General features: G+C 36.9%; 4 protein-coding genes and 1 pseudogene across 8 annotated transcripts; 1 reads left to right on the forward strand and 4 right to left on the reverse strand.

Moving 5' to 3' along the window:
- Window positions 1-20,256: 20,256 nt before the first annotated feature.
- LOC107765361 (cyclin-B2-4-like) lies at window positions 20,257-20,817 on the reverse strand. Its single transcript, XM_075245678.1, has 3 exons — window positions 20,735-20,817; window positions 20,600-20,648; window positions 20,257-20,531 (listed from the first exon to the last, which is right to left on the reverse strand). The coding sequence occupies exons 1-3, from the start codon at window positions 20,815-20,817 to the stop codon at window positions 20,319-20,321; spliced, it is 345 nt and encodes a 114-aa protein (XP_075101779.1). The 3' UTR covers window positions 20,257-20,318.
- Window positions 20,818-22,038: 1,221 nt separating this feature from the next.
- On the forward strand, window positions 22,039-30,837 carry LOC107765356 (uncharacterized). 2 transcript variants are annotated; one of them, XM_016583995.2, is made up of 5 exons: window positions 22,039-22,536; window positions 26,252-26,382; window positions 27,581-27,703; window positions 28,382-28,509; window positions 29,348-30,837. In XM_016583995.2, exons 1-5 carry the CDS (start codon window positions 22,323-22,325, stop codon window positions 29,397-29,399), a joined length of 648 nt encoding a protein of 215 aa, XP_016439481.2. In that variant the 5' UTR covers window positions 22,039-22,322; the 3' UTR covers window positions 29,400-30,837. The 2 variants fall into 2 exon arrangements, with proteins under 2 accessions (XP_016439481.2, XP_016439480.2); XM_016583994.2 differs by having other exon boundaries at window positions 30,326-30,837.
- Window positions 30,838-31,774: 937 nt separating this feature from the next.
- LOC107765357 (protein CYCLOPS-like) lies at window positions 31,775-38,490 on the reverse strand. Of its 3 annotated transcripts, none has more exons than XM_016583996.2 (11): window positions 37,898-38,488; window positions 36,974-37,029; window positions 36,450-36,587; window positions 36,108-36,156; window positions 35,984-36,036; window positions 34,890-35,578; window positions 34,597-34,640; window positions 34,437-34,491; window positions 33,490-33,538; window positions 32,969-33,097; window positions 31,775-32,214 (listed from the first exon to the last, which is right to left on the reverse strand). In XM_016583996.2, the coding sequence occupies exons 1-11, from the start codon at window positions 38,090-38,092 to the stop codon at window positions 32,058-32,060; spliced, it is 1,614 nt and encodes a 537-aa protein (XP_016439482.1). In that variant the 5' UTR covers window positions 38,093-38,488; the 3' UTR covers window positions 31,775-32,057. The 3 variants fall into 3 exon arrangements, 2 of the variants coding, with proteins under 2 accessions (XP_016439482.1, XP_016439483.1); XM_016583997.2 differs by having other exon boundaries at window positions 31,775-32,230; window positions 37,898-38,485; XR_001643417.2 differs by lacking the exon at window positions 31,775-32,214 and adding an exon at window positions 34,065-34,142 and having other exon boundaries at window positions 33,014-33,097; window positions 37,898-38,490.
- Window positions 38,491-45,972: 7,482 nt separating this feature from the next.
- LOC142177716 (U6 spliceosomal RNA) lies at window positions 45,973-46,081 on the reverse strand (annotated as a pseudogene).
- Window positions 46,082-49,795: 3,714 nt separating this feature from the next.
- LOC107765360 (ATP-dependent Clp protease proteolytic subunit 4, chloroplastic) lies at window positions 49,796-57,402 on the reverse strand. Of its 2 annotated transcripts, XR_012705806.1 has the most exons (4): window positions 56,821-57,402; window positions 52,811-53,306; window positions 50,924-51,005; window positions 49,796-50,142 (listed from the first exon to the last, which is right to left on the reverse strand). XR_012705806.1 is itself a non-coding variant. In XM_016583999.2 (3 exons), exons 1-2 carry the CDS (start codon window positions 57,279-57,281, stop codon window positions 52,823-52,825), a joined length of 945 nt encoding a protein of 314 aa, XP_016439485.1. In that variant the 5' UTR covers window positions 57,282-57,401; the 3' UTR covers window positions 49,796-50,142; window positions 52,811-52,822. The 2 variants fall into 2 exon arrangements, 1 of the variants encoding a protein (XP_016439485.1); XM_016583999.2 differs by lacking the exon at window positions 50,924-51,005 and having other exon boundaries at window positions 56,821-57,401.
- Window positions 57,403-72,089: the final 14,687 nt, after the last annotated feature.

A 72,089-nucleotide genomic window follows, 5' to 3' on the forward strand; every position in this document is an offset into this window, starting at 1 on the left:
CAATGCTTACTTTTATTTGAGGGGTGGGGGATTTGATTTGATTGGATAAATTTGATGGTATTGGGATGTAATAATTGGATGATTCATTTTGTTAATTTTTAGTAGTTTGATACATTTCGTAGTAATCTATAGTTTTATTTTGGTAGTGTAAATAATATTCTTTTATTTCTTGTTATTGATAATAATCCTTTGACTTTCTTAATGCCACGGTTCTATCCAAAGGTGGTCTCTTGTGTGAGCCGGGTGATTTTTCCCGAGAATGGACAATGTGACAACTTTCTTAAGGGAATTAGTCTGTTGCATGTATAAAAACATGTTATTTATGCATCATGTGATACCAACATACTTAACTACATGTTTATGATTTGAGACAAAGTTGTTGTGAATCATCTTTGAGAAAGTAACTCTAGTAAAGTGACTTTGAGGCTCTTCAGTTGTCTTTGATAATCATTAGGTGATTGAGTAGACAATAGAGATATTTGACTCAGTTATGGATATAATGAGTTTTAGGCTCTATCTTCTTTTACGGTTTATTAGCATGAAAGGTGAGGTGAAATTTTGTTGATAGTCCAAGTACTTGAGTGAATAGTCTAGAACTTGCCTTGAATGTGCTTCAAGGCAAAATTTTGAGTTTGCTTGGTTTGAATGATAATTGTAGGATTTTCTTGGACCGTTTGAGCTTTCAATTTCAACCTATGATCATTATCCGTAGTCAACTCCCTTCAATCATTTAGCCTTTCTCTTTTGGTAACCTTGTTTCAAGCCTTTTACCTGTTGAACATGATCTCCTCTTGGCACCCGAACCCTCCTAAGCACTCATATGCAGTTCGTGGCTTAAAGCCTAAGTTTGGGGGGAGAGTTGAGAAATTTAAAATAGGTACCAAGGAATTAAAAAGAGAGAGAGAAAATGATCTCCATAAAAGAGAAAGAAAGAAAAGAAAGTAGTGTGAACAAAAAGGAGCTCAAAAAGGGGCAAAAAGGGAGATTAATGAAATAGAGTGAGTCAAGTATCTATAGCATAAACATCAAGGAAGAAAAAGAATGGAATTGACAACAAAGAGTGATGGTAAGTCTCTCTAGACTCCAAGAAGAAGGAATACCTCCAAGGATTCTAGATGTTCTATGACAAATGTGAACCAAGAAATGACAAGTGAAGTGCTTAAGGAAGGGTGTAACCACTTGTATCACACATACTATCCTACCCCAAACCAAAAGCCTTCATTACAACCCGAAAGTAGTCCTCTTTGATTTCGAATGAGTATGCTTACATTAGTGGAGATGTACATGAGAGGCAAGCCTATGGTACTTGAAGCTTAACTTGTGACCATTCTTTGTGAGAGAGGAGTGAAATCTTTTATGCATTAGAAATTGAGTGTTGAAGTGAGCAATGCAAATGGAAGGTAGAAGAAGAAGAGTTTGGAGTCCATCATGATTAGCATGAAGGAACAAGAATCCTTGATGAATGAAGCTAACTCTCGAGGCTCAAATGTCATACTAGAAGTACATGAGATGAGCAAGTGCACCTTTTTAAAAAAATTGAAACCTTGTTTAGAATGCATGAGCATTGTGGGTAATTGTTGGTCCTAACTGAGTATAAATGACTTGTGGGTAACTCCTTGAAATGACCATATAATGTGGGAATGAGGGTGCTAATCTAGTTACTTAAGGACAAGCAAAGACTTAAGTTTGAGAGAGTTGATAAGTTTGAATTTTAACCACTTATTAGTGCCTTCTTGGTAGAGTTTTTAGTCCGAAAGTATTGTTTTTTGTCTCCTAATATAATGAAAATGATTGAATAACAGATGTGCTAGAAAATGTAAGTTCAATAAAGAAAAATGACTCAAAAAGGAGATGTTCTAGCCAAGTTCAGCAAAGAGAGAAGTGCTGAGAAAAGTGCGGTCCGCAGAATCACACCTACGACCGCAAAAGCAAGTACGGTCCGCAAAAGAATGAATACGACTGCAAAAGAAGAACTGAAACTTCAGGAACTTTTGGCAGAAGTGTTGTCCGCAAACTAAAATGTGCGGTCAAACTTGGTCCGCAAAACATATTCGCATTGACAAGCTTGAAAGATCAGAGAATGAGTAGTTGAAAAAGCCTGAAGCCTTCTCAAATATAGTCCGCAAAAATTACAAGTGTGGCCGCAAAAGTTGATGTGTAGCCGCAAAAACTGAAGGGCGGCCGCAGAACTCCTCCTACTAAAAGCACAGGCAATATCAATCCAGCAAAGTGCAGAACGCAAAAGCTGTTGTGCGACCGCAGAACCCTCAGAAGGGCATTTGTGTCAGAGATTTTAGGAGCCCTATAAATAGGACTTTATGACTTTTTTAGGGCATATTTTCATTGTAGCAACTAGGAGTTCGATATTTTTAGCTATTTGGAGCAAGTTTGAGCTACAATTAGAGAGGATCATCTACTATTTCATTTAATGTTAGTTTTATGTCTTTAATTTATTCTTATCTTTATATTTTTATGACTCTTAACATGAGTAGATAGATTTTTATCTAGGGTTGTGATCCAATCCTAGTGTGTAAATCTTATGGATCATTGATATTGTGCTTGCTATTGATGGGTTAGTGCAATTTATTTTTGTTTATGCTTTAAAGTTAGAATTGATGGTTGCAAACACTAATTCATGCCTTATTGACCTTGTTCTTACTTGAGAAAGAGGAACTTAGTTTAGGAAAACTTGACAAATAGGAAATTAAACTAGTTGAGTTATTGATCACCTTAATTAACGAATTTTAACTAGATATAGGGATAATCTAACTTGGATTCATATTTAATTGCCCTTATAATTGCCCATTTTGAAGCTAAATTGGGCATAATCACTCCTTAACCGAGAGGTATTAAGTGAGTATTTGAGTATTGTGAGTCATAACAACCCTCATTTATCAAACAAGCATAAATTGATTTTACCCATTAGATTTTTACCTAGGTTAAGATTACAACCCTAGGCTTTTCTCTATTTGATAAAACTTCAAAAATATTTTGATTATTACTTGTTTGCTAGCTTAATCACAAATCTTAGTAATTTAATTAGTGAAATTGATACCCGCCTTTGTTTGATATTTAAATTTAGTTATATCAAGTTGCTCACTTAAGTGTTTACCATAACACCCAATACAAACTCCTTGAGGTTCGACCCTGACTCACGTTAGGTTATTGTTATTGTAATGACCATTTCATATTCCCTTATTTGGGGAGTGAATTGGACGTGATCAATCGCGGAAGAGGAAATTTTGGGGGGCAGTAATGAAGCCTTGCGTTTGTGTTTGGTCGGTCCCATTCGCAGAGGGTCTAGTCTGGTAAGCCTTCGAGGTCGTGATGGGGAAACTTTGGGCATAAGAATGTTTATGCTTCGCGATCGCGATGCTTTGATCCGCGATCATGAAAGGTAATACCTAGGCATAATGTAAGTTTTAATACGGGACTTAGGCCCATTTCACCCAATTTTTTCTAGGCTTTGGCGATTTGGGAGCTTTTTGAAAAGACATTTTCATCAAGTATCATAAGGAAAGAGATTTTAACATATTGTGAGTTAAATACATTGATTAGGTGTAGATTTTAACATGAAAAATAGAAGAATTTTGGGATTTTGTTGAAAAAAATTAGAATTTGGTAAAAATATGATTTGACCACGAAATAGGTAATGGAATTGGGTTTAAATTATATATTTGAGTTCGTGATGCCATGGATAATAGTTATCTTCAAATATTTCGAGAATCCGGGCGCATGGTCCCGAGGTTGACTTTTGTTGACTTTCCGAGTGGGAGTTGGGAATTGACTCTAATAGTTGAATTATGAGTTTTTGAACATATATTGATTGTTTTGTATGTCACTAGTTTCGAGTTTCTCGGCGTCAATTTGAGGTGATTAGTCAGGTATGGGAGTCGAGTAGATTTGGAAGCAAGGTAAGTGTCTTGCCTAATCTTGTAAGAGAAAATTTTCCCCCTATGTATTTTATTTGTTATGTGCTACGTACATACGAGGTGACGAGTGTCCGTGCGTAAGCTAGATTTATGTTTATGTTCGGGTAGACTTAGACCTATATCATGCCTTGACTGTACTACTTGAATTAAACTTTCTTGTTGATTACTTGAAATTTAACTAAGATTTAGACTAGAATTTACGTATTGACCGAGCCTCTTTACCTTGAGTTTTGGCGGGATATTTGATTGTCGGTAACAATTATATTTTCTCTTGCATTCCTATCATCGTGTTGTATTTATGTGACCGATAGTTCCATCTCTTCTTGACCCACAAGCATCTTCACTGATGAGAAAGTTTCTCTATTCCTATGGGATCAGGCCGTACACCTCAGTAGTGATATGAAATAGCATTATGGATCGGGTCGTACGACCTCAGCAGTATTAGGAGATGCATCTATGGATCGGGTCGTACGACCTCGGTAGTGTACACTATTATTATGGATTGGGTCATACGACCTTGATAGTGTACTATATTATTATAGATCGGGTCATACGGTCTCGACAGTATTATGAGATGCATCTATGGATCGGGTCATACCACCTCGGTAGTTTACGTTATTATTATGGATCACACCGCACGACCTCGGCATAATTCGTGCATAATATTCGATAGGGTGTCAGAGTACACATGAGCTTTTCCTGACTTGAAATTTGATATTGTCTTAGTTATCCTTGTTTCGTTCGAGGCAGCATATGGTATCTGATGATTTCATAACTATTTTTATGTTGAAAATAAAGTTATTTACATTTATCTGTTTCGTTGCTAATTGTTATATTTCATACTTGTCTACTTTTATGTACTTTGCTACTGGACCACTAGTAAGTGTAGTTGTCGACCCCTCGTCACTACTTCTTTGATGTTAGACTAGATACTTACTGGATACGCGTTGATTTACGTACTCATACTACTCTTCTATACTAATTGTGCAGGTACTGAGACAGGTACATTAAGTGGTCACTCGGTCGCGTAATCGCATATGCGGGAGACTTAATGGTGAGCTGCTTTCCATGTCTCTACCCAAAGCACCCAGAGTCTCATTCCCCCTATGTTTATTTTGTTCTATCTATTCTCATTCGAGACAGTAGTTATAATAGTTTTGTATATTCTACTAGATGCTTATGCACTTGTGACACCGGGTTTCGAAGATTTTAATAGATGTTCATGATTGTACCTAATATTTATAGGAAAAAGGTCTAAAATTGCCCCTCTACTATACTATATTTTTACTTCTGCCTCTACCGTTAATGAGCTTAAAATATTTGTCCCTATCCTTAATGGATCTACACCGTGGCAGCTGGCCCACTCCATTTTTTTCATGTCAGTTGCCAAGTCACACGACCAAACAATCTCAAATTAGATTGTTTCTGCCACCTCACCATCCTCTTCCCCTACCATTTCTTCTTCCACCCCTACTCAAATCCACCAGCACCTCCAAGACTCCAACCACCATTACAATCAAACAATCCCAAATCGGATTCAAGTGACTTCATATTTCCCAATGCTAAACCCACTTAAATCTAGCCACCAACATAAATTTATTTTTCTCCATTAATATACCACCATTGCTTAAACACTAAGGTTCATCAAAAGAATCATAATTCATGGTCTTCATTATGTCAACAATGACGTTCTTCAAATTTAACCACCAACTCTCCAAAAAGCAATAGCTATTTTTCTGTTTAAGCTCAATAAGTGATTCTTACTCAGCTTTAAACATCAAAACACCACAAATTCCCAAATTGCAGAGTTCAATTTTCATAACAAACTTCAGGAAACCTACTATTTCTGGCGCGTCATTCAATGGCGGTAAAAATTTCGAAACCTACTGCGATGTGTTCTTTGGGTGGCGAAAAATTGAAGTTGACAGTTGGATTTGTTAATTATATATGGAGAAAATCGGTTGTGTGTTGTCGCTTTTAGCTTAAAATCGTGAATCAAACACTGATTTCGTGGATTTGAGTGAAGAACAAACTTGTACTCTATTTTTTGGGTCGTCAAAATTTGAAGCTAGAAAAAGACCCAATAATCGGAAATATCTTGATTGTTTCCTACTGAAATCGAGTGAAAAATAAAATATTGGAGCTTAAAACAGTGAGAATAATATTGATATTTATTGATTTGAAAAATAATAAGAAATCATCATTGAAGGGTTGTAAGAAAGCTTGAGAATACAAAATGGGTATTCTAATTTGCTGAAATTTGAGCAGAGCTTGGGTTTGTTGGGAATATTCATTTTTACAATTTGAGGTTACGATTTGATCCAGTTTGGTGAAAAGCATAGTTCGAATCGAAAATTTTGAACTAAAACAAGAAGGCATCATTTTTTTTTTGTGTGTGTGTGTGTGTGTGTTGGGGAGAGGAGAAAATATCTTTTTTTAGTTTCTGATTTAGTAAATAATTGAATAAACAAAATATTATTAAAAAAAAAGTGACATTGACACTTATATGGCAGTTTAATCTGATGCCCATATGGACACACGTTAGGGATAAGGGAAAGATTGTTTACTTTTCTAACCGTATGAATAAATTTGAATGTAAAGTATACCAGAGGATAAATGTAAACTATTTAACATAGTACAACGATAATTTTGGCTCTTTTACCAATATTTATAGCATTGCACTTTATGTTTGGTTCATACTTCGTGACTTAGAAAGAATGGATGTATTTTACTATGGTTTCTAAACTTAATTCCGCTTTATTAATAAAAATCTTGATTTTAAAAGTGTTATGAATGGATGATTGTGTTGGTGGTTTATCGTTGACTTGCCTGGGCGCCATCAAGGCCCATGGTAAGAAGTGGATCGTGACACACAATGATCAAAATAAACATTTTAATGATTTTTTTAACTATTTGAAAGTAGAATGTTTATTAAATATAGTTATAATTATAGTTAATATTAAAAAATTAGGATGAGCTAATATTAATAATTTAAATTAACAAAAAACTAAGTGATTTTCTTTAATGTTGAGAACAAAAAATTAAGTCATTGAATTAAGTAATTAGCAAAAAAAATCAATTCAATTATTTTTCAAATTCATCATATAAATAAATTTATTTATCAAGTTGACAAAACTCTTAAGGTAAATAAATTAATTTTCGTGAATAGCATTAATGGTGAATGAAATTAAAAAAATGTTGTTATAATATAAAATTAAGAGTCAAATTGATAACAATATGAATTTGAAGCAATACGAATAATTGGACAAAATATATAATAAATGAGTTATTATGTTTTCTTTCTTGTATTCAGTCCAACAAGCGTCAATGTCTCGCTATATTCTTTTTTTATATTAAATTATTTATTGTAAAATATTATTCAACATTAGTTATTCTTTAAACTTTACATTGTCACTATAAGTTTTAGGAGGTATAGTGCCAAGTTTTAAATCCTAAATTTCTGGAAGACCAAAAGATTCAATTTTTAAATTCTGATATAAGTCTTTTTTAAATCACAAATAAGGTATTTGAAAACTTTTGTAATATATGATATCTTTATTTATGGGAATAATATTTATCATGTTCAAGTTCTTTTAATTTTTATTTTATAATTTCATATAACTCAAATGAATTATCTAATAATATTTATGTAATGTTTTAAAAAATTATGTATTCATTGATACTGGTACATGCGTAAAGCGCATAACTTAAAGACTAGTATAGTATAAATAATATAAATAGATATAGACTAGGTGATGATACTCTCATTTAATTACATATCCTATACATAATTACCAATTGTATATATAGGCTCCAATTTTTTCCATTATAAGCTTCAACCTTAGCTAGTTTTATCACTATCTTTAAGACCCACAAGGCACAATCACACTAAATTTCACAATTACTAGTGGGTATACCAAATACCGTACCAAAGTATTTCGGTACGGTTCGATATTTCTTATTTTGGTTCAGTACGGTTTCGATTTAATACATATTCATGTATCACACTGCTAAGTGCTAAGAGCCTAAGCATTAAGCAAGCAGAAACAACCACTAACGAGTAAACAATTTGTCATTCTGCCTAACAATCTGTCATTCTGCCTAACAAAGCAATAAATAGATAATCTGTCATTCTGCCAAACAAAAGGCGTGTAAGAAACATTTGATGCTCTGGATTATCGGACTAGCTACATTCTATACTGAAATTAAATGCCTAGATTTTGTGAATAACATGGCAAGCTATTAAGCTTAATGATCATAAAGGTGGATCAGCCGAGAACTAGTACCACTCTTTCACACAATGAGACCATATCCATAAGAATTAAATAAACAGTTGAAAAATATGAGAATTCTACAAATACTACAGGCCATATCCTATTCTATACACATAATAGAAGGGAGAGTGGAGTAACATTTCTACCTCAGTCTTCTTGTAGTAAGCATAGATGTCGTCGAAGTACTCCACAACTGCAAGCATGTTCTTTTTATCATCGTTGTCTATATCCACAATTGGCCAGTCTTCTACATCTTCCATCTCTATCTCCTCATCTTGAATCATATATATGTATACGGTCGAAACGGATTTCAGCCTTGACATGTCCGGTATGGTTCGAAGGGTGGTGTATCGAAGTAAGATCCCGAAGGGAGGAACGAACTAACCTAGAGCCCGGAGAGGCCGGTCCGTGTTGAGATCGATATTATAATCAAACTCGAACAAGAGTCGAACCATGGCGCGGGTAGATCTATCGTGCTGATAATCCAAAAACCAACCTACATCGACCTGGAATCCATCCGAGGGCTCGAACCAGGATCGGGCTCGAGCCAAGATCACGAGTTCGAGCCGCAATCAAGCTCGAACCAAAATCAAGGATTCTAAGCAAGATCGAGCTCGCAGACAAAAGCCGTTGTAATCCCACTAGAGAGAATCTTGGCAGAAATTATGGAAAAACTAATTTATCATGGGTCTCCCACTGAATGTTTATCTTATTATACTTGGAGCCAAACTCTTTTCACTATAAAAGGGCTTGTTTTATCATTCTTGAGAGGCATCTTTTTGGAGACGGAGACTATCAAAAACTGTATTATTTTCCTCTATAAGGAAGACTGATCTTTCTAGTTTCTTAGATTGATTCTATTTTGTTAAATCCTAAATTCACTGTTCATAATTGATTCGCATGGATTACGTTTTCTCTAACCTATATTCATCCTTTTAGCATTTTGTATTAAGTTGTACCACATATCTTCGGAACTGCGTATAAATTCAACTATATCCATTTTTCCGGTAAACAGTTTGACGCCCACCGTGGGGCCGAGGATAATAGTGGTCACTTATTTCCGAGAACACCTTCAATTCAGGTTCGGCTACGAATAGCCACCGACCGGATGGCTTCACCGAACGATTACGAAGCTGGCCTTCAAGATGAAACCAACAACTTGGCGCTACCCGAGATTCAAGGCGAAATACCACTAGATGTCAATTCAAAAATTGCTTTGGAAGCAAACCAGCATTCCGAACCGGAAAGAAGCATTCAGGGCGGTGCTCGATCCGTAGCCCAAGACACCCAAAACCCAGAGGAGATCGGGGACAGCTTACGCATGATCTTCGAGATGTTGCAAGCCCAGCAATTAGCGATAGCTCGTCTACAGAGCCAAACTCAAGCACAAAGCAGGCCGGTTTCCAATCCACTTCGAGAGGTCCGGCAGGGGTTACTTTGAGAGGTCACCCCCAGAACAGAGTCTGCCATAGTAAAATCTAACGAGCAGGAATCGGGGACTACTCCCGGAATTACTAAATTGCTCGAGGAACTCACAAAACGAGTCGAAGCCAACGACAAGAGGGTGGAAACGTATAATGCCAGGGTCGATCAAATCCCGGGGGCTCCACCAATGGTAAAATGGCTCGATTCAAAAAAATTCATACAAAAGCCTTTTCCATCGAGTGTGGCACCAAAGCCAATCCCCAAAAAGTTCTGTATGCCAGAAATTCCCAAATATAATGGTACGACCGATCCTAACGAACATGTCACCTCTTACACGTGTGCCATAAAAGGCAACGATTTGGAAGATAATGAGATCGAATCCGTGCTATTGAAAAAGTTCGAGGAGACCCTCTCGAAATGGGCTATGATTTGGTACCACAATTTAGCACCAAATTCCATCGATTCTTTTGCCATGTTAGAAGATTCGTTCGTAAAAGCGCATGCTGGAGCCATAAAGGTTGCAACGAGAAAATCAGACCTCTTCAAAGTGAAGCAAAGGCAGGGAGAGATGCTGAGGGAATTCGTATCCCGATTTCAAATGGAACGCATGGAATTACCCCCGGTCACCGACGACTGGGCCGTACAAGCTTTCACCCAAGGGTTGAACGAGCTAAGTTCGACAACATCACATCGGCTGAAGCAAAATTTGATCGAGTATTCAGCGGTAACTTGGGCAGATGTGCACAACCGATATCAATCAAAAATTAGGGTCGAGGATGATCAGTTGGGGACCCCGTACGGACCTGTTCATCAGAACAAGACAGTTATTAATTAAAAGCAGATCGACAGAGAGCAAAGGTCAAATAGATACCGATATCGACCGTACGTCACCGATCGAGTAAACAATGGTTCAACATGCAGCGCAGCTCGGAACAGTCAAAGAATTGATCGGGGACAAAATTCTTGGGGGCTTATGAGTAAGAACGGCTTCGACAAATATGCTGAGCCTATAGAAGCACCTCGATTATCAGAATATAACTTCAGCGTTGGCGCATCCACTCTCGTGTCGGCCATCGAACGCATCGAAGACACTAAATGGCCTCGACCAATGCAAACCAATCGTGCCCATAGAAATCCCAATCAAACGTGCGAATATCATGGTACCCATGGCCATAGAACGGAAGATTGCAAGCAACTAAGAGAGGAAATAACTCGTTTATTTAACAAAGGGCATCTTCGGGAGTTTCTGAGTGATAGGGCAAAGAGCCATTTTAGAAGTAGGGATTTCAGCAAGCAGAACGAGCAAGAAGAACCACAACACGTTATACACATGATCATCGGCGGCACCGATACCCCTCGGGGACCGATGCTTAAGCGCACTAAAACATTGATGGTGAGGGAAAAGCGATCTCGGACTCAAGACTACGCACCCATAGGGACTTTGTCTTTCGGTGATGAAGATGCAGAGGGGGTCGTCCAACCTCACAACGACGCACTGGTAATATACGTACTCGTAAATAAAACTAAAATTAAGCGTGTGTCGATCGATCCAGATAGCTCGGCCAATATCATCTGATTAAAGGCAGTAGAGCAGCTCGGCCTGCGGGATAGGATCGTACCTGCAACTCTGGTCCTAAATGGGTTCAATATGGTATGCAAAACCACCAAAGGGAAGATAACCTTACCAATAAACGTGGCCGAAACTGTCCAGGAAACAAAGTTTCATGTGATCGAAGGCGATATGAGGTATAACGCCCTTTTCGGAAGACCATGGATCCACAACACGAGAGTTGTGCCTTCGACTCTACACCAGGTCCTAAAATTTCCAACGTCGGGATATGTCAAAATGGTATACGGAGAGCAACCAGCCGCAAAAGAAATGTTCGCCATCGACGAAGCCAAACCAATGTCCTCACTTTCGCCGGTAAAAGGTTCGGGCCCGAAAGGAGAACGGGACACCAAATAGCAATCACAGACAGCGGCTTCAACCCAGCCAGCCAACCGGAAAGTCGAAAAAGATGGGGATCGAAGGGTCCCTCGATCTTTCATAATTCCCGATGACTCCGATGCCACAAAATTGACGATCGAGGAGCTAGAGCAAGTCATATTAATCGAGCGCCGGCCCGAGCATAAGGTATACTTGGGAACGGGGTTGAGCCCCGAACTCAAGAAGAAACTCGTTCAATTTCTTATCAATAACATCGATTGTTTCGCCTGGTCCCATTTAGATATAACAGGGATCCCGCCGGACATAACGACGTATCAACTAAGTTTGGACCATAGGTTCAGACCGGTGAAGCAAAAAAGAAGACCCCGGTCCGATAGAAATAACGCCTTCATAAAGGACGAGGTAACCAAACTTCTCAAAATAGGGTCCATTCGGGAGGTAAAATATCCCGAATAGTTAGCCAACGTAGTTGTAGTCTCTGAAAAGGGGACAAACTTAGAATGTGCGTGGACTATAAGGATTTGAACAAAGCATGCCCCAAAGATTCTTTTCCGTTGCCCAACATCGATCGCATGATCGATGCCACGGCCGGCCACGAGATCCTCACTTTTATCGATGCCTACTCTGGGTATAATAAAATACAGATGAACCCGGAGGACCAGGAAAAAACCTCATTTGTCACCAAATATGGAACGTATTGTTATAATGTGATGCCCTTCGGGCTAAAAAATGCAGGGGCTACTTACCAATGCCTAGTGAATAAAATGTTCGAAGAACAAATAGGAAAATCAATGGAGGTTTATATTGATGACATGTTAGTCAAATCCCTGCGCGCAGAGGACCATTTAATTCATTTGCAGGAAGCGTTCGAGATTCTGAGGAAATACAAAATGAAGCTCAACCCCGAAAAATGTGGTTTCGTGATCGGTTCAGGCAAGTTCCTCGGCTTCATAGTATCACATTGGGGAATAGAGATTAACCCCGATAAAATCAAGGCCCTCGAAGACATCACCGTCGTAGACAGCGTGAAGGCCGTGCAAAGACTAACGGGTCGGATCGCTGCCCTAAGCCGATTCATATCGAGATTGTCCGATCGAAGTCATAATTTTTTTTCTCTACTAAAAAAGAAGAACGATTTTTCCTGGACCCCGGAGTGCCAACAAGCATTAGAAGAACTAAAACGATATCTATCAAGCGCACCACTGCTTCACACTCCAAAAACCGATGAGAAACTTTGTTTGTACTTGGCAGTATCGGAAGTCGCCGTAAGCGATGTCCTGGTTCGAGAAGAGCAAGGTACGCAATTCCTAGTTTATTATACAAGTCGAACCTTAGGAGAGGAAGAAACTAGATATCCGCTCCTAGAAAGGTTGGCGCTTGCACTGATAAGCGCCTCAAGGAAGTTAAGGCCATACTTCCAATGTCACCCCATATGCGTATTATCTACTTACACGCTGCGTAATATTTTGTACAAACCCGAGTTATCAGGCCGACTGGCCAAATATGTCGTTGAACTCAGTGGGTACGATATAGAATATCGACCCCGCACGACCATCAAGTCGCAAGTCCTAGCAGACTTCGTGGTCGATTTCACACCAGCCCTCGTACCCGAAGCCGAAAAAGAACTGTTGAAATCAGGTACATCATCGGGGATATGAATCCTTTTTACGGATGGGGCTTCAAACATAAAGGGGTCCGGGCTGGGCATAGTTTTGAAACCACCCACGGGTGGCATTATTAGACAATCTATTAAAACTATCAGGTTGACTAACAACGAGGCCGAGTACGAAGCCATGATTGCAGGTCTCGAGCTAGCTAAAAATTTGGGAGCAGAAATCATTGAAGCCAACTGCGACTTTTTGCTGGCGATAAGTCTAGTAAACAAAACTTTCGAAGTTCGAGAAGGTAGAATGTAGGGGTATTTAGATAAACTGCTTATCACTTTGCGCCATTTCAAACAATGGACTTTATGGCATGTGCCACGGGAACAGAATAATGAGGCCGACGCACTGGCGAATTTGGGGTCATCGGTCGAGGTAGATGATACGGCCTCGGGGAATGTAGTTCAACTTTCGAGATCGGTAATCGAAGAAGGACACGCCGAAATAAATTCTACAAGCTTAACCTGGGATTGGAGAAACAAGTATATCGAATATTTGAAAAACGGAAAACTCCCATTGGACCCTAAAGATTCCAGAACCCTACGGACCAAGGCTGCTCGATTCACTCTGGCTTCAGATGGAACACTGTACCGAAGAACGTTCGACGGACCATTGGCGGTATGCTTGGGTCCGGGGGATGTCGATTATGTCCTACGGGAAGTGCATGAGGGTACTTGCGGGAATCACTCTGGAGCTGACACATTAGCCCAAAAAATAATCAGAGCAGGGTATTATTGGATCGATATGGGTAAAGATACGAAGGAATTCGTTCGTAAATGTGATAAATGTCAAAGGATCGCACCAATGATCCACCAGCCCGGAGAACAACTCCACTCGGTCCTATCCCCGTGGCCTTTCATGAAATGGGGAATGGATATCGTCGGCCCTCTGCCATCGACCCCAGGTAAGGCAAAATTCATTTTTTTATAACTGACTATTTTTCTAAATGGGTTGAAGCACAGGCATTCGAGAAAATAAGAGAGAAAGATGTTATAGACTTTATTTGGGACCATATCATATGCCGGTTTGGGATACCCGCTGAAATAGTATGTGACAATGGAAGGCAATTCGTTGGCGGCAAAGTAACAAGATTCCTCGAAGACCACAAGATAAGAAGGATACTGTCGACGCCGTACCACCCCAGTGGGAACGGGCAGGCTGAATCAACGAATAAAACCGTCATTCAAAACTTAAAGAAGAGATTGAACGATGCCAAAGGGAGATGGAGAGAAATCCTACCCGAAGTTCTCTGGGCATATCGGACAACATCAAAATCCAGTACGGGGGCGACCCCGTTCTCCTTAGTATATGGATCTGAAGCATTGATACCAGTCGAGGTTGGTGAACCCAGTGCCAGGTTTCAATTCTCGACGGAAGAATCAAATAACGAGGCTATGAACACAAGCCTCGAACTATCGGACGAAAGGCGAGAAACTGCCCTCGTCCGAATGGCCACCCAAAAGCAGCGAACCGAAAGGTATTATAATCGAAGAACCAAGCTCCGCCATTTCAAGCCTGGGGAGTTAGTGTTGAGAAACATTACCATCAATACCCGGAATCCGAATGAAGGGAAATTAGGACCGAATTGGGAAGGACCATATCAGGTACTCGAGGACATCGGAAAGGGGTCGTACAGGATCGACGTTATAAATGGAAAATAGTTATCTAGCAACTGGAATGTATCACATCTAAAACGGTACTACTGTTAACGTACAACCTTTCCATATTCGTTTATATCTCAAAACTGAACCCCGTAGAAGTCCGAACAAGGGACGGATCCCTCATCAGAAAGCACGCGTTGCACTCTTTTTTCCTTATACCGGTTTTATCCCAAAGGGATTTTTCGACAAGGTTTTTAATGAGGCAACCACTGGTCGTGCAGCATTTATAATTATATTCGAGACCCCGTAAGAGAGTTACTTCGCAGCAACAGGGTCCCGATAGGAAAACTATAAAGAGCCAAATGGTCGAAGCAAGCCATGCTCGTATAAATTGGCCCGAACTTGGGCGTGTAATAACATGCGAAGAATTAAGATATAATGCGACCATTAAGCCTACAGGCTATTTTTTCATTTCGAGTTCGAGCAAACACTCACTCGACCAAATTGCGTACGGGCTGCATCAATTCGAGTTCGAATCATTCACTCGACCAGGCTTACGGGCTATTTTTTATTTCGAGTTGGAGCAAACACTCACTCGACCAAATAGCCTACGGGCTGCATCAATTCGAGTTCGAAAAATTCACTCGACCAGGCCTACGGGCTATTTTTCATTTTTAGTTCGAGCAAACACTCACTCGACCAAATAGCCTACGGACTGCATCAATTCGAGTTCAAATCATTCACTCGACCAGGCCTACGGGCTATTTTTTATTTCGAGTTCGAGCTAACACTCACTCGACCAAATAGCCTACGGGCTGCATCAATTCGAATTCGAATCATTCACTTGACCAGGCCTACGGGCTATTTTTCATTTCAAGTTCGAGCAAACACTCACTCGACCAAATAGACTACGGGTTGCATCAATTCGAGTTCGAATCATTCACTCGACCAGGCCTACGGGCTATTTTTCATTTCGAGTTCGAACAAACACTCACTCGACCAAATAGCCTACGGGCTGCATCAAATCGAGTTCGAATCATTCACTCGACTAGGCCTACGGGCTATTTTTCATTTCGAGTTTGAGCAAACACTCACTCGACCAAATAGCCTACGGGCTGCATCAATTCGAGTTCGAATCATTCACTCGATCAGGCCTACAGGCTATTTTTTCATTTCGAGTTCGAGCAAACACTCACTCGACCAAATAGCCTACGAGCTGCATCAATTCGAGTTCGAATCATTCACTCGATCAGGCCTACGAGCTATTTTTTCATTTCGAGTTCGAGCAAACACTCACTCGACCAAATAGCCTACGGGCTGCATTAATTCGAGTTCGAATCATTCACTCGATCAGACCTATGGGCTATTTTTTCATTTCGAGTTCGAGCAAACACTCACTCGATCAAATAGCCTACGGGCTGCATCAATTCGAGTTTGAACCATTCACTCGATCGAGCCCACGGGCTATTTTTTATTTCGAGTTCGAGCAAACACTCACTCGACCAAATAGCCTACGAGCTGCATTAATTCAAGTTCGAATCATTCACTCGATCAAGCCTACGGTCTATTTTTTATTTCTAGTTCGAGCAAACACTCATTCGACCAAATAGCCTACGGGCTATATCAATTCGAGCACAAGCAACACTCACTCGACCGTCGAAAGCCTAAAGGGCTACATTGCCCCAAGTTTGAATAAACGCTCGCTCGGTTGCAGAGACCGCGAAGTTCAAGTTTGATTAAGTGGTTTAATATATAGAGATATGCCTATGCACAAAATGTATCTACATGGGTGGCTACAGCAAAAAAAAATATTTTAAACGGGAGCGGTCTCTTCTTTATCAGGTGCCCCCCCGATTCTCGGATCCACTTTTGCTCCCATCGTCATCGTCATCATCATCGGAAACCAGAGCTTCAGCATCAGCATCAGCTTCGAGTTCTTTTGCCCTTTTTATCTCTTCTGTGAGATCGAAGCCGCGAGCATGAATCTCCTCGAGAGTTTCTCTCCTGGATCGGTACTTAGCAAGTTCGGTGACCCAATGCGCCCGACCATTGGCGGATTCGACTGCCTTTCTTGCCTGAACTTGGGCAGCTTCAGCATCAACCCGATAGACGGCCACGAGCGCATCCGCATAAGTCTTTGCCGATTCAGCATCGGATTCGGCCTTGGCGAGTACTGAGGCCAACCGAGCCTCAAGCTCCTTAATTTTTCTTGCTTGAACCAGGCCTTTTCCCTCCATTTTTTGAATTTGGGTTTTAGACGATGATAACTGGGTTCGAGCAGTCTCTTTTTCTGCAGCAAAGCAGTCCATACCTTCCTTCCACCGCAAGGATTCCATCCTTATCACATCGACCTCCTCACGCAGCTTCCCTATCATCTCGATTTTTTGCTGCAGCTGTGAGATCGAAATGTTAGCTACCGTTCTGGTATCAAACCCATAGGCTTTCAAAAGCATCATTAACTGCTCAGACAAATCATTCTGGTCTCGATAAGCCTTGGCCAGCTCGGCTCGGAGATCTTTTATTTCCTCCTTTCTCTGCCCTAAGGAAAGTTTGAGAGAGTTCCTCTCATCGGTAGCACGTTTTAGGTCGGCCGTGTATCGATGCAGCTCATTCTAGGAATGAGAACATTGTTCTCGATGGACCGTCGCAACCTACGAAGGAACAAGAAGCGAAGTTAACGAAAGACGAACATAAAGGCAATACCAACAAAAAAAAAATTAAAACGGATCCTCTTCATCGTGATTTTTGACTCACCTGGTTCAAAGCCTGCCGCAAACCGTGAAAAAGATCTGATTCATCACCGGCACCGGCAACATCCTCGATACCAGTAAACAGGTCATGAAACGGATCCTCTTCATCATGAGGCCTACCTAGATCGAGGGCCCCCAGAGCTTGAGCTTCCCGAATCACCCCTGCGGAAAAAGCGGGAAAGGTAGGCGAGTCCTCGATCGCTGCTGCCCCAAGTGACTCGCTCGGAACATTCCCCTTGGCTTAGAGGGGTTCGAAGCGCTCCTCGATTGTGACCCCTGCCGGTTGATTCCGATGAGAGGCGTCTTCGACATCCGATAGTTCGGGGACTCCACCAAAACCTCTCTCCGGTATATTTTCAGTTCGAGATGGAGCCCCATAGGGCATCATCGATCCAGCCGGTGTTGAGGCATCGGTGGCTCTCTTCGTCTGGACCGCCAGCGTGGATTCATTATCCTCTTCCTCTTCTTCCTCACCCCTTAGGCATAAAACGGATTCTACGGTCAAAGGAATAACATTCTTGTTCGGCTTACGAGCCGTCCTCTTCTTCGGTTTTGGATATTCGGGCAACGAAGCTCTCTTCCTTTTATTTTCCTTCACCGGCTTTGGAACAAAGGTCGAGACATCCTCCTCATTAGATAGAGGTCTCAAGACCGCGTCCTTACCCAAACCTGCATATGGGAAACCTTATAAAAAATATCGAGAAATGCATCGTCAGAGTCCAAGAAATGAGCTTACCGTGATATTTGGCCTCCTACCGACCCGTAGACAAATCACGCCATGAGCGTTCGGCGTATGTGGAAGTCGAAACAAGATCCTGTACCCAATTCTTGAGGTCGGGAACCGCTCCGGGCATCTAGGGAACTGCTACATCACGAAAAGAGGAGTATCGATAAGAGAACAAATGAAAGAACAAAATAGAAGCAATAGCAAAATCACACTTACGTTTCAAATTTCACTCCTCGGGAAAGGGCATCTTTTCAGTCGGGATCAGGTCCGAAGTCCTTACTCGAACGAACCTGCTCATCCAACCCCGGTCCCTGTCCTCGTCAATACTCGAGAACAAAGACTTGGTAGCCCGACGCTGGAGTTTTATTAACCCTCCCCGAAAAAGTCGGGGACAATACAACCGGATAAGATGATCGAGGGTAAACGACATCCCCTCGATTTTGCTCACGAAATATCGGATCAGAATAACGATCCGCCACAAAGAAGGATGGACCTGGCCTAAGGTTACCTGATACTGTCGACAAAAGTCGATAACGACGGAATCGAGGGGACCCAAAGTGAAAGGGTAAGTATATACGTTCAAAAGCCCTTTCACGTGAGAAGTGATGTCTTCGTCAGGGGTAGGTATTATCACTTCTTTTTCCCCCCAATTGCAGTCCTTCTTTAACAGATCGAGGTGCTTCTCAGTAATCGAACACATGTACCTCGATACCGGCTCACACCGGCCAGGGACCGATGAATCTTTATCAACTTTAAAATCTGAAGTAAGGACGCAGGCCTCGGGGACACACTCCTCTGGCCATGGCTCCGTCGGTGTCTCATCGGCGGCACAATGTGAAGATGAAGTTTTCTCTTTCTGAGGAACGGTTTGCGATGTTTTCGCCATTTTTTGAATTCAAAAATAAGGAGTAGAAGAAAATGATAGAGATTTGGTAGAATTGGGGGGTCTTTTCGGAAAGAAATCACAGCTTTCTTGGTAGGCTGGAGAGTATAAAGAAGAAATTGAGAAATTTTAGAAGATCCTAAAATGGTAAAAGATAAAGGTGAGAATTATTTATAGGTTCAAAGCAACGGTGGTTCGTTATCAGCAGTGGCCGACCGCCGCCTGACATGCATTAAATGCCTTGAAAGACTAAACTGACACGACAGCTATCATGTGTCATGGTCGAACTTGATGGAATCGACAAGATATAATCCGATCGAGCCGTTGAAAATCATATCGTTTCTCGCCATATTTCTTTCTGAGAAACGAGGGGACTATCTGTATACGGTCGAAACGAATTTCAGCCTTGGCATGTCCGGTACGGTTCGAAGGGTGGGGTATCGAAGTAAGATCCCGAAGGGGGGAACGAACTAACCTAGAGCCCGGAGAGGCCGGTCCGTGCTGAGATCGATATCATAATCAAACTCAAACAAGAGTCGAACCATGGCACGGGTAGATCTATCGTGCTGATAATCCAAAAACCAACCTACATCGACCTGGAATCCATCAGAGGGCTCGAACCAGGATCGGGCTCGAGCCAAGATCACGAGTTCGAGCCGCAGTCAAGCTCGAACCAAAATTGAGGATTCTAAGCAAGATCGAGCTCGCAGACAAAAGCCGTTATAATCCCACTAGAGGGAATCTTAGCAGAAATTATGGAAAAACTGATTTATCATGGGTCTCCCACTGAATGTTTATCTTATTATACTTGGAGCCAAACCCTTTTCACTATAAAAGGGCTTGTTTTATCATTCTTGAGAGGCATCTTTTTGGAGACGGAGACTATCAAAAACTGTATTATTTTCCTCTATAAGGAAGAGTGATCTTTCTAGTTTCTTAGATTGATTCTATTTTGTTAAATCCTAAATTCAATGTTCATAATTGATTCGCCTGGATTACGTTTTCTCTAACCTATATTCATCCTTTTAGCATTCTGTATTAAGTTGTACCACATATCTTCGCAACTGCGTATAAATTCAACTATATCCGTTTTTCCGGTAAACAATATAATACAACATCAATGGTTGTCCACAAAAACAATCAGAAGCAAAGATATACAAATCATGTCAGAATTTACCATCCTATCAATTTCCTCCATCATTGCTTCACTATGTTGCACAAACATTGGCACGGAAGAATAGCCAGCGGCCTTGTATTCTTCAGCATCGATTATAATGCAGTCTTCTGATCCATTTCTATTTGGTGCCACTAGGACTGGTGGCTTTGTTACCTAAGGAAATACAACAATATTAACAGCAGCTCAGTCATAAAATAGACCAAGATCGCATAAAAATGTACCTCGACTGCAGGTTGCTGCTGTTTGCTTGCGATTTGTGCAGCTAACTTCCTGAAATGTCAAGGACTCCACATTCACTTAAAGGGAATTTGAGATCAGGCGTAAACAAATGTTTTGGACACGAAATAGAGTCAAACCTTGTGATTGGACGATGAATCGGAACAGGAGGGAATTTGTTAGCAGCATTAGACTCAAGTAGAGCGACATAAAAAGGCCACATCAACTTTAAAAGTTAATAATTCTGGGCCTACAAATTATTATAGCTCAAAAATGTAATTATAGCTCGCATGAATGAAGATCAACAATGAAGAATGGAGAAGTTATGAACCTGAATGAAGGTCAACAATGAGCAAACAAGCAATCGCCGAGGAGAGAAATCGTCGTCGCCGAGGTTGTAGTCGTGAGTCGTAACTCGTGAATCCGACCGCCGCAGCAACCAAGCAAAGTCGTAAGGGTTTTTTGAAATTCTTGTCTGCCTCTAAGCGACTAAGCCTAAGGGTATGGGTTTAGGGAATTAGGGGTTTTGAACTTTTGGGGTGTGGGCTTAAGGTTACTGAGCTAAAAAATAAAAATAAAGTTGGGCTTGGACTAAACTATTTCGGTAATATCAAAAACCTAATACCGTATACCGTACCGAACTACTGAAATACCGTAATTTCTGTACCGAAATAAACTAAAATACTGAAAAAACCGAAACCGAAATACCAAATTAATTCGGTTCGATTCGAAATTCGATTTTTCGGATTTTATGCCCACCCCTAATTACTGCTCCTTCGCCTTATTAATCAATTCAATAGGAAAAGAGGAACTAACATTGAATGGCATGAAGGAGGCGAGCAATTTAGGCTTTTATACAATCGATTCGAGGAACTTGATTAAAGTTGATTACTTGCTTCTATGATCCAATCTTGTACTTTAGATTAAAACCACTCTAGATTTTATAATAAACATAAAATTTACTATAAAATTCCTGATAACTGTTAAAAAATTTTGAAGTTTTGAATTTAAAAATTGAGTTTTGCAAAATTAGTTTTTATTTAGATTGAGTGTTGCAAACGATTGGAGAAATCCTAGAGTTTATATATTAATTTTTGAGTAATTTGCTAAAAATTCGAGCTGATTTTGGTTGAAATTTAAGATTCAAACTAGAAAAGGAAGATATAATAAATTATATAAGTATGTATTTTTTATGCTTGAGTGTACAAATAATATACTATAAAATATATACAACTAATATAATTGTATGTAAGTTATATATGTTTGATGGAATTTTGTATAACAAAAAATATATAAAGATCATATATAAGTTGTATATTTTGGCAAATTCTGTATAAAAAAAAGTTATACTATATTATAAATTATATATTTTGATTGAATTTGTATTTAATTTATAAAACAGCTTTAGCTACTTTTTGAAAACTCAAAAACCTAGCTAAGGTGGGTAACTGTGTCTCGACCAGAAAAAATCCAAAAAGTGAATTTTAAAGCCTCAGCCCTCACGTTGAAAATGTCCACGAGAGTCCGCCAGCGCTGACTACTGAACCTGAAATGGCAGAAGTCTTGAAAAATATCTTCTTCCCAAACACCATTTTCAACCTAAACCCAACACCTATATAATATTCCGATCACCGGAGGACATCTCCGGCTGCCGGAACCCTACTCAATTTCCCAATCTTCACACAGTAATTCCCAAAACTGCCCGTCTGCGCAACTTTTCATTTTCCCATGGATTTGGCAGAGAATCAGGAGGAGATAGAAGGGAAGAGAAAGGAGGAGATTCGTGAGCCCACACGGTTGCGCAGATTATTGGGGATTCTTTTCTTTTTCTTTGCCTTCTTTTCACTCTCATTTTCGCTGCTTTATTTAGCTGTTTTTCTAGGGAACCTATCCATTTCCAGTCCAATTTCTCTTCCCTCTCAATGCAAGATTGTCTCTAGCAGTAAGTTGAATTACCTTTATTGCTGAATTTTGTTGGTATGCTTTTCTTTTAGAGTGTCAATTCCTTTTTTCTTGCAGAATTTTGTTTGTGGGTTTTTCTTTTGGAGGCTCGTTGGTTCTAAGAAATTGTGGTTATCTGAAAAGAAAGTTAAAAGTTTTTAGCATCATAGGGATAAAAATTTCCCTTTTGAGCTTGATTTGAGGGGTTTGTTTTTTGAGTATGTGTGCTTACTTACAAACTGTGGATCCCTGAAAGACTTAACAAATATTGGAGCTCAAATGGTTGAGTAGTCCTTGTTGCTGTGTTAGCTTCCTGTGGCTTGGATTTCCCCCTTTTTTTTTCTTTCTTTCCTCTCTGTGTGTGTGTATGTTTTACTGTTTTTGGTTGCTAAGAAACTTTTGTTGAGAAGATTGATGGAAATTTATAGAGATAGGAGGAAATGTTTCTACATAATATTCATTGATGTGGAGAAAGCTTATCATTGAGTGTCACTTAGTGGGTGCTAGAGAAGAAAAAAATTTGTATCCAATGTAAAAATGCCATAAAGGATATGTAAAGGAGTAGTCATAAGTGTGAAAGCAGTGGAAGGAAATATAGAAGAACTTTTCATAACTGTGGTTTACACCTAAGTTTTGCCTAAAAATGCCTTAGTTATGGATGAGCTAATCAATAATATACAAGATGGATTCCATGGTGCATGATGGTTTTTGCAGATGATTTCGTCTTAATTGATGAAATTGGCAACATAATAAACTAGAATCTCGAATTATAAAGAAGCATTTTTGAGAGCAAGGGTTGTAAGATAAGTAGAAGTAGTCCCATAAAGAATGAAATTAAATTGAGATAGATAAGATTGAAGTGTTTATATGCAGGCAATTCAGATATCTTGGTTCAATCTTTTAGGAGATTGGCATGATAGATGGAGATGCAACACATAAATTTAAGTTATGATGGTCGAAATGGAGGATGTCACAAGAGTTCAATGCATTAAAAAGATACTACCAAAGTGAAAGGCTCCCTATGGAATGTTTTTGAGACTAGCAAAGTTATATGGAAGTGAATGTCAGACCTTTAAGACCCAAAATATCCTCAAGACTAGCATTGTGAAAGTATGGATATTAACATGGATGAATACAAGAGTAAACAAGATTAGAAATTATTACTCTAGCAGATGGTACAAGTTGCACATACAAAGTATAGAATGAGATAAGGTCCCTGACATAGTTTTTTCATGTCTTATGTAAAATCTACTAATGCTTGGGCATAGGTGCAACACTATGAAGATTGAATGTGTTAAAAATAGATGGGATACATTGATATCCGAATGAAGGAAAGTTGTTTCAAAATAGATACAATTTTTTAAACTTATGTGGATTTAGCAATTAGCAGAGCACAATGAAAAAGGATCCATATAAATGACACCGACGATTCGAGATTACACTGGTAAGGTTTTTTGTTGTTGATAGACGTTCATTAGGTTGATGTTTGCTAGTGTTTGCCATTTTTTTTTTGTCTGGTTAGAATTTAGAAATCTTTATAAGTGTAGGAATATGTGAGATTCAAGAATCCATAGTTTTAAAGAACCCCTAGTCAGTCAGTCTAAAAGACGAATTATTGAGTATTCGAATGAATGGTGTCCAAATAGAATGTAATGGATAAAGAGGACTCGAATAGCTGACCTTAACTTCTAAATGCGGCATACACTTGTGTTGTTGTTTGATTGCTAGGAAATTGTGGGTATCTAAAAACTTTGTCGAAAATATGGTTTAAATAGTTTGCTGACTCTTAAAGATGACGACAACTTGGAGAGAAAGGAAAATATGAGTTTTTGAAGGAAAACAAGCAGTACACTGAAGATAAGATCTGACAGCATATTTTGAATTTTTTTTTGGTGTAAACTAGAATTTGTATATGAAGAGGAGTCCTAATATTCTTATTTTCCTTGGATAAGTGAAGAGGAGTCCCTATTACAGTTCATAGAATCACTAGATAGATAGTCGGGGTTTCTCTTTTTTCGTTTTGGGAAGTAATCTGGATGCACAATCTTTGTGTGACGCTACACTTCTATAATACAATTACCATTTAAAAAAAGACGACGACAACTTTGGTGTAACACTACTAATACTTTGATTTAATGTTTTGTTCGGGTCAACCTTGCTGTGGTTAGCATCATATGGCTCAAAAACTTTCCTGGAACCAAACGAGTCAAATTATTAACTTGAGTTTGTATGTTCTTGATTCTGAGTAAAATTAGTTATTGGGAAATGCTAAAGGAAATTGGAAGTTATACTAGTACCATTTACTTGCGAAAAGGAAAGGTAGTAGTACCATTCCTTATGTATTTTTTGATTAATGTCTTTTAGGCCATTCTAAGAGTAGCATATTCTTTCAAAGTGATATGGTTGAGACTTTAGAGCAAAGTTTGTAGGAAAATTTATCCAGAGTCTTCTCTATCTTCTGCTGCTATGACAAGTTTCTGTCTCCCATTGCTAGTAATGTACATTGCTTTTTTTTCTTTTTCTTATGGGTTCTGAATATGTACAAAGTTTGATTTCATGTTTGTGTATTAATCATGGGTTCAAGAGGGAAAAGCATTTGGATACAAGGTACTTCGAGTATCTTAGTTCAACAATTGGCTGACACTTAATGGTTGGACTGGTGATTTCTAGCCTTCTAACTGGTGGAGGTTATGCAATATGTATGATGTGGTGTCATGAGACTGTGAAGTGGCTACCATGGTTTCTGTTGCATATGGCATTCGGACTGTTTCTTCTCAGGGAAAGAACACACGCCATTTATTAAAACTATAAGGAAGTATGATACGGGTCAGCATGTCTTTATTGGTCATTAGCTTTAACTTTAGTTATAATGGAGGAGTTTAACTTTGGTGCACTGACGGTGTAAACATTATTTGCAATCTTATAAGGTAATAGTAAATCTCTACAATAAACATTAATTAGTAGCCTGATAAAATTGTAACTAACCTGCTAAGCTACAGATGGTAAAAAAAAAAAAAAAAATTTACACTGTTAGTGCATATAACTTAAATCCAGAAAAGAATTAAATGAAACCTGCTTCAAATATGAGCATCTCATTATACAAGTTCCTTATAGAGGCTAGCACTTTTGTGACACCTCTCTCTCTCCATATAGAATTAACATACAGATAGATAGACTATACGAGTCCCATGGATGGCTAGCAATCCCATCCATAATCACCTCTAAGTAGGGATTATATCCTTCTTATTTTGACCAACATACCAAATGACCCCTATTGCATGTTGCAGCCGCAGCCTGGAAGCTTTTCCATAGGGTTTCCATGTAAGAGATGAATTTCCTCCTATTCTAACAACTTACTTCGACAAAACTAAAGGATTAATTTTCTCCATTGATGCCTAATTTGATTAAAGCATATTTAGCAGTAAATACACTAATGCATTCTTTTCTTGACGAAATACCCAAATGCATTAATTTTTATACTTCTTGCAACTATTTCTGTTAAATTGCTACAACTTTGTTACAAGGAAGAATGACAAAATGCCATATCCTTGTTGGCCAAAGGACAATGGTTTAAATCTCGGTTCTTTATCACCAATCAAAAAAATCTCAGTTCCTTATTGGGTACTGATTAACTGTCTTTCACCAAATTTTGATGTGATTCAGGTAATTCTCAGTTTAAGTTTCAATCGAAAGCAATTATTTTTTGTTCTTTGCAGGTGTGGATCTTAGGTCATCTAAAGTCTGTGAACTGGGTTTATTGAATTATAAAGCAAAGCATGTTCTTTACCCTTCTGAAAGAAAGAAGTTTCGATGTCGTTATGATTACTATTGGGCTTCTGTATTTAAGGTAACTACCACTATTTGTTGTTCCTTGAGATATTATTTTCCAGTTATAGTTCTTTTGGTGTACATGTTGATAAATTCTTAGTATCTGATTATCCATTAATGCGGTTAAATTTCTTGAAATGGAACATTGTATACTTGTTGAATGAGTTGCATCTCCATGATAATTTTGTAATAAAATTCTGCTTTGACAAAAAAAGAGAAACTTCGTGTACGATTAACATGATATTATATATCTATTTCTTTTGGAAGGCTAATAATAAGTGGCTCTGTAACTTTTAGCTTTTAATAGAATTGGATTGTGTTTTTGTTACATGTAAGATTCTAATTTCACCCAATGTACCCCAACTTTCACTTTCTTTATATAAGTGGTGATGTTATTAGATTTCTTGACAATTATAATTTTCTTCCTTTTTCTGGATAAGTATTTATCCATTTCTTCCCTTCTCTGTGCCGTTCTCTCTCTTTTATTGGCATTCCATTAGTCAGCAGGACTTGATGCATTTGAAGCTAAAATTACCTGACAAAAATGAGTTGGAAAATTTTCAGCTGGGAGCTATCCATGAATCTCTTGGTTCTGACCTTTGTATGATTCCTTGCCATGAGATGAAGGCATTTGTTACAAAGCCTTTCTAATTCATTCTTACATGTTAATTTTGGAGAATGAACCAAATATGGATTACTTGTCGAAGTTGCTGCATCTTGTTATTTATTTATTTCACTTTTGTGGACCGTTTTGTTTTGTTCTAATTTTGGTATTCTTCTTCTTTTCTCCCCCCCCCCCCCCCCCCCCCCTGGCAAGGAGCGATAGATACTTCCCTAGATATTGACTGTCCAGAATTGCTTGCTTATGCATTTCTGAAGAACAAAATACATTTTTACATGTTTATCCTGGAGAATGACTTATACAACAACAATAACAACTATGCCTCAATCGCAAACAAGTTGGGTCGGCTATATGAATCCGCTCATGTTAATTTCATGCCAATGGAGAATGACTTATCAAAAAAAAAAAGTTTATACTGAACCGAATATGGACTACTTTTGAAAGTTGCTGCATCTTGTCATTTTTATTCACTTTTCTTGAATATTTCGTTTGTTTTAGTTTTGGGTTTCTTTGGTGTGTTTGTTGTGGGGGGGGGGGGTCAAATTGATTGTGCAGAAACGGCTCAATTGCTTGCTTATGCATTTCTGAATAACAGGTTGAATACATGGATCATTCAGGTCAGGCACGACTTGCATTAGCAGAGGCACCTAATGAGGCCCTTCCATCTGATTGTAGACCAAACTTCTCTGCTGCATGGTTGACAAAGGATAAATTCAAGGTAGATACTGGACATAGATGCTCACTATTTGAGTAATAAGAGAAACAGACTTCTTAACATGAAATTTATCCCACTTAACCGTGATAACTTTTTTCTTATGCCTATTTACTCTGGGAGTGGTGGTCCTTACTCCTAAAGTTGATGACATGATTCCTTTCTCTATTAAATTTATATCTGGGGTGTTCCCTTCTGCAAGTGTATTCAACTCTGGCGGAATGATAACCTTAATTTTCACTTGTTACCTTTTAAATGAATTAAGTGTTGCATCCATGCATGCCCCCTATTTTCAGTTCTGAATATAGACCTGTCAAACAACTGGTTTTATAATATGTAAAGCAATGAATTCTAAAATTAGTGGCAGGAACTAGGAATTTTGAGCAGGGGTATTTATTTGAAAAGGAAAGCCATTAGTCAGCATGAACAATTTTTGTCTTTATTTCGATTTATATGTTTGTGCCAATTATTACATCAAAGAGTTTCTACTCAGTGATCTTAGATTGTTAGGAGGTTTTGTGTTCAGTTTGTTTATATATGCTTTCTTCTCACTGGGTAGATATCCGATGCATTATGTGAAGCATACAGTCCAATTAATGATCATTAGAAGAAGAATCACTTTGCTCCCGCTCGTTTTCCTTCAAAGCTTAGTATCTTCATGCTGTCATGCACTTCTTTTTTCAGGTAAACAAGACTTATGAGTGTTGGTACACATTGGGAATATCTAAAGTGCACATATATGAAGATGGCTTTTTTGATTGCCAAGCAAAAGATCCATCAACTATTGAGATGTTTATTCGCTATTTAATCTTGTGAGTATTATTACTTGAGCAAAATGTTCTTGTTCCTTCTTCTTTAATGTGTTCATGACGTGATTAAAATATTCACCCAAATGCTAATATAATCAAGTAATAGTTCTCAAAATTTCTGGAGTTTTGTCTGTTGCCTCCTGGATCTTCTTTCTTGATGTGGAATCTTCTTATTGTTATAATATAACTTGACATCGTTTGCTAATCTGCTTTTACGTTGTTCGCGCCACCCATACTGCTCCTTTTGAGGATCAAAACCTAATAATATCAAGCTAATTGGTTGAGTCTCTCCGATCTGCCCATCTTTCTAATGTAAATTGTGAGGTTTCCCGCTTGGTCTGCTAATAAGTGGTAAATATAATGCATATCCTGCTTCCCAGATATGATGTTATCTTCATAATTGCTTTCTGTCATTACTTATGCTGCATCGTTAGGTACTGGATACTCCCTCCTACTGCGCTCTAGTCTCTCCGGTCAGTAAAAGAAGTTTGGAAAATGTCAGCATGTGCCATTTCCTGAATCTTAGTCATGCTTCCTAACATTGTATACCTTTGTGTTTATTATACACAGTTCTTTTGGTATATAGGACTGGACATGATAGGATTTCCAATGTTAATGCCATTCAATCCTGTTCAATGTTTGTGTGTAACGTCTTCAAGATTTTTTAATATGGTCGGCTTATTGAACTATTTTCAATGCAAAAATTAGGAAAAAATAGTTTCAATCATTGAACTTATCAAGCAAAGTCATACGAACATTCAACATTCATCAAATTTGCCTAATTTGAAATTATACTGCGGTAACAAGATTAAAAAAGGAACTGGAATATGAACTTTAACAGGGGAAAAAAGGAAGGGAATGAGCAGAGGGACAAGGAGAGATCTGGATTGTAGATCAACAGAAAGGGAAATGGTCAACGAACCAATTGAACCATAAGTAGGTGGTGATCACGTGGTTTTGCAGCTCAATTGGAGGTGGAGAAAGGGAAAAAGATGAAATTGTAGCGCAACAAGAAGGAAAAGGGAACAGTGGGATCACAGTGAGAAGGGCATCGGGTTTGTCTGAGAAAAATGGACTTTGATCCGTCTACCAAACGGCCCTTTACGGAATCTCATCCATCATCAAGCACCTCCCCAAGCACCAAGTTATAAAATAGTCTTGCTTGCTACTTCAATTCTGTTGCCTTATTATTTATGCACTGTTCTTTTATTATCCGTTGTTTCAGCTTTGAAACTTGGGGATAATGGGCCCGTCCTTCTAACTTCTCTACTTAGATACTGAACTTGCTGCAATAGCTCGGTGTCGAACTCTTTGCATTTCCTGGATGAAATGGTTTCCTCGAACTCCTTTTTGAGATTAAACTTACCTTAGTTTGGGATTGAGGCACGGAACTGGTTTAGAGGTGACATTCTCTACACTGGTAATTTGAACTGAACATGAATAAGCTCAAAGTATGGAGTTAGCTTAGAAACAGTAACTCTGCATCTGACTTACCTGAAACTGGAATTTGATATATTAGCTTAGAAATTGGTCTCTGTTAGCTTGCTAAAGCTAACTATGCATCTGACATTACTTTAAATTGGTCAGGACTGAAATATTAGCTTATATATTCTAGTAGCCAGCCAAGAATAAATACGATTCCTTGAGTCCTGGTTGTCAGTTTGCTAGGAGTTACGGTTTCCATGTTTCTTTCTACACCCTATAGGTTTGTGAAAAATTAAGATCAAACAGTATGAAGGTCATACTCACTAGCATTAATAGTTTTGATTTTCTATTGCTAGCCTTATTCATTTGTCTTAATTGGATATTATTGTGGCAGGTTCATGAGGATATTAAAGTCTTGGTATGTTAGCGGGACTTCAGCCTGGCACTGGAGATGGGAAGCTGTAGCTGGAGTTATTGCTGGTTTCTGTACTTCCATGATATCAATAGTTTTTTTCACACTCTTACAAAGGTTGATTTCTCGCATCTATCAACTTTCTGTGACAAGAAGGCTTACTCTGTCTCTCAATAAAGTCCGGTTAAAGAGAGTTTGTTTCCTGCTAGCTTATGTGTCATTTACTAGTTGGTTGGCCGTTCAATATTTCAGAAGGATCGGCCTCCCTGAAATTGCAGTTCACTATATGTAGCACTCATTTTTGTAGAAGTGCAGGAGCAGGTCGATCGGCAGTTCAAAATGTAATATCCTTGTACCAGTAGACACAATTTTCACATAGTGTTCCTATCATATTGTTGTATTGTAATTCCTTGTGTACAGAACAAACTGCAGGAATAAATACTTGTAAAAAGTTATCCCCGAGCAATATATAGTGCACGCTTGAATGAAGCCAATACTGTAGTTCTCAGGTGACCCTATTCATCCTTGCCATTCGAGATTTTGCTCTTCAGAACCGATAAAACCTGAATCTGGTTGGTTACGGTGGGATCAGGTTAACTAGGAAGCTTGTAGCTTAGCTACCCACCTTGATGCCTTTTACTAGGAAGTATCAGCATATTCTTTTTTTTAATGACCGAGAAATCCATGCAGACCAATTGATTTATGGTTCGGAACTAGGTGGATAATGGGCCCGGTTCTCTACTCAAACACTAAGCTTTTGTTTGTGGGTTTGTGGCAGGATGACACGCGTCTTAACTCACATCACGTGTTGGGCTCTTACTAGTAGACCAAAGCCCTGGAGCATAAGTATAAGCATATTGTCAGTTGTGATACTTGTTAAAGTAATAGTTATGGCTGTACTGAATCGTTTTTTCTGTGCTAGAGCTTTGCATCTTTTGCTTCACCAAGTTTGCTGTTCATTGAATTCTACAGGCCCCTAGATTTTCTTTGGCTTTTTATTGATTCTGCCTGGTTTAGATGCTCAAACAAGATAGAACAGTAACTTTAATTCTGTTATTCAAGTGATTGCACTAGCCATATTCTGGTTGCTATTTGGTTTGTTCTTCCACAGCGTTGCTGCAATTCCTGAAGAACATTCCCTTTCACGAAAGATAGAGGAGCGACTCCGGAGAGAGACATCTAACAACTTCCCTTCTGGGCTAGGAGTGAAATGCCCTCGATCGACTCGGGGCTAAAAGCCCTAATGAAGAAAAAGAATTGTCCTAAGATTGCCTACTTAATCCGGTACTTTCTTCTTCCCCAAAAACAGGCGTACTAATACTAATGCAGAGACGCTAATGTATTTATTTAATTTACTAATACTATAGAGTTAGACAACATCATCAATTAGGAGGAAAGAAGGATAATTAGTGATTTTATTGTTAAAAGAAAGAAAAAACATGAAATACTGATAGAAAATTCAATTTTCAAAAGATACAGTAGCAGAAAAGAAGGAAATAAAGAAAACATTTTAAAGCTCCACAATAGATAGGCGTCCTACAATGTACTCACAAAATGTTCAAGTTCATCGCAATCTAGATTTCTGTCACTTTAAATGTTCTTACCACTTGATATTTGGAATACAAACTAAAAACATGAAATAATATTCAGTTGAATAACGGTCTCCAGCAACCCGATAGAACTTCCTTAGAAAGCACATTTGGAATTGGAGCTGTTAAAAAACAACACTCGTAACCTTGGCAGTAGAGGTGGAAGAATCTAATCTAAAACTTTCCAGATTCTGAAATGATCCTCTCAATTTCTCCAAGAAGGCGCTCTTTTTCTTTGACCAAGTCCTCGTTCTGCTTCTGCAGCTCTTCAATTTGCGTAGTCTGTTCAGAATCCTTTCTGTCATTAGAAAACTCTGATTATCAAAGATTGCTTTCATTGCATAGTACTAATAATGCTAAGATGATGTAAAAATCCAACAAAACTACATCTTTGATTAGACAACAGCAAAAAAATGCATTCAAGCAGGATCTCATTGTACTTCATTTCTAGGTACACTACTGAGCTCATTTCCTGTTTGCTTCTTTTTTGCCACATACTTATGGAGTCGGGGATTTTATTAAACCACCTAAGATAACAAGCCTGAGACATGGGCTTTGAGTTGAGAAACTTCTGCATATTTACAGAAGAAAATTGTTTCCAATTGGTAAAACCAGTGGAGTGGTTATACCAGTCAACCTTTCATGGTTCAAATCTGATGCATGATAAACCTCATGACATGCTCAATTGTTACCTGGTTTCCACAACAAATGGAAAGTATGCAAAAAGTTAATACTAAAACTAGGATGATCGCTTTTCGCTCCCTTCCAACTTCAAAAACTTGGTTTTGAAATCATACAGTGTAACTAACTGACTTATCAATGGAGAAAGCATTAGTTTCCTATTCCAGGTCTATAGTATCGAGTGATCCTTGCATGTTTGCAAAATCACAGCAATCTCGAAATTGTTTCACGTAATTGATAGCTTATATTAAACATGCTTGGAAACATGGATAGATATTATCAGTAAGTGAAATTTGTTTCTTCCACAAAACAGAAGTTGAACCACAAAATTTTGCAGCTTTATGTTTGAACGTACCTATTCATAAACGCCAAATTAAGTTTAAGTGAACGGACTTCCTTCTCCAGATTCTCACAGCGCTTCAAAAGGGATTGCATATCTGAAGGAATTGCTGGTGTTAAATTTCTCTCTTTGGCTTCTGCCATTCTGCATCAACATCGAGACCAATATGAGGGTAGCAAGTAGTTTTCAAGCATATGAATAGACCATCAAGTTATAGCATCAGAATAATGTGCATAACCTTTGCAACGAAAAGCATGCATGCATGTGTTGTTTTCCATTTAGATTATAAGCAATAATATCACCTAGTCGAGGCCTTACAGAACATCAATGAACTCCTATACTTTTCAAAAACTTATTTTGATTTCTGCTATCAAATCATTACACAGGAAAATAAAGGGTGGAAGCCACATGCGTAGGCAGAACACAATTAGTGTCTACATCCAATAGTTTTACCAACCAATAGAAAGACTAATGATCACTAAAATGATATGTAGTAAAATAAGATTCACACAAGTTCTGAGAATAGTTCTACATACTTCCGAGACCGCTCCACCCTTCGCTTCTTTGTAGGATCTCCATTTTCCGCTGCATTGGTTGATGCTGGTTAGAAGCGAACGGCATGAAAAGCAATTAAGTAACAGCATGCATTTCATGTAATATAACATCTGTGTACGATTAAGCCATAATTTTTTTATCTAATAGAATTGCAGAGAAAACTTTGGAGCATAAACCTCAACATAAAAAGAGCAGCCCGGTGCACAAGGCATTCCGCGTTCACGCAAGGGGTTTGAAAATAGATTACTAGCACTGTTGGGCTACTCAAGATATTAACAAGAATCTGAGTTGACACTGCACCTCAATTTTTCCATTAAATAAGACAGTTTCTGTCTCGTGGTAAGCATGGACCTTTCCCAGAGCAAGAAAGAACCATTAGAGGAATACCTTCTGAAGATGAACAGAACTCTCATGAGAAAGTGCCTTTGGTGCCTAAAACTCTTTATCATATGCCCATAAGTGGGCCAACCATTACAAGTGTTGCAAATCACATTTTACTTGTAAGCTCTCTTAAAGCCTTTTAGCACCAAGAAGTATTTTAAAAAATTATTCTTACTGTATTTTTCCAGTTTCACTCCTTTGATTGCATGATTCCTTTAATATGAGCCAATTTTGGCAGTATTGCAGTGCCGACCTGTTAAATATATTCTGTAAGTTCTTCGGATATGCTCCTTGCTTTGTTGCTTTCACCTAACAAGTGATCTAACCTAAACTACTTTGTAATTTCAGGATAGGAATACTTAATACGAACCTGACAGGGGGATAGGGAGAGAGAGAGTCAGCAAGAATGCAATAGGAAGCAATCGGCATGCCACCATGTTGTTTGAAGAAACATGATCAGCATTGTTACATTTATAATTTAAATAGATATGAAAGTGAAAATGCAAAGATGTGATATTTATCCACTGTAGTTAAATGCCTCAGTTACCTGACTGAACCGATGTCAAAGATCCATTTCGAACTAAACCTTCTTTCTGCGGTGTCTGAACAAATTGGAGAAATTATCATCAGCTAACCATCAAACTATTCTAAGTTGAATATTGGGTAATATTGTTTCCAATCCCAAGGACATAGGAGGTAGAGAATACCTTCTGGTTGTCCTTCACGTTATCATATATTCGTTCTCTAAGATCTGCACTTGAACAGTAAATGAATATGTTAACAAACCTATGCTCAAAAAGTTTGGAGAAACAACCATCTAAATAAGTGCACTATGCAAAATCCAGAGTTTCAGATGTATCATTTCTTAGTTTGAAAAAATAAGTATCATCTCTCAGTTTGAAGACATCCTTGCTTGCATGAATTCGCTAAGACGCGCACCATACAAATAGAGAACAGCACAGATAATTCAATACAGACAGCTGATGTACGTCATATTCACCTCTGGCAGTTGAACCATTTTCTAAGCTCCTTGCATATCCAACTTGATTTCTAGAGCCTTCGTACACATTTAAAGCATGACTTGCATTGCTTAGACCATCACATGCATCAAAACCGGTTGAAATTATTGGCGCAGCAACAGAGGATTCACTTTGGGAAGGTTCCTGTGACACCACGCACATCTGGATTGGGTTTGACTTTGAGGGAGCCATAATACCTTCTAAGACGACATCTAACGACCCCTGAACCATTTGTAGAATCCCTGTATCTCTGACTTGAACAATGGATGCATCCTGATACGTCCCTTGATTTTCAGAAATATGATTCCCTGGATGTTGATTCATGCCAAAGTTGTCTTGATTACCATAACACCCTAGCATATTCTCCTCAATGGCTTCCCTAGCAGTGTGAAAGTTTGTTAATTTCTTCCGCTCTAAAGTACCCTTTAGCATGCTTACGACAGATGAAATATTATCTGCACCATCCACTTGCTGAGTTTCAAAAGTAGATGAGGATGAATTTGATGGAGATATAAAAGTATCGGGTTGACTGGTAAGTTCACACATTGACATGTCAGTGAACACGGTGGGATCACAAACTTCTTTAAAGTTAACAGCATTTCCAGGTATATTATGCAGGGATTCACGAGCTAGAGAAGACTGCGAGTTTTGCATGGCTGCATACCTCCTCCTACAGAAATTTCATGCAACAACCAGGTATATTATCGCAAGAAATGATCAGCATCCAGCAATAACAATATGGAATACATTGATGGGGAAAAAGAGTCTCCAATAGTTTTTTAGTGATTTCTTGTACTTTGAAGTCTTCGTTTCAAATTAGATATAAACTCTAGGGAAATATTACTTTAATTAGGCTGGCCTCCAAAATAATAGCCGGCAAATGTATATGGTTTGTATATGTTGGCTAGCGCCTGTACTTAATTTCCCAAAAATCAAGAAAGCCCTAAACTCAATCTACATAGGAAAATATAAAATTCTTGAGGGCCTAATTCCAAGGATATATAGTGCTCCTTAGAGAAGAGCAAGCAAGGACATTATCTTCCAACCGCCATAAAGGATGCAATATGAAGGATACCTTAACTCAGACGAGCGACTTCTCGTCATGGGCTGAGAACTATGAAACCAAGTCTGCAAGAAAGCTCTGTATGAGGATCATAAGAGAAATTCTGTAAATTGATATCTGCAATTATTGAACAAACCTTGGCTAAAAAGAGATTACTAGCTTGCATTTCCGTATCTGTGATATTCCTGAAGACAAATAAAGCCAAAATTGGTTATTACCCCCAAAAAATTTCAGAATCACTAATAACATGAGAAAATTGCATGAAATATCTAGATTGGTTGAGCAATAACCTCAAGCCAGATAACCCACAAATAATGGGAAGTTGAAAACCAAATGAGTAAGCCTAAGGCAGCAATAAAAAAAATTGCAATAGCCCCAGAAAATGGACTTCTTTTTCTATTTTGGATTTTAATTTGGCATTTACTAACACAGATCTTAATTAAATCATACAGCCCTACAGGAGGAAAAGGTAGATCACCTGCTTGAATGTTGGTTAAGGCTGCTAGATGATTCATTGGCACTAGATGCATTATGTGGCTGCAGAGAGTCAGTCACTTTTCTTTTCTGAATTCCCGCATACTGCTGATTTGATAGACCAGCAAGTTCACCTGAGATCCTGCATTTTAAAACTAAAGAATGTAACCACTTCTGAAATCATCAAAATTTGTTCAAGCTACAGACATTTAGAATAGTCATAAAAGCTGAAAAAATAATATAACTTTTCAATGGCATAAGTTATCATATCCACTTCCACGTCGAATTGGACTTGCAAGTTAGAGTGATAAGTGAAAAATAAATCATAGCTATAGTGAGAATTCAACTTCCTCTACATAACAGGAGGAGATGATCTGAACCTACTAATCATAAATAACTATATTACACTCAAAAAGATGAAGAGACAGAAATAATAATGTAAAAATACATAATTGGCATCCTGTACATTGCATTACAAGGTTATGCTACTAATTGGCACCTGTAATGAATCATTCCAAACAAACTAACCTTCGTGATCCTTGTCGAGCTCGGTGAGCCATCGTTGTAGAATCACTGCCATTATTCTAAGAAGCAAACGGTAGTGAATCAGCCGATTTACAAAAGAGCAAGCAGGCAAATGTAAATACATGTCTTTGACCTCTAAATCAGGACATGTAAGGACTAGTCCCTAACTCTTTTAACTATATATAGTGTTTAACCAACAATAGTAGAGCAAGAAAAGTAGAGATACAATGACAGTTATGCATCGCCTACTGGTTGCCTCTTCCTTGGCAATATGAATCCATGAAAGAGAAGCCAGGAATACATGCCTCTACTTCAAAACTCTCTAAGTTATCTCTTTCGTTCAATGACTGCTTAAAATTATGAGGAATGTGATATAATGTAGGAGAAGCATTTAGTATGATTGAAGAATGCATATCCATCAATTGTGAGATGCCAGTAGCTTTCTCATTTGATCAACACATCAAATGGGACACTTTTAACAACTCGTCTATAAATTCACAAGGATCGATATAGAGAGAGCAAAAGTGAAGTTTATGACATAACTGGATCTTTCTTTTTCTACTTTGGTTGTGAGTCCGTCTGAAGAAATAAGGATACACATAGTTCAAGAGATGATTGATAGCAGTGGCGGACGCACGTCGTGGCAAGTCATCAAAAAATAATATTGTGTATATGTATAAATTAGGATTAAAGCTACGTAAATTTTGTATAAATATTTTATTTGAACCGCTTGAAAACTACTATTTTACGACTAAAGTTATGTACTTCTAAGATTGAACCCGCTTGTACAAAATCCTGGGTCCGCCACGGATTGATAACATGATGAGAAGAATGGAATTCATTTATATATATGCAAATTAATAGGTATTCTTAACAATATAGCAGATTTGAGAATGTAAGATGCAAAGTCTTAACATAATTGCTTGCCTCTGCAGTGGTGAGCCAGATTTTGAAGAGTTCCTCACTATCAGTGCGAAGGGAATGAGAGATGTTTCTAAAACCCAACATCTCCATTGTAGGCGCAGGCACTCCTACTGAGTTCTCCATCATATTTCTTATGAACAATTCTTCTTCGCTTGTATTTCTACACAAATCTGAATATCCTCTTCCCTCCATTTCCATTAATTCCTATCCTTTCTCTTCTCTCAATTTCTTTCTTGATACACAAGCAAACGAAAGAGAGAAACTCAGGTCTGCCGAAATGAAGATATAGTCTGAGTGAGTGTCTGAACCAGCTACTCTTTTGATGTACAAATTCACTCAGAGAAGCTCAAAATTTTAAATTCAAATCATGAAAATTCTAACCTATTTAACTCAACTCACATATCAGATTCATCACAAGGACAATTAATATTGTTTTCTTTTTTTTACTCAAGTAATAGATATAGATATATATGCTGCAGAATGATCAAATTTTTGTAGCAGTGGAAAGATGTTAGGACTAAAACATTTAACAACTTTAATTTGTAGCTAAAAAAGAAAGGAATTTGGTGTATAATAGAAACATCAAACGTCACATTTAAGCTCATCTCTTTCTTTCTGAGTCAGTAAAATTAATTGACAAACGTATAGTTGGCTTTATTAAAAAATTAATTTTGATGGAATTAACAAATATCCAATTTGATTAGATTCCAGTCCACCTTATACTTGTCTTCTTTCCCGTGTGAAAACAACAACTTTTTCCTAGGCTAATTTGTACCTGTCAATTAGTGAAACTAAAGTAAAAAATGAACAGAAAAGGAAGTATCTCAAGTAACCTTCATTCCTTCTTTTTTTTCTAGCTAGATAATCATTTAAGGACAAAATTGCCAGTTTTCAATAAAAAAAAATTGTAAATGATAACCAAAAAAAAAGTGAAGTCTATTCTGACATTAATGTTTCAACAACACAATACAATATAGTTTAAAACATTACATTATGAAACGATGAAAAAACAACAATCAAAACATACGTACTGTTAATTGTGTTTAATAATTAGGATGAAACTATATATATATATATATATGTGGTGACAATTAATGAGCCCTTGTTATGGACAAAGAATAAGTGTATAAAACATGTAGCACATTTTATAAACGACTAGTAGTAGAATTTAATCCTTTGATGATCAAGAATTCAATCATATGACAAGAACTAAATACTACTCCTATATATTAACTGTTCTGATATCAAATTCCTCTCAGTTTGCCCATTTTCAAGAAAAGGGTTTAAGAAGTTTGTTAAAGGTTTTTACAATGATTTTATTTTCAGGCCTGCATGCATAATTGCATATGCATGAAGAAGATACAAGGATACACATGGTCCAGAGGGATTGAGAGAAAAAAAATAGAGTTTTAACTTTTATATACTTACAATGTATAATTTCAACACTATTAGATCACCTAAAAAATAACAACAGATAATGATATACAAAAAATGAAGTCAATAAATACGACAAGTTATTTACTATAACAAGTTAATATACATTACTAGTGTAACTCTTTACCCCGTTGGTGCGTTTATGTTTAAGATGGGAAAATATAGTGTATGTGCCTAAATTTGCGACGAAATTAATTATGTGGGAAGACGGTCAAGAGACTGACTGTGTAAACAATACATTTTAATGGAAAAGGGAAAAGAGCAAAATATGAATAGATTAATGGGTTTCAGACTCAGTTATTAAAGGACGTAGGGAATGATGAAAGCCATGAAAATGACTTAATTATAATGGCCCCCTGCTGGCTGTTTCATTTCATAATAAGTTAATTAAGCCACACAGTGGCTTTACCCTTTTAACTTTTTCTCAACGCAAGAAAAGGAAGGAAATGAAATGGATGGACTCTCCTCTCCGGATTTGGCTCCTCTCCCTAGCTCCTTTCCTTTCCTTAATTAACCTAAATAGCCCTTCATTCAATTGATTAAATTAAAAATAACTGGTACATATATAATATATGAATAATAGTGTACTATATATACCACCTAAGAAAAATATAACAATGAATTCGATCAATGTCTACCTTATAAGCGCATGCAGAATCATAAAAAATAGAATATTTCGATCAGAGCAATGAATTGAGGTTGCAATTAGCATTATATCATCATTTTCAATGGACTAGCACCCCTCGTAATTGGTGAGAAGGCCCTCATTTTCCTTCCCAAGTGGTGTGATTAGTTCAAGCACATGCGTTTATCAAAATGAAAATGCACAAGTAGTAATCCTTCAAGAAAGATTATGAGTTATAATGATCCATATAACAAAGAGAGATTTGCACAAAAGTAAAAGCCGCACACTACATTGCACCTATGTAGCCATGTTTTTAAGTGTACACTCGCATGGACTTTTTTTATAATGATCCATATAATAAAGAGAGATTTTCATAAGGAATTTTTACATTCTTATACACTACTTCAATCTTTATTACCCTCTCTATTCAAATTTTAATATAATTACATATTATATACCCAATTATCAATTATGTACATTTTACGCATTTTACGCATTAAATCTGTGAGTCCCAATAATACTGGCGCATAGCCTCAATCATGATTTTTAATATGCATTTCAGCTTAATTTCTCTAACTCATAAAACACATGAAAAATGCCAAGATCATTTAACTACAAAATTCCACAGAAATAATTATGTCATAATTTCTATAGTGCACGCCCACACGCCCGTCACCTAGCATGTGCGTCACCTCCCAACAATTCACAAAATATATATATTCACGATTCATACCCTCAACTCCAAGATTAGAAGAGTTACTTACCTCGAACATGCCAAATCCAATATCGAGCAAGCTAAGCAATGCTCGAGAAATTCCATTCTGCGCTTATCAACTTCCAAACGGCTTGAATCTAGTAACAATTAATTTGATTCAGCCCACAAAATTATAGGAATTAATTCCATATCAAAATACTAATATTTTTCAAAAAATCCGAAATTACGCCCCAAAAATTACCCGTGGGGCCCACGTCTCGAAATCTGACGAAACTCACAAAATACGATAACCCATCCAATTACAAGTTCAACCATACTAATTTCACTCAAATCCGACTCCAAATCGGTATTCAAACTTGAAAATTTTATTTTGTGACATTATAGAAATTTCCTTCTATTTCTCTTGAAGATTCAATAATCTTACACAAAAAATGAAGATTAATTCATGGAATATAATCACAAGGGAGTTAAGAACACTTATCCCAAGTTGTGTGAAAAATTTTCTCTCCAAAATCGCCCAAACCGAGCTCCAAAATGTCCAGAATGAGAAAATATCTCGGAACCCTCGTTTTAAACACTACACAGGCATTTCCGCACCTGCGGTGCCTAGGCTCGCACCGGCACATCCGCATTTACGGAACAAATTGCGCGCTTGCGGACAATGCCAACCTTTTAGAACCTCGCATCTGCGGCGCCCTTCTCGCATCTGCGGGATCGCAGATGCGCATTCCCCTTCGCACCTGCGGTCGCCTCGCGCCAGCCCAAGTTCGCATTTGCGCCAACACCTTCGCACCTGAGGCCTCGCAGATGCGGCAAATTCCTCGCACCTACGAGAACTGCCCAGTTCCACACTTGGACGCTTCTGCGACTGATCTCGCGCACATGCGGCTTCACACCTACAATAAAAATCTTCGCATGTGCGATCACACTAGTAAGTAGCAGTTGCAGTATTTCCTTAAGTCCAAATTTGATCCGTTAACCATACGAAATTCACCCGAGGCCCCCGGAACCTCAACCAATTGTATCAACAAGTTCCATAACATAACACGGACCTACTCGAGGTCTCTAATCACACCTAACAATATCAAAACGACGAATTACTCCTCAATTCAAAATCAACGAACTTGAACTTTCAAATTCTACATCTTGTGCCGAAACACATCAAATCAATTCGGAATGACTTTAAATTTTACGCACAAGTCACATTTCATATTACGGACCTATTCCAATTTCCAGAATCGGATTTCGACCTCGATATCAAAAAGTCAAACCCCGGGCAAACTTCCCAAAAATTCAACTTTGGCAATTTAAGCCAAATTCCACTACGGACCTCCAAATAATTTTTCGGACACGCTCCTAAGTCCAAAATCACCATATGGAGCTATTGGAATCATCAAAATTTGAATCTGAGATCGTTTACACATAAGTTCGCATCTGGTCACTATTTTAACTTAAATTTTAAACCTTAGAACTAAGTGTTCCAATTCATTCCAAAACTTCACTGGACCCGAACTAATTACCCCTGGCAATTCTCACAACAACTGTAAAGTATAATTTGAGAAGTAAATGGGGAAACGAGATTGTAATACTCAAAATGATCGTTCGGGTCGTTACACCATTGTTGAGTATGATTTGTAGAATAATGCCCTCCAGATATATTCTATCCAACTAGGGCTGTCCTATTAATTATTACTCCTACCTAAAGAAAGTGAAAAGCATAGGATATAATTCTTTGAAAATGGGTGTCCTTCTGATTTTGTATTTTGAATAGCAACTTCAACAAGTTCTTAATTGGATAATAATTAAATAGACTTGATGGACATGAAATCGAGTCTGATTCTCTTTTAAGGATTTAAATTAGAATTTTGGTTTTATCCTGAATCCTAATAAAAAGAACTTGTAAAAAGTTGTCCCCAAATATTAACCTAATCTTCCTGTTAATTATAGAGGAATTCTTACTAAGTTCCAACGTAAAACTGAAGGGTTAAAAAGAGAAGAAAAAGGATTAGAAGAAATAGCACAAAATTGTAAATACTATTAAGACATGGTTACGTGATCAACCAGATGAAAGAGTTGTCCACTAACTTGGTCACTAAATTGCTACAAGGGTGGAAGATCTGGAGAGAAAAGGAGAAAGAGGAGAGAAAAAAGGAAAAATGTATAACTAAATCCCTTGATTGAAGGCACTAATAATGGATTGAGAATCTTTTAAGGTGGAATATATATATTTTGTAAACAAAACTTGTTTAGGTCGGATAATTAACTAATATTTTTAATAATAAAATTTCAAATAGTGTATATGAATGTAAAAATTCCTTTGCACAAAAGTACAAGCGGCACACTACATTGCACCTATGTAGCCATGTTTTTAAGTGTACACTCGCATAGGCTTCTTTCTTTTCTTTTTTTTTTTTGCGACATAGATTGTTGTTTACTTTGCACGAATTCATACTCACGAAAAACATCACCAAGTAGCTCAAATTTTCACGAAATAGCTTTAAATTTCAACCACAACATCAAAATGATATCCCAACAAGCCTCAATCATCTATTTGTCAAATATTTCAACAAATCACAAAAATCCATTTATGAGTTTTCAAACTCTTAAAAATTCCAACAATGGAGTTTTTAACTTTTCACCTTAATTCACCCAACAATATTTAAATTCATGATTATTAACATGAATATCACTTTCAAATTATTTTCTAACACATATCTTCTTAATACCATGTTAATAGGTGAAAAGAAGTTTCAAATTATATACAAAATATGCTAATTAGATTTTTTGTTAAAAAGAAGAAGAATATAGGCTAAAATTGGTTGAGGAAGTACAAGTGAGGTACTTCCCCATAATTGTTTCTATAATAAATATGAACATTTATTTCATCAACATAAATAATATCCCAACCAAGAAAAAATAAAGTTTATATTCTTACTTTGTAATAGTCGTTTATCCAAAATTTACTTTGTTATTTTCCGAGTCACCTTGTTGAAGAAGACGTTATATACTTGTATCATGTCGCTGCTCAATAGAAAAATTATTTACCTAATCCACTTATTTTCTAGTGATTATAATGGACAAAGTTAAATTATTACTTTAATGGCCTCATGAGTAAGGCATAAGAATATTTTCAACATTTATATTTTTAACGGTCCAGAACAGAAATTTAATACCCATGAGTCCATGACTAGCAATTTGTCCTTTAAGAAAGAAGAAATACATAAAAGATGTTTGACTGGACGTCAGATATATGACTTTTGAAGGAATAATTGTAAATATTATTCTTATTAATGCTAGAGGAAACGTCCAAGAGTGCACTTTTGCAATGTTGTTAAATTAATAAGTAGTTGGACGTCCGAATCATTATGTAATACTAATTTTATATAAGAATGCTGTAATATTTGGTGCTGGAAATGAATATCTATAAGTCAGGGGAGACTAGTGTATTGTATCCACACAATAAAATAGGACCAGAGTAAAGTAGACATCCATTCACAATGAAAAGTTAATTCATTTATTTTTTCTTAATTAGAGTTCAACTTCAACGAACTTTAATAAGATTGAAATAACCAACAAGTTTCATAGTTAGAAATAATTAGAAAATATTTGGAAAAAGAATCAAAGAAAAAAGATATTTATAGTGACATATAAAAATGAAGAGAGTCATTATTAAGTCTAATACAATAGGTTAGCACTTAAATATTTTTTTAATAGTTATATAATGTTACACAACGTCATCGTACAAAAGGTGCACCAAATATTCTTATAGCAAGAGCTAGAGCTCCATACTTCATACGTCAGTGTTTAGCAAGTTAGCCTATTTTAATAAAGGGGCAAGAAGAATATGCCGAATCACTTGTGTAGTGTTTATAATTCCTTGATTTGTAACATTTTTTTGAGTCAAAGTTAATTGAATATACATTTAAAGATTAACCGGCAATAATGAATTGTTTAGTGTTCCTGTGGAATATCTCTCTCTTTTTTGTTTGGGTCAAATCCTGTGGAGTATCTTTTGGAAGGGCGGCAAGCTATTATTTCAGGGGAGAGGACTCCGAAAAAATCTCTTATGTAATAGTACAAGTACAACTATAGAAAACTAACATTAGCTCTAGTTTTAGCACTGCTCGATCTCTATGCCTTTAATCAGAGATCTCAGATTATGCGTTGTAAGGACGTTTTTACAAGCATCATTTGACTAGCATTGGAAGGGTGTTGACTGAGTAGCTTCTCCATGTGAGTTAGCTTTTCACTGTGGACACATTAAAACAAAATCATTTAGTTGATACTAGAAAATGACTTTGGAGTATGTTTGCATGCCTAGTGAGTGGTGACTAGATCTACAGAAAGAGAACAGTGTTGAATTCTCACTAATCATTTAAAGCTCGTCTCAATCCAATATTACAAAAACTACTTAGTTTTCTAGCACTAAAAGTTCGAGACCGAAAGACTCCTCCTAATAAATATTGGACCTATAGTAAACCTTCTAATAATGGAAGTCAAAACTTAATACACATCTTTTATCTCCTATTTTCCCCTAACTTTACAATTACCCTGAACATGTTTTCCAACCATATCAATCCCCAAAAAGGGTCTCTGAATATGTCTGAGGCCAGGAGTTTGATCCAGCACTCATCCTAAAACTTTATTCCTGTTATCTCTTCTGTTACTATTTTCCATATTGTTCTCTTTTGTGTTACAAGATACAAATGCCAGGATTAGACACTACACAAATAGACTGATTACCATCTTCAAGCGTGCTACTTTGAAAATAGAAATAACAACCTTGATTGTTGTTCTCCTGCTAACACTGACTTGCTCTGTTGATTTTAGAGTTGTACCTTCCTAAAATAACAGATGCAACTTACATCAAAGTTGACAACATGATATTTCATGAACAGGGGAAGGAGGACAATACGCACCATTCACACTTCGTAAGGCAATTAATATAAAAATAAGTACTACAGCATATAAGAAAGCAGAGGAAAGGAGACCGATCAACCAACTCTTGAACAGAATCCGTTCACAAATCAGAAAATACTAAGGCAATGGACTGATTAGAAACTTAAATTGCTCAGTCGAGTGCTATACTAGCACCAAAAACTGTAGCCTTGCATTTGCAAGAAAAGGGATGAATTAACTTCATGTGGTATTATGTACACTAGTATATAAAACTTCTAGAATCTGCAATTCATCACCTCTATACAGATTTTCCTAATTTATACAGATGCATCATATGCATATCTATGACGCTAAAATTTTGTGTTAATAAAATAATGGATCAAAGCAGACTTCACATAGCTGCATTTTCCTAATCTGCATTTCTCGGTTTGTGTGTATCATCCTTGCGCGGAGGTCATGCTAATGTTCTCTGTATCGTTCTAATTTTAACAGATCCCCAAAGGGATATTTGGAGCAAGAGCAGCGTGCAAAAACAATACACTGCACCTCTCCACTATTCAAATACTTCTACGAAGCTATTGAAGGGAATCCCTCTCTTGCACCTCCTTCAATTGCGTATTCAGTTTATCTGTATGATCATTTTGAAGATTATATTCTGTCAGTATCCTTTGTATAAAACCATCTGACATAACTCCAGCTTCTAGCATGTGGTTATACAAGGACACGGCATCCACTAATTTTCCAACCTTGCAGTAACCATGAATCAAAATCCCATATGTTACAACATCAGGTAATATATGAGTGCTTAACATAGAATTAAACACTAGAGATGCATCTTCAATCATCCCCCTTTTGCAAAGACCATCAATCAGGATGCTATAACTCACAATATTTGGAGATACATTATTCCTGAGCATCTCTTCGAGAAAGTCAAAAGCAGTTTCCATGCAAGAGGATTTATAGTAGCCATCAATCAAACAGCTGTACGTGACGACATTAGGAGATGGACCTTTCTCCAGCATTTCAGAGAATAGTGACATTGCATCATCCATTCTACCTTCTTTGCAGAATGCGTCAATCAAAATGGTCATGGAGATAGTGTTGTACCCAATTGGTTCGTGTTTCATCTCTTCATAAAGTTGAATGGCATTATTCAACATCTTCATGGAGCAGTAACCGCAGATCATAGTGTTGTATGTCACAATATCAGGCGGTGGCCCACACTCTAAGACCTCGTTGAACAGTACCAGAGCATTTTTTAACTGACTTTCCTTGAAAAATGCATTAATGAGAACATTGTACAAGGCTATATCAGGATTTATACCAGTCCTCGTCATCAGCTCAAAAACCTGCAGTCCAGCAGTTAGATTGTTCCATTTGCAAAGCCCATCGATGAGAATGCAATATGTAATAACATCAGGAAGAAAACCCTTTTTGAGCATCTGGAAGAAAAATGCAAGGGCTTCATCACATCTCCCTTGCTCACAGATGCCTTTGATAACTACTGTATGAGTAACTACATCGGGTAATATATTCCAAGCACCCATTTGCATGTATACGTTTACCATGTTATTAACTTGTCTCAATCTGCAAAATCCGTCAATTAATGTGTTAAAAATATAAATATTTGGACTTATACCACTTTTAATAGCTTGGTAAAAGAATCTCATGGCAGCACACATCCAGCCCTGTTTGCAAAGAGCATTTATAATCACATTGTAAACCACAACATCAGGAATGTTTCCCTTCATAAGCATCTCCTTGTACAAACCAAACCCATCTTTCAGCTTCCCAGCCTTGCAGAAACCATCTATAAGACTGTTGTACATCAATAGAGATGGTTCAATACCATGTTTCAACATTTGACAAAACATACCAAGAGCTTCAAGAAGCCGATCCTTTTGACATAAGCCATTCACAAGGATGCCATACGTAACTGTAGTTGGCAGGACTCTTTCCTTTAACATTCTCTTGAAAGTCTGAACACCTTTTGCTACTTCTCCATTTTGGATATATGCATCTATTATAGAACTTAAAATAACTGCATCTAACTTAATGCCTTTATCTAAAGCTGCTGAAAGTAGCTGACCTCCCTCCCCTAACTTCCCGGCCTTAAACAGACCATCAATCAGAATACTGTAAACAATTAGATCAGGATCTATACCCCTTGCTATCATAAGAACATAAAGCCTGAATGCCTCTTCTAATCTTCCCTCCTTACAGTAACTGTTTATTAATGTGCTAAACGTCACAACACTTGGCATTGGACCTTCCTCTAACATCAATAAGAAGAATTTAAACATATCATCTGTACACTTACTCTCGTAAAGACCCTTCAAAATCTTATTACATGCAACAATATCCAATGAAAACCCTCTCTTAATCAGTTCCTTATGGAAGTCTAAACTCAGTCGAACCTCACCAATCTTTACAAAACCATTCATCACGAAACTATACACGTCAACACCATGCGTCTGCTCTTTACTAAATCGACTTCTCATGATTCCATAAACATCCAAAACAAGATTAACACACCTCGAATCGACCAAACAACGTAGAAACCTCAACATTGCATATTGTGACAATGGAACACTCATTTCACACATTTGAAAAAACAACTCAACGGATACATCAATCTCCCCAATCCTACAATAATTCTCAAGAAAAAAGCTATAAACAGTACTCCTATTCGACTCGTAATTCCTAAACCCCTTCTCAAACACAGAAACACAATCAAAATACCCAAACTTCTCAACCATTTTACCAAAAACCCATCTTGCAGGATCAAACATACGCTTAAAGAGAAGCAAATGAGCAAGGCAAGCATAAGATTCAAGTGTGTGATTAAGCCCAATAACATTTTCAGACCACTCAAAGAACCTAATTGCCGAAAAGGGTTTTGAGCTAAGATTATAAAGAATTGGTTCAACATGAGTTGGTTGTAAATTGGACAGTGTACGAGGTTCAGGCAATTGAAAAATATCATCTTGGTGAAATGCTGAAGTAATTTGATTGATTAGGGGATTTGATTGAGAATATGTGCGATAAAAATAGAGTCTTGAAAAGGGTTTGAGAAGAAAAGGAGGTACCTTTGATGAAAGTGCCATGGGATTGAGTAAAATCCTGAATTTTTGCCATTTATTGGAGCTGAGATTTTTTCCCTTGGGGCGAAAGGAAGGGATGATATCTGAGCATTTAAAAGGGAGGTTTTCAGCTTCAAGTTCTTGTTATTGGGACATGGGGTTTTACTGGGGTTTTGGTAGGTTTCCCTTTTTTCGTTTTTTTCTTCTTTTTTGGGGGGTTTTTTGGTGTTTAAGTTTAGAGCCTCCAGTTGTCACTAATTTGCACTTCGGCCCCCTCGACGTCATGAATTATGATATTTTCTATTTTTCAATTTAATTATTAGTGGAGCACATCTACGATTTTCGAAAATTTACATCAGCTTATTGATAATTTTAGATGAGCTTCAATATATTACTATAATCATTTTTTTAATAGTAAATTTATAAATTATATAATTTGTAGGTAATGAAAATTGAAACAGTTCGTTCATATGTAAAGGAGCCCAAAGAAAGCTATAGAAGCGTTACTTTTTTGTTTTGATGAATTATAGGGCTAGAAGGGAATTTTATTTTATGAGTGAAATTATATTAATTTATCATAACTTAAGTTATAAATTGAAGTGAGGAGAATATGTATTAATTAATTATGAGTTAGTGATAGCAGTGCATATTAAGACACATAGTAAATATACAACAATTCTACTGGTATAAGATTTTGCAAGGGGTGAATATTAATAAAAGTTTGAACATGCGTGTATACACCAAAATAGAAGAGGAAACAAGGACAACAAATGAGTTTTTGAATAGGCGTAACCAAAGAAAGGCAGCTTTAGGAAGCACTAGGTGAGCAAGTATCGATGGTTTTCTTGATTTATTTGTAACTCCAATATTTTGGTTTTGAATGTACAACTGAACACAGTCATGAATTCATGATCAAGCAACAAATATTTGAGAAGACGCACTATCTCTCATCTTCATTAATTTTACTACTACATATTTAGGCAGGTTTAATGACGAAACAAAAAATGTAGCACGAGAGTTCCAGTTTCTGCATTAATCTTTACTCTCTGCCTCGTGCATGAGAATAAACAAGATAACAATATTGTGTCAAAAAATTCTGCCAGAATCAAAGAGCTAAACATTTTCACAGAGGAAATTGCAGCAGATTAGAAGAGCAGAAATGAGTTTGAGAAATACATTAAATGCCATTACAATAGTATTAAACCCTCCTCCATCACCACCCAACTCTTGCAAAAATAAACAAAAAGGAGGAAGAAGGGGAAAAAAACTATGAAACAAACTAGTCACTAAGCAGAAATTGAAGGGTATAACAAATGCCAAGCATGGCTTTAATATCAAGCTCAGTGCAATTCATTCCAGCCATAGCTTCAAATCCAAAGTTATTGAATGGTCGCAATGCCACTGCTAGCAAGTTATACAACAAAGAATATCCAAGATGATGAGAATAATGCTGCATGTTCGGGTATGCCCTCTTAGCTAAGAGCCACCATCCCTGATAAAACATGTGCATCAGTTAAAAGGTAATAACTCTGAAAAATCATTTCAGCAAATAAGCAGATTGCGACTTTCAAAAAAGGAAAGGGGAAGCAAATAAGGAGATTGCCAATGCAGGTATCATTTTGATCACACAACCGCGTAATACACGCACATCTTTGTTTTGATGGGTAAAATTGTGAAACTAATTATGTTCCCTGGCCAATGTATCCATGTGTCATATCAGAATTCAGATGCAACTCCATTTCTGCGTCTAACCAACACATCAAATAATCATTACTTCAAAATTCTCAATTTTCTTAGTATTGCAGACCAGCTTTAATAATTGATCAGAACAAGATCATACAAGTGACTAGTTTAAACCAACAAAAGAGTTACTCCTTTGTCCGAGACTCCGAGCTTATCAGTACTGCCTGCCTCTTTTATCACCCCATATTAGGTTGTTGCTATCCTGGAACCAGATGCAAATCTTCGCAACATATATTCCATTTACCTATACTGAAAAGGTGGCGATAGAATTTCAAAATCATCAAAAAGATCAAACTTCACTCCTTATTTTTCTGGGGATAAATTTTCCCCCTCTTTTTGGTTTTAGCCACAATGTGTGTCACCAGGCAAATAAGGAGCACTACATATTAAGAGGAACGAACATCAAACTATGAAAAGATGGGTATAAGATGCTTCAAGTTGCAGCACGCTGAATTTCTCGATGCTTCCTTTATCAGTATTCTTGAGTTACTTCAAAAACTTAACGAAATGAATCCTGTTGCCCCATATACCTTTACTTAAAGGACCTCAGGAACTTAGTTTTCGCTATATCAGAATAAGTACATCCATGTTCTGCTGTGCAACTACATGCCCCTACATCAACCCAAAAAGTACACAATCAACCACACATAATAGAGGTTAAAGTTCTGTAGGTGCACTGCTTAGGGACAACAGCCAATTTGCTATGTCATAACTAAATGTTGCATGCAGTGAATGCTGGTGCACAGTGTGGTCAGTCTACCTCTTTCCAGAATCAATCCCATAAAACAGAGTAGCCTTTTTCACTTCCAAATCCATTCATCTTTTCTTTCTAGAAAGTCCAAAATCCCATCATTAGATATCAATTCACATAAAACCATTTCAAACGAAGTTTAATTCCAAAAAGAAATTTGGGGGATTAAATGGTCAATCTCACTCAGATCAAACAACAGCTCTAATGGCCAGTCAAATGGCTAACAATGTTAATGAGATCAATGGAGTCTTTGCTGAAATTAGAATCAACAGGATTTCAATTCGCTTTTAATGGAAGAAAATTTTGAGTTCTCTAGATCAAAAAGAGAAAACATTATGTTTGCTTCATCATGGTCAGGGGTTGGACTAAGGGATTGAGCAAGTAAAGGTTCTGAACTAACATCAACCCTTCTTTAATATTTTCTCCCTTTTTCGACTTTTTCTACTTCCTTTTCTATTTTTTGGTTTTCCCCATTCTCCCAGACACAGTTGCTTCTAAAATAAAAATTCAAGGCATACTGTACAACATCATCTTCTTGATCCTTGCATGAGTCCCAAGAATATTTTCTACCTTCAACATCAGATTCAATTAAAACATCTGCTAATTTACAGAACTCCTTAGGACTTTTTCAACAACAAACAATATCCATTCAATAGACATATAACAAATAAAGTCTGCATCAAAAGTTTAATCAACCCTTGCAAAAGGCATAGATTTTTTTCTTTAAGTCATTCTTAGATTGAAAAAGAACAAGCAAAAGATCAGCCTAGCTGCATATACTAATAGTAGGCTGTCCAACTTTTTTTAATCAGGAAAAGTAGGCTCTCCACTTACAAGTATCACCATCAGTTAAGATGCATAAATATACTAATTCTCTTTCTTTCCTTCAGTATAAATTTAATCCACTTTCCCAAGTCTACAGGAAAACACCAGCTGGCTGATTTTCGTCACAAACTTTACACGTTGATATTTCTTTACCATCTAGTTCAAATCTAATACTTGGTAAATGGTAATGGAATAATTACTTTTTTCTATTAATTACCTTATTTTGGCGATTGTAAAATATTCCTTTTTTAGATTTTTCTTAGTCTATTATTCCTTGGAAAAATACAAAAGAGTAGATCACTGCACAGATTTTGCAGTATTAGCTTTTTTTCTTCTTCTTTTTTCCTCACATTTTATTTGCTAATTCTAATATGCACCCCATTTATAAGCTTCTTATTATAAGGATGAGCAACATACAAAACTCTTCCCCCTTAAGCTACTTTTTTATGTTTTTGCCTATTTAAACATCTAAATCTTGCCAAACTGTGGTTTCTCAATCAATCTGCTACATGTCAACAGAAAATGCCTCAAACACACTCTATCCTGTATTGGATTTTACTGCGAGGAACAGACGTTGCCCATCAAGCAAATTGTTAAAGCTAGTTACCTGTATAAGTAAATAGTACTCATTATAACTTTTATTTTTTAAAAAAAAAAAAGGTAAACACAGATTCCTAACAAGAGCCGTACTCAATCCAATCATTTCTTTGATGTAACCTGACTCAAATATAATGACAATCAGCTCTTAGGAGTTGACTGCAAGGTAGCTATGATCAAATTCTGTGACTCCACTCATAAGCTATCAAGAAGATGGAACATAGACAGAAAATAGGGGAGGTACCTGTTGCACCAGCTAATATATTTCATCATCAGGGATTTCTGGGTTCAAAAATTTCTTAGGATCTTTGCTGATTTCCTGATAATTCAATGTAGACTTAACCCTTTCAGGAACTGGTTCAAGTGGAATGATGCTATCTCTATCAATAACACCATCAATTAGCCCATATTCTACAGCTTCAATAGGAGACATGTAACGGTCTCTATCAATATCTTTCTGAACTTGTTCATATGATCGACCAGTGCAATTGGAAATGATTTTGGTGACATTGTCCTTGTTATGCATTATTTCTCGGGCTTGAATTTCCACATCTATTGCTTGACCGCTTGCACCCCCAAGTGGTTGATGTATCATAATTCGAGCATTAGGCATTGCAAAGCGCTTTCCTTTGGTACCACCACCAAGGATTATTGAAGCTGTGGAAGCTGCAATGCCAAGTGCAACTGTGGATACATCGGCCCTCACCAACTTCACAACGTCAAAGATAGCCATTGTTGCGCTGGTAAACAAACATAGGCACATCAGAAGAGAGAAAGAGTGAAAATATTTCTACGGAAAATTCGACATATTTTACAAACAAAACACCATGAACATGTGGAAACAAGCTAAGCTAAACATGTGCCGCAGAAAAGAGTGAAATTTGCAAATTGAAAATCTAAATTTTGATGCATGGGCTTAAAGAATATATAACACGTTCAAAAACAGCTTTCAGCATTGAAGATTCAGAATGTTGGACCTGAATCTGAAATACAGCGAGTGGAGAACTAATTGTTTGTATGCAGTAACAAATAAACTCTCAGTTATCAACTAAAATGAACAGTCAAACTCCAAAGAGGACAAATGAACTTCACATAATGGGGGAGCCAGTGTAGTAAATAGCGAGCGCTACGTCGCTGATAGCGTGTGGCGACGCGAGGCGAGGCAGCTATGGTTTTTTGGTCTGTTGCGTTGCGAATCAGAAAAGGCGAGCGCCTCTGCCTGTGTAGCGAGAGGCGCTGCGAGGCGACGCTATTTGAAAAAACGGAAGAAAAGGCAGCAACTTAGATTAACACACAAAATTAGGGCTTGGGTTTCACTTCTTCTCTTTCAACGACGAGCAGCGACCATTTCTCAGCAGAAAATTTAGGGCTTCATCTTCTTCTTCTTCTTCCATCATCAGCCATCAGCACACTAACTCGGGTATGTTACTTTCTTTTTTTTTCTTCTTCTTCTACTTTCTTCTTTTACTATTTCAGCTGTCTTTTTCTTTTTTTCTTCGCTCTGGTCGACTTCACCATTGTTGTCTTCTTCTTTCTTTTTTCTTCAGTGATCAGCTCTTTCTTCTTTCTTTGCTCTGTTTTTCTTCTTTCTTTGCTTTGTTTTTCTTCTTCTTTCTTTGCTCTGTTTTTCTACCAGAGCTCTGTTTATTTTTTTTTGGTTCTGTTTTTCGACCAGAAGCAGAGGCAGAGCAGAGGCAGTAGCCCTTTCTTTTGTTTGCTCTGTTTTTTCAATTATAGACTTATAGTCTAATAGAGTAGAATTAATTGCATATTGACTTGATAATTTTTTTTCTATAAAACAGCATTGAAATGGCGTCATCCGATAGTAATAAATGAAGAAGATGATAGCCAATATAATGCTAACATTCATGAAGTTGTAGAATTTGAAAATCTTGAAGAAGAATAGATGTTGCTTATTTTAGACTATTAGACTTTAGTTTATGAATCTACTATGACTATCTATTGAGTCTTTAATTTTTGAATTGATATTAATATATTATTGTTATTGAGTTTTTAGTTATATGTATATAATATTTTATGTTTTTGTATAAATTGTCACTTCACATCAAAAAGGTCAGTGCTTCGTAGCGCGACTCTCGCCTCAGTGAAGCGGGACCTCGTCGCTATTTGTCGCCGCTATCCAAAACATCGAGGGGAGCACAGAGGCTATTAGACACATGGTTTGCAGATAAGGTCAAGAAGAACAAAAAAGGAGGCCCTACATCATTGCCGTCGACCGAGAAATCCATCTGGGGCCAACCCTTAGGACCAACCGTAGCCTTTGAAACTCCGGGATAATGGGCACATCCCTCCACCCTTCTCCACTTAAATACCAGGCTTAGTTCGCATGGTGCAGGGCTCAACATGCGACCTAAGTCACACGTTCCTCAACATTTGCTACTTGAACTAAGCCCTAAGAGCCACTACATCATTGGTTTTTGACAAAATAAGTTTTAAAAAAAAGCAGGAAAAGAGTGTACAATGCCCATTAGATACAACATATCTCCTCTCTAAAAACTGACAAAACGTATGCAAATGAAAAGGAGTTTAAATGCACACTCAGCTCAACAGTCCTAACGAAAATTTCTCTAGACACCAAAGAGTAGATCATATAGACACTATAATTAATTTCTCTATCAATCCCCTGCTTGTTAAAATAAGAAAGGCTATTATCTTTTCTCCCTTAATCAAGGGTAGGCTCTCTAGAGCAACATCACAGTGACACACGCCCTAGTGCTCTTTCAATGAACTCAAGAATCTTGTGAATTATAACCCATGGTATCTAGTCATCCAATTTGGCAAATAAATAATTTTGTTGGCTCCAAAATAATATCAAGTAGTTAAGATTAAGTCTTGGCCGTGTAGGTACTCTTATGTTACGTCTGAATGCTGCTAGGGTTTAATTTTAGTTCGTGTAGAGATTTCTAGGTGAAGGATAACTGCGAGATTCAAAAACATTAGAGAATACCTAATTTAAGTTGAAAGACAAATTAAGTGAGTTGAAATGAAATGGGCCTAAATAGAGTGAAATGGATATACAGGATTCATATAGCCGACCTCTAACTAGTTTGATATTGAGGCATAATAATTGCCGTCGTTCAAATTCTGGGATCATTTCTTTTTTCTCTTCCTAATGTGATACTCTACACTTGAAGATGGAAAACACATACAACATACAGGTTCAATCTTGTAAACTTATATCCGAACTGATTCTAATATTATAAAGGCTGGAAACACCTCTACCTCGAGGTTAAAAGAAAGTGCATTATCACATCGTACTGAGCTTTATGCAGTACACTAGCTCTCCCAATTTAAGTGTGATCCCTGCATATTTCTTTCATCCTTGGCAACACTCATTATCATCCCGTAGAATTCTGGTATGAACCACTTAGTCCACTCCTATTCAACAAATAAATTCCTTCAGACATTTTTATTTTGATAAAGTCCTCAACACATTTTAAAGTCTCCAGACTAAGTTAAACCAGTTAACATGAAGTTTTGCTTCTCTTCAATTCTTAATCTAACCTTCAACTCTTAATCTAATCCCAGCTCCAGATGCAACGGCTTTAAGATGTAATAGAATTGACATGAAGCAGAAACAGTGAATGATTTCTTATCCTTTCCCCACAAGCTAGATTCGAGTCAACAGCTTTAGGTCCATAAGTGCATTCCTTTGAGTGTATATCACCTCTTTTGCACTTCAAAATTCACAATCTAAGAAATGACATTGACTACTAGTACAAATCTACACCTCAGTCCCGAACTAGTTGGGCTCGACTATACCGATCATCCATTGGACTCATTTCATTCCAATACCCAATATATGGTCTCATAGAACAAAGGTGTCACAATCCAACTAAAGCTAGGATCTTTACTTTCTTACATAAATTCTAAATTAAAAGTCCTATCTTTAGCTAATCAATTTTCCTTTTTCATTGGTAACAAATAATGTTCAAAAAGCAAATTTAAATAAAGAAACATTAGCCATGATAATAATTAAAATAGTAAAAAGAAGAATATATCGTCTTATAGGACAAAGGTATCACAATCCAACTAAAAGTAGGATTCTCAATTTTCAAACATAAATTCTAACATTAAAAATCCAATCTTTAGCTACCAATTTTCTTTTCTTCGTTGGTAGCAAATAATGTTCAAGAAAGAAATTCAAACAAAGAAAAAATAGCTATGTTAAGAACTAAAACAGTACTTAAAAATAACATATTATGGGGCAAATACTGATAAGTAAAGAGATACCTGAGGGAGCCACCAGGGGAATTAATAAAGAGCCTAATATCTTTAGAGGAATCCATAGCATCCAACAACAAAAGCTGGCTAATAATAGCATCAGCAATAAAGTCATCAATTTGACTACCCAAGAAAACAATCCTCTCCCTAAACAAAAGCCCCATTGCGTCGGCTTCAGCGCCGCGCATAGCCGTATCCGGCGTTTGTGGGGCCGACGCAAGTAACAACGACAACTTATCATCCTCACCGGTTTCAAAATTGGGGTTTAGAATTAGGGAATCTGAGAAGGGGGTTTTTGAAGCGGGTTGTTGGTGAGAAGAAGTAAGTGAGGACTTGAGAGATGTTAAGGGGGTTTTGCGAGATGGGTAAGGGCAAAAAGTTGGCGAGAGCTTAGGAATAGAGCTTCCATGTCGGAGATTGAGGGAGGAACAGTGAGGAGATAGGGAAGTAGAGAGAGTGAGAGAGTCCATGGCTAAAGGAGGAAGAGAGGAGAATTGTTTGGGGTAAGGGGATGAGGAAAGGGGAGATGCTTTTCACTGAGTTGAGCACAGAAGAAAAGACTGTTTATTGTTTTGGGTCGGATATGGCCGGGTGTTTGGTTAAGGTTTTAGACTTTTAACTTAGCATTTTTTGTTTTACTAAAGTTTATAGTTTATCCTTAATAATAATTTTAATTCACAAAATATTTTTCTCAAAATAAATTTTCGGACTTTCTCTTTGTTCTATACTCGTTATTCATCATTTTTCTTTACAAAGAAATTTTTTAATTTATAATCTTTTATCAAAAAATTAAGGGTATTTTAGTCATTTTAATAAAAGAACACAACTTATAAGCACTTTTCTGTCAGACCAATCAGGCGTTTATTATCAGTTTCAGCACGTCTATCCAAACACGTAAATATTTAATTAAAAAATAAGTTTCAGTACTTAAAAATAATTTTCAGCACTTCAAGCCTATCAGCAATTTACAATCAGCTAATTCAAACGGGCTTTTAAATTACAATTGAAAAAAAAATGAAAATAGCATGGGCTAGCCAGATTTTGAACCGATAATGAAAAAATAGCTAACGTTTGTGAAGTCATTAAAAATAGCTATTATTTTAGCTGAAACACAAAAAGTTCTAGCATAATATACTGAATTTTGGAGCTCATGCATACAAACTTTCAGCATATTATGTTGGAACTCCAGCACATTATGCTGGAATCTCATATGTAAAAAATTTGAACTTTAACATATTATGCTGGAATTTTTCAAATTTTCAAGGGTGTTTTTATTCAGATTTTATCATTATATGAAAAAATGGGTAAATTTCGATTACTTTTTAAAAATATGACTATTTTTCAATTGCCAGTAGCAAATCTGGCTATTTCGAATTTTTAAAGTTACTTTTGTCCGAATGTTATCTCCGCATAAAATAAGGACTATTTTTCAATAACTTTACAAACGCTGTCTATATTTCGATTACCAGTCCAAAAACTGGCTAAGCAGTGTTATTTTCACTTGCAATTTGGTGGTTTTCGGCGAATCTCCATTCTATATTACAGACCAAATTCAAGTCAAATAAGTAATTTCGTTTATTTTTTAGAGTTCCATTTCGAATTAATTGATTTGATTATTTTTCATTTCAGCTAACAAATTGGATTTCTTCTTAAAAAGGACCTCCAAAAGATATTCATGTCAAATTATATTGCTTTTATTCTCCCTCTTCCAACATAATCATATAAAAAATTTGTATTTATAAATACAAATACAAATTGTTAATATCATAAAGGGTATAATATAATAAATTCACCGTCATTCATAACAAGTTTAGCTCTAAAACAAACAAAAGTTATTGTAAGTATTTCCTCATTTAAACATAAATAGTCTGGTTCAATGGTCAAGCCTAGGACACAAATATAAGATATAAAAAAATTAAATTTTCAAATATAAAATTTTTCATCCCGAAATCTAAATATGAATTTTGCAATAATTAAATCCGAACATCGAACTATAATCCGGAAAACCAAATCAAAACTTTTTAAAAGTTCATATTTCATTGATCATCCCTACAGTTTATAAACCAAATAAGGAAAAAAAAATAAGAAATAAGCTAAAGAATAACATTGATGTGATCTAAAAAAAAAATACCGAGTGTCCCTTTTGCGGAGCAATGTGTGCCTTTTTTTAATACCAGGGTGGGCGTTTTGTGCGTGTTCCTCGTGTCACCAAATAAATAATTTTTAAACAATTACATTAGTATTAAACGATGTGTTTGAGTTTAAAATAAAACAAAAAAGTATAAGTTTTTACAAATATGTTTATAAATTCTTATTTAGCTAGCTCAATAAAGAATAAAATTCCGCCACATGAAAGTCCTAAGAGTTTTATAGGAATATCTTATGAAAATTTATGTTATTTTTGTATTCTAATATCGAAAACAGTAATTTAAAAAATATTTATCGGATGATTTGTCTGATAATACAAATTGAAAAACTAAATTTTTTGGTCTTTTATTGATATAAGAATAACGAGGTTGGCCAGAAGTGAATATATGACATGGGTGCACTACTAAAGAATTGAGAAAAAAGTACTTAGTGAAATTCTATCCTTGTTCCTCAAGGTAAATTAAGCTTTGAACCAAGTGCACTATTTACCATTTTTGGAGTATGGGTGTCAACCGATAATATTACACCAATTCTAGAGAATTTGTACATAAAATATCTAGTTTGACAAAGAAATCATATGTTTACATGCCCCATATTTTATGCATAAATCCGCCCCTAGGTTGGCCTATAGCTCCTAAAAAAATTTATAAGTGACATATAAATTTTAAAAATGACTAATATTTAGTTAATATTTTATAACAAAGTATAAAAAAATGTAGGAAGTTATCATTTGTTGAAATATTTATAAGTAAATAAAAAATATTAGTGGCAACTAACAATTTTCTCCCGCATTATTATAAATTTTGGCTTTAAAATTTTCAAATTATGCATAAATTTTAGATGGTCAAAATTGGTTAAACATATAATCAAAACGTGAACATCATTTTAATGGTAAAAGTATATTTTTCAAGAAAATAATTATATATATTCACGTACATTTAACAGTTTAAATATTTAATTTGGGAGAAATGTGTATATTGAATAAAACTTTGAGTTGCTTTATTAAATTTATGTACGTGCCTAATTTGAACTCACAATTTTAAAAGTATAATGATTTCACTAGTAAAAACCTAAAGGTTAAATTTGTCAAAATAAGATCTTGAATTAATTCGCCCATGCTATTCTTTAGCTCCCTTTGTTTCTCCCCCGAAAACATCCTTCCTTTTCTGAGCCTTTTTTTAAGGAACTCGAAATAGATTTGAATTTTTAAAAAAAAATATTTATAACTCTAAAAGTTTTAAAAGAAAAAATAAAATTATTTTGAAGAATTTCAAAAGAAATCAAAAAGTGGCTTATCAAAAGTAGTCTATTTCTTAATAATAATAATAAACTAAAAAGAACTTGCAAAGTAAATCCAATTGTATTATTTAGATTCAAAAAGATAGATGAATCGAATAGGCCCTTAGGCGGCCCAAATTTGGATATAATCGAGTTGCAATGCGGGTAACAGACATTGAGCGAGAAATAAAAAAAATATTCTTAGTTCTTGCACCAAGTCTTTCTTCGTTAGTGTACAAAGTATTTTACGGTCTTCAAAACATGAACCAACTAACTTTAAGAAACCGGTGTAGTCTTATGAATGGATAACTCATAAATAAATGGTTTGATTTATAAGATAAAAATTTAATTGATTTTAGAATTCTAAATATTAGTACCTCTTACCTAGTTTAATAAGGAGAAATTTAAAAACTAAATCCTAGTTAATTTTAAAGACTTAAATATTAGGGAATTAACTTAAATTATAACTTTATTCAACAATAAAATCTATTTTTAAGGGGTAAAGTAGGCGAACGGCATTTCGCTAAGGGGTTTCATACTTTTAATATAGTACAGTCAATCCTTTCTATAATACTCGTTTTTTGCGAAATGTTTTGGCTTTTATAGTGAATGACTGTTATACACCTATAACAACATTTGGCGTTTAAATATATTTTGGATGTTATAGATAAAAATTATCCAAAAATCAATATTTTTTCCTTTTTTAATATTACATATAAAAGATAAAAAAAATTATTCAAATTTAAAATCTCAAAAGATATGCATATTTCACTATTTAAATATTGAAGAAAGCTAATACATTATTAATAAATTCGTAACTAAAAGTATAATGATTAAAACTCTAAGGCAAATATTTTAAAGTTGGCTAAAAAAATAAAATATTTCAAGATTGATGGAAGAACTTTATACTTGTAGTTTGTTTCATAGATTTCATTCTCTTACTAGCGATATAACATTTGAATTGGTGAAGATTCGTATCCAAATTTTCAGCAAAAAGGTATCCAATAGCTTTCCCTTGAATAAACTCCAAGAGCTTAATAGTTAAATTTTCTATCTAAATATTTTTTGAAATTTGTCCAATGAAAAAGATATCATGTGCAAATCTTCAAATCTTTTATCTTATGCAGGATAAAAACTTTGTTTAATGGAAAAGATTGTGTGCATATTTTAGAATTATTACTAGTAATCTTGAAGCTTCTTATGGTTGTTATAGAGGAAAATTTTTACAAAGAGTGTTCTGTTATAAATATGGATGTTGCTGTTATAGGTAAAAAGTTATTATAGAGAGGTAAAATATAACCTTAAAAATCGGTTCTGAGGAAAACTTGGCTTTTATAGTAAATGACTGTTATATAGAGATGTTATTATAGAGAGGTCTGACTGTGTATATATATATATATATATATATATAGATTTTGAAAATATAGATCTAACCACATATTTTCCCATTCACCTTATAACTTATTTGGCCAAGCTTCTAAAATAAGTTTATTTTGAAAAGTATTTTTGATAAAAGTACCTTGCAAAAAATACTTTTGGTGAGAAATAGTTTGTATTTGGCTAATTAATTTGAAAAGCACTTTTGGGCAGCAAATAATGTTTGACCAATTTTTGTAAAAAGTGTTTTAAGTGTATTTTTCTCAAAAGTGTTTTAAAAAAAATACTTTTGGCGAGAAACTACTTTTTTTACTTCTCAAAACTGCTTATGCTTCAACTCAAAAATACTTTTTCTTTCTAAAAGTTTGGCAAAACATCTTAACTTTGAAAAAAAATACTTTGCCCAAAAAAAAAAAATTTGGTTAAAAAGAAGCATGGCTAAACAAGCTATTATTCTTCATGATGTTTTATTGGATACAGTTTTATCAATTTTAATTTTTTATCATCGATTATCGCTTCTCAATCCTTAAAAACCCATTATAAGGAGAAAGGGAAATGAGAACTGGAAGCAGTAATTATAAGGTGGCAAATCAAACTCCGAACAGGATAAAGTTTCAGCAAGCTAACCAACTAAATTACTAAGATTCTCTCGTTTCTCAATTATTACCTCCATCTTCTCATATTTTTCTCTTTCTTTGTTATTGTTGTATATTTGTGTTTATCCGTAAAACGGTACTGTTGAATTTATAACGGGGTTTATAGACAAGCGAATCGATTTGACCCCAAAATAATAAATAAATTAAATTAAATACAAGACTTAGCATTGGTATCGTGATAAGACAGCAAATAGCTTGGTTCCGGGAGCAGAGCTTCCGAATGCAGAAACAAGAATATCAATAGATAAGAAATAAAGTATTATTGAGCTTAGAATAATGTGTAGCATAAGTTTTGTCAGAAAAATCCCTTCTTTACAATGGTTGTTGAGGCTACTATTTATAGCTGCATCTTAGGGAACAAGGTCTTAGGATCAAGCCCCTCTTAAATGACAATTATGGGGGCCATTGATGAATGTGTAACGGCTGGCTATAAATGCCAAATTTTTCTATAACGGTTTGTGTAATTAATACTTAATAATATTCTTCATTGAATGTCATCGGGTGACAAATATTCGTATGTCTTCATTAGCAATATTCCCTTTGGGATCCGATTCCACGTGTCGCTCTATTATTCAAGTATTTAATACAAACCGATTTTACCTATACAGATAGTCCCCTGCTTTCCGGTTGCACATCTTTGTGTCATCGGAAAGTTGGTGAAGATACCTTTCTTGGCAGGAAATCTTATGATCCCTTCTGAAAACTCTCTGAAGCTTGATTAGACGCACGTCTCTCCGCATTTAATGCCCCGAACACACGCCCTCCACGATTTAGCAATATTTTTGCCGGTTCTCGAGGTAATCATAGCCACAATTTTAGCCGCCTATTCCTTTATTTATACGCTTCATTCTTCTTCTTTTGCACTTCACAATTTTTCAAAACTCTCTCAACTTCTTTGCATTCAACTTTTTCTTACTTTCACTCTTCTTTAAACTTCTTCTTCAAAGAACTCTTATCATCTCCTGCTAACCATGGCCTCCTCCTCCAAGAACTCAAGTTCTCCAAAAAACAAAGAAAGCACTAATGATTATGATGCCCCTCCTACGGTGAGCACCATCATTCCCAAGAGGCTTAGTACAACCAAGGATTTTGAAGATGTTACACTCTGTGCGTTCCAAATATGAAATTTGTTAATCATGATTTAAATGAGTTTAAAGTCATAATATGACTATATATGATGTTTAGAAAAAACATATAAAATTTGGGGAAAATTGGATTAATGTTGCGGAAAAATCAATTAAGGATTTGCCCTGTAACAGAGCTTATTGAGAAATAAATTTCGTATGCTATATGAAGTCTTTTTGGGACATATTATATACCAAATTGAAGGTCTTGGAATATAGTTTCTAACGCTCTTAACCGTTCATTCATACAATATCCGAATAAAAAGATATAAGTATCGGAAGATGGGCGAATCAGAGGGTGCCAAGCTAGCACCTTTTGACTTTTCAAAAGTTGTTATATATTTTTAACTCGTCTCTCTCTCTCTCTCTCTCTCTCTCTCTCTCTCTCTTCAGTTTTACACAGAATCTGACCAGAGAACACTATAAAAACGGTCCTTGAGCTCTCTAATAGTGCTTCAAATAATACTAACATCTCGGGTACGAAATCGAGAAGCGATAACATCAGAACGATCCCTACGACGTAATTAATCGCTATATCACCTCTCTTTTTCTTTGTAGTTTGAGTTTTGGAATGTATTTAATAGTTAATAAAAATTCCTAATTTCTGTATTTAAGCTTTAAAATATCAAGAAAAGTTAATAAATTCATTTCCTAAAGGTTAGACCTCACGGGACAGTAATCAGAAGCCGTGAGTTCGAGTTATTTGACTTGTAGTGGACTGTTTTGTGTGTTGTTTTGTGTTTCTTTTGGGCTGTCTATTGTGCTGCTGATTTATGGAGTTTGGAAGGATAAAAAGGGCGTGGAGAAATGCCACATGTGGTAGAATAGTAGGTTGGTCGCTCATCGTTGTAGTTACAGGCTAATTGATAGCTTGTTGATTAGGTGTATTATGGTATATTTTGGGGTTTTGTTGTATTGAAAGTCCCGAATTGTAATTAGGTTGGTTTTGAGTTGCTGATTGTATTATGTTTGTATATCACCTATAGTAGGCTTGAGGGAGCAGTAAAATCAGGGGAAATGATGCCCGTTTTATTTTAGAATCGAGTTATCGTTTGAGATACGTAATATACTACCGCCATCTAAATTGTACACATATTTCTTTGTTATGGGGTTGGCGCGCTAGTTGTCATAAGCTTGTTGTTGAGTTGTATTAATGACTTGAGGTATGTTAAGGCTATCCCTTCTTTCTTTTTGACATGATCCAAATTATACAAACGAAACGAGCAAAATACGCAACTTGCATAAATGACTCTATTCATAGAAATACTAGGGGTGCCTATATTCTTGATTCCCTATGTCAATTATTGTTATATCCTCTATTCATGGGTCTCACAAAAATACGTATTTGATAAAGTTTGTCCGAAAGGCATATTGATTTTATGATATTCGAGAAATCTTATTAACGTATTTCTTATGCATTTTATGCATTTATACATGTACATTGACCCATGACCAGAAGGCGTTATATACGCATATATTATATGTATATGGGATATGGGAAAAGGACAGCGTTATATACGCACCACCACCTGATCAGCTGGTATATGTTGATGATTTTGCCCACAGTGGCCGAGATGATACGATGGGATGCCCTCAGAGGCTTGATGATGTTATGTACACCTATACCTATGCATGATATGACATTTACATGCACGTGCATGACATTATAAATATTTCTAGATTCACAAAGTTATTTAGACTCACAGGTGGAATTCTTAACCCCATGTTCATCTATGTCTTTTATGTACTGATTTTCATGCTTTACATACTCAGTACATTATTCGTACTGACATCCCTTTTTTCCTGGGGACGTTGCGTTTCATGCCCACAGGTGCAGGTAGACAGGCTGACGGTCCCCCTTCTTAGGATCTTTGATCAACGAGAGTTGGTGTGCTCCATTTGATCAGGAGCTGCTTTGAGTTTTGGGACGTCTCCGTACCGATCTGCAAGACTCTACTAAACCTGCTTGTGACTTATAACACCTATGAACCTAGTGCTCTAATACCAACTTGTCACGACCCCAAATTCCCTCCGTAGGAGGTCGTGATGGCACCTAGTCTCTAAGACTAGGTAAGCCTATCAATGCGGAATAATCATAAATATCTGAAAATAAATAAACTACAATTCAAATGATTACAACTCCCAAAACCCGGTAGAAATAAGTCACAAGCTTCTAAGAATTTATTCTCAATGTCTCTATATGTCAAGGTCTAAATAAAATATAAGGAAGCAACATAAAATAATAGAAGGGGACTCCGGAGTCTGCGGACGCTGGCAGATATACCTCGAAGTCTCCGTGCGCAGGTAACTCACTGACGTCTAGGCTGGTAAAATGTACCTGGATCTGCACAAAAAGATGTGCAGAAGCATAGTATGAGTACACCACAGCGGTACCCAGTAAGTGCCAAGCCTAACCTCGGTAGAGTAGTGACGAGGTCAGGTGAGGCCCTACTGGAATATAATAATGGCATGGTAAAATGTTTATCAATGTAGTAAAATAAAATGACATTGGAAGTGAATCAAATAGTATGTCACGTTTAATGACACCAAATAATTGCAAATAATATATCATGGAATCAAAACAGAATTTTCTTCAACTTTATAAAAATCACAACAATTAATCGAAAGCAACTATGGCCATAAATCAATATCAACAAGGGCACTCCCGAGGTACCGCCTCGTAGTTCCAAATCATCAACAAATTCACAATATCTCATTTCCTTATACCACCGCGGGAGCCTTCACAATTTATTTAAAGAAAATATTTTTCCTGAAATAGCATCCCGCGTTTTAGCCACCCTTATCACACCGCATGACTTCTAGTAGTTACCCCTACTAGCTACGCGTATCAAGACACCCTTATCTCACCGCATATGTTTTAACACCCAGACCTTATACCACCGCATGCTTATCAATATCACAATATATCACAATTTGCACCTCAAGTGCTCAAATAATTTGACTTGCCAAAATGATTCAACAACAATATTTTTCCACAATAAAGAGCTCACTTCTCCATCACAATCAGTACGGAAATCTTACAAAAATATTCAGGAGTAAATAATTTAGGAAAATATTATTTTAAAATCTTTAATACGTTGCTTCAATATCAAGTTTAAAAATGTCAAATACTTCATATTAATAATATTTAATTTAAAGAAAATCAACCTTCAAATAATGCACAGAATAAAAGAAACTAAGTTTCAACTAAACAGGTAAAACAATTAGTAAGAAAAGATCAAACAAATTTGAAGTATATATCTCAGATCAATGATGAAGAATATAACAAGATAAAATAATTTAATAAATGCGCAACAGTGATCTACACAATTTAAAAATATAATCTTTCACAATTTAGCCCGTGTATACATTCGTCACCTCGTGCACACGACTTTTAACACAATTCAATAATCACATCAGTACCAATCCTAGGGGAAATTTCCCCCACACAAGGTTAGACAAGTCACTTACCTCGACTTGCTCCAATTTAATCAAGTATTATGCTTTTTCCTCGATTTTTCGACTCCGATCGACTCGTATCTAGTCATAATTAATTTGATACAGTCAACAAAAATTATAGAAATCAATTTCATAAGAAAATATTCCATTTTTTTCCCAATAAAATCCTAAATTAACTCAAAATTTGCCTGTGGGACCCACATCTCGGAATCCAGCAAAAGTTACGAAATATGAACGCCCATTCAACCACGAGTCTAACCATACCAAAATGACTAAATTCCAATAACGATTCGACCCTCAAATCGACAAATCTATCCAAGAGGGTTTTCAAATTTTTCCAACTTAAATCACCAATTAAGTGTTAAAAACAGTGATGGATTCGGGTAATCTAACCAAGATTGAGTTAAGAACACTTACCCCCAATATTTTTCCTTGAAGATATATAAAAAATCGCCTCTGCTCAAGCTCCAAGTTGTTAAAAATGGCGAATGGGACGAAACTCCCCTGTTTTTATAACTTACGGATATGTCCAGGCTGACCTCGATCGTGGAGTCCGATCCTGGACCTCGATCATGAGAGTCCGATCCTGGACCTCGATCATAGGGTCCGATCACGGGCCTTGGTCATGGCCTTCGATTATGAGTTCGACCCGGGCTTCGATCGTGGCCCTCGACTCTGGGCTCGATCATGGCCCTCGATCTGGTCTTCGACCGTGGCCCTCGACCCTAAGCTCGATCTGGCCTCGATTTCTGGGCAGAAGCAAAATTTCCAACAGAAGGAAATTGCAGCAACTGTTCTAGTTCAATTCTTGATCCGTTAACCATCCGAAACTTACCCGAGGCCCTCGGGACCTCAATCAAATATACCAACAAGTCCTAAAACATCATACGAACTTAGTCGAATCCTCAAATCACCTCAAACAACGCTAAAACCATGAATTACACCCCAATTCAAGCTTAATGAAACTTAGAATTTTCAACTTCTACATTCGATGTCGAAACCTATCAAATCAAGTCCGATTGACCACAAATTTCGCACCCAAGTCATAATGACATAACGGAGCTGTGAAAATTTTCAGAACTGAATTCCGACCCCGATATCAAAAAGTCAACTCCCCGGTCAAACTTCCAAACTTTAAATTCCTATTTTAGCCATTTCAAACCTAATTTCACTACGAACTTCCAAATAAAATTCCGATCACGCTCCTAAGTCCAAAATCACCATACGGAGCTGTTGGAATCATCAAAATTCTATTTTGGGGTAGTTTGCACAAAATTCGACATCCGGTCACTATTTGAACTTAAACTTTTAATTTTTCATCAAAATTCCATATCTCGGGCTAGGGAACTCGGAATTTGATTCCGGGCATACGCCCAAGTCCCAATTCACGATACGGACCTATCGGAACTGTCAAAATACTGATCCGAGTCCGTTTGCTAAAAATGTTGACCAAAGTCAACTCAATTGAGTTTTAAACCTCTAATTCACATTTTAATCCATTTTTCACCTGAAAACTTTCCAGAAAATTTTATGGATTGCGCACGCAAGTCGAGGAATTAAAAATAGTACTTTTTTTTTAGGTCATAGAACACAAAATTAATTATTAAATTTAAAGATGACATTTTGGGTCATCACATTCTCCACCTCTAAAACAAATGTTCGTCCTCGAACAAAGTTAGAAAAAGTATCAGAGCTGGTGAATAAGTGTGGATAACGGCTGCGTATATCAAGCTCGGTCTCCCAAGTCGCCTCCTCGACTGGATGACCCCTCCACTGAACCTTCATGGAAGCAATGCTCCTTGACCTCAGCTTTCGAACCTGCCTATCTAAAATAGCCATTGGTTCCTCAACATAAGATAGATCCTTGTCCACCTGAACCGAACTGAAGTCTAACACATGAGACGGATTGCCGTGATATTTCCGAAGCATGGAGTCTTGGAATATCGGATGAACTGCAGAGAGACTAGGTGGTAGTGTAAGTCTGTAAGCCACATCTCCAACTCTTTCAAGAATCTCAAAAGGCCCAATATACCTATAGCTCAACTTGCCCTTCTTCCCGAACCTCATCACACCCTTCATAGGCGAAACCCGGAGAAATACCCGCTCACCAACCATGAATGCAACATCACAAACCTTCCAATCCACATAACTCTTCTGTCTATATTGGGATGTACGAAGCCGATCCTGAATCAACTTAACCTTTTCCAAGGCATCCTGAACCAAGTCTGTACCCAAAAGTCTAGCCTCGCCTGGTTCAAACCAACCCACTAGAGACCGGCACCGCCTACCATACAAGGCCTCATACGGAGCCATCTAAATGCTTGACTGGTAACTGTTGTTGTAAGAAAATTGCGCAAGTGGTAAGAACTGTTCCCAAGCACCCCCAAATCTATCACACACGCACGAAGCATATCCTCCAGTATCTGAATAGTGCATTTAGACTGCCCGTCCGTCTTAGGATGAAATGTTGTACTCAACTCTACCCGAGTACCCAACTCACGCTGTAGTGCCCTCCAGAATCGTGATGTAAATTGCGTACCCCAATTATAGATGATAGATACCGGTACGCCGTGAAGTTTGACAATCTCGCGAATATATACCCGAGCCAGCTGCTCTGAAGAGTAAGTAGTAATCACAGGAGTGAAATGAGCTGACTTGGTCAATCTATACACAATCACCCAAACTGCATCGAACTTCCTCCGAGTCCGTGGGAGCCCAACAATGAAATCCATAGTGATCTGCCCCCATTTCCATTATGGAATCTCTAACTTCTGAAACAATCCACCCGGTCGCTGATGCTCATATTTCACTTGTTGACAATTTAGACACCGAGCTACATACTCCACTATGTCTTTCTTCATCCGCCTCCACCAATAGTGTTGTCTCAAATCCTGATACACTTTTGCAGCACCCGGATGAATGGAGTATTGCGAACTGTGAGCCTCCTGGAAAATCAAGTCGTGCAAACCATCTACATTTGGCACACATAGCCTACCCTGCATCCGTAATACATCTTCATCTCCAATAGTGACTTCCTTGGCATCGCCGTGTTGAATTGTGTCCTTAAGGACAAGCAGATGAGTGTCATCATACTGACGTTCCCTGATACGGTCATAAAGAGAAGACTGAGAAACCACACAAGCCAAAACTTGACTCGGCTCAAAAATATCCAATCTGACAAACTGGTTAGCCAAGGCCTGAACATCCAAGGCTAAAGGCCTCTCTGCTACCGGTAAATATGCTAAGCTGCCCAAACTTTCTGCCTTATGACTCAAGGCATCGGCCACTACATTGGCCTTCCCAGGATGATAGAGAATGGTGATATCATAATCCTTAAGTATCTCCAACCACCTCTGCTGCCGCAAATTAAGATCATTCTGTTTAAATAGATACTATAGACTTCGGTGATAGGTGTAGACCTCACAATGGACACCGTACTAATAATGCCGCCAAATCTTCAAGGCATGAACAATAGCTGCTAACTCAAGGTCATAGATCGGATAATTCTTCTCATGTACCTTTAACTGTCGGGAGGCGTAGGCAATCACCCTACCGACTTACATCAACACTGCGCCGAGACCAATACGCAACACATCACAATACATATAAGACCCTAAACCTATAGGTAATACCAACATTAGGGCTGTAGTCAAAGCTGTCTTGAGCTTTTGGAAGCTCTCCTCACATTCCTCGGTCCATCTGAACGGAGCACCCTTCTGGGTCAATCTGGTCTTAATAATTGTTCATAATCAATTACAGAATCGTCAATTAACTTCATGTTAACAAAAATCTCATTTAAAACTTTCATAATACTGATAACGAGAATGAGGCATGAAGACCTCAAAATTATTTACCCGAATTAATGAGTCACATTTAACGTCACCTGGGCGGGAACCTATCTCGTAGGTTAAAACTCAATAATTACAACACAAATTTGGCAAGTATCCACAGAGGATTTCATATAAGTATTTTCAAATAAGCCTAACAGGCATGACTCCCTATTAGTACTATAGTAAAAATTGGATCTCACAAGGGAGAACTTAAACACAAGATTTTTCCTCACAAGGATCTCGTCCTTATATAACTTCCACCGCAGCTCGTAGCCCGGTTTAAACATATCAGTTTATTTTAAAAATACGAGAATCTCTTCCTCAGTTCTGAATCACAAGTAATATGCATATCGTGCCAATCAAAACTTTCCATTTTCTCCTTCTAAATAATTTCCGTTAAACAAAATCACAACACATAATGAACCCCACACCGGTAGGGAATATAATTCACAATTTGCAATTAATTATTCAGAATTTACATCAAAACTTACCGAAATGAGTAACATAAAGCCACATTTATCCTCACAGCTCTTATTAGTGACCAACATGGAATGATAGGCGTAGTTATCTCCATAGAATCTCCCAACAGGAGTAAACACATAAGTAGATTATAGAATTACGAAGCTCACTCATAAGTGGAGCACCATAGAAGGACTCGTTCCGATACTGAGAACCGAATCAAGTTAAGGAAATTATTCCTTTATATTATATCAAGGTCGTATCTGTAACGACACTAACTGATGTAGCGACCTCCGCCATACCATAAAAATATATCAACGGTTGGGTCTCCACCTCTAGGACGCCTTCTACCCGTCTGTCCTCCACCCCTATCTGGTCGTGTGGGTGGTGTAGTAACTGCAATGGGGCACGTAACCTGAGTGCTTTGATGAAATAAGTCTCTCCCAAGTTTGGGACAATTTTCTCATGATGTGCCTAGTATCACCGTATTCATAACAACCCCTTTGCGGGTTAGGCTTCTCATATTGAGTCTGTGCCAGATAAATGGAATAACCATTATAGGAACTCATATCGGTGGTGCATTAAAAGAACTTACTAGAGCACCCCGAGTAATCCGATGTGCGGACTGGGCTGGCCGACTGCCTGATCCCCCGCCATAATGATTTATACTTGCAGAGTAGAATCCACTGAATCCCCCAAAACCTCCAGATGTCTTGGTCTCCTTAGTTTCCTTTTTCCTCACCCAAACACATTCTAATATCTTGGCAATTTATACAACTAGCAGAAATGAAGTATCAACTTGTAGCTCCCGAGTCGTACAAAATTTTACGATCATAATTGAGTCATTTAATGAGTCTGTGAACTCGCCCTCTGGCTGTAGGAAGCAAAGTAGGAGTATGATGGGCTAACTTATTGAACTTGATGGCATATTCTGACACTGTCAATGG

Source organism: Nicotiana tabacum, chromosome 23 (genome assembly GCF_000715075.1).
Source record: "Nicotiana tabacum cultivar K326 chromosome 23, ASM71507v2, whole genome shotgun sequence".
Taxonomy (NCBI): domain Eukaryota; kingdom Viridiplantae; phylum Streptophyta; class Magnoliopsida; order Solanales; family Solanaceae; genus Nicotiana; species Nicotiana tabacum.

Bases quoted from the DNA above. Each gene is read 5' to 3' on its own strand.
- LOC107765361 (XM_075245678.1), bottom strand. From the start codon at position 20,817: ATGTGGCCTTTTTATGTCGCTCTACTTGAGTCTAATGCTGCTAACAAA. The intron at 20,649-20,734 runs GTTTGACTCTAT...TTGACATTTCAG, and splicing joins ATTCATCGTCCAATCACAAG to GAAGTTAGCTGCACAAATCG. The intron at 20,532-20,599 runs GTACATTTTTAT...GTATTTCCTTAG, and splicing joins AGCAGCAACCTGCAGTCGAG to GTAACAAAGCCACCAGTCCT.
- LOC107765356 (XM_016583994.2), top strand. From the start codon at position 22,323: ATGGATTTGGCAGAGAATCAGGAGGAGATAGAAGGGAAGAGAAAGGAG. The intron at 22,537-26,251 runs GTAAGTTGAATT...TGTTCTTTGCAG, and splicing joins ATGCAAGATTGTCTCTAGCA to GTGTGGATCTTAGGTCATCT. The intron at 28,510-30,325 runs GTGAGTATTATT...TTATTGTGGCAG, and splicing joins TTTATTCGCTATTTAATCTT to GTTCATGAGGATATTAAAGT.
- LOC107765357 (XM_016583996.2), bottom strand. From the start codon at position 38,092: ATGGAAATGGAGGGAAGAGGATATTCAGATTTGTGTAGAAATACAAGC. The intron at 36,588-36,973 runs GTTAGTTTGTTT...TTTAAAATGCAG, and splicing joins GCTCGACAAGGATCACGAAG to GATCTCAGGTGAACTTGCTG. The intron at 33,539-34,436 runs GTAACTGAGGCA...CAACCAATGCAG, and splicing joins TTTGACATCGGTTCAGTCAG to CGGAAAATGGAGATCCTACA.
- LOC107765360 (XM_016583999.2), bottom strand. From the start codon at position 57,281: ATGGACTCTCTCACTCTCTCTACTTCCCTATCTCCTCACTGTTCCTCC. The intron at 53,307-56,820 runs GTATCTCTTTAC...TTTGTTTACCAG, and splicing joins TCCCCTGGTGGCTCCCTCAG to CGCAACAATGGCTATCTTTG.